Below are 70,997 nucleotides of genomic sequence, written 5' to 3' on the forward strand. Positions count from 1 at the left end.
TTAGAAGATCTGAAGCGGCATTTGCCATCACTGGAGTCCAGTGGCACCACTCAGGATTCTTCTCCCAAAACCTTTGGGTGGGGGGCACCTCTGCACCAGGGGACATGTCCAAGCAATCTGCATGGGAGGTTGTCCCCCTTTCAGAGTCTGCAATAGCATGTATAGTCTGTATATAGTATGTTTAAATATGTGTTATGTATGTGTACACTTTGAGAGCAAGCAACTAAATTTCATTTGTAATGTGTGCCATTGTGCCCACAGTAAAAAAATGACAAGGTTATCTATCCATCCATCCATCTATCCATCCATCCTTCCATCCATCCATCCACCCCCCCACTATCCCGAAGGTGGTTTTCCCAAAAGGCAACTGGACTTTCTTGGGTTTTGACCTTCGGGACCCCCATGGCCTGGATGAATCTCCACAGACGCCCCTCTGCTTTTTCTCTTGCCCCTTGAGCCCAAGACTGCCCCCCATTCCTGGGGGGGGACCCTTCTATCCTCCCACCTGCCCCCCCAGCCCAGGGCAAGGTGGGCAGCAGGGCCAGCCTGTCTGAAGCATCCCTGCAGTCCCAACTTGGGGGGGGGCACAGCATCGCCCAGGGGGTCGCCCCTTCCCCAAAGCCATGGGGATACCCTGNGCCGCCGGGGCTCGGCCATCACCATGCTGCCCGGGTGGTTCCCGCGCCTCGCCCGCCGCCCCTCGCCCGCCGCCGCCGCCGCCGCCGCCAAGGACGGAGAGCCGCCGAGGGAGCCGGAGGGGACGGGGACGCGCGCGCGCTCCGACGCCCCGCCCCCCCGCGCGTCACTGCGCGCGTCACCGCAGGCGGAGCGCGTCGCCCCGGCAACCGTCGCCCGCCAATCCGGCCGCTCGGCTCGGGGGGCGGGGCCGCTCCCGCCAAATAAAAGAAAAAGCCAGCGGGAGAGATTCCCATCGTGCCCTGCGCGAGGCAGCCCTCGCTCGGGGCTAGCTTTGTGAGGCGGGAGTGCTGCCATGCCTGGTCGTCGGAATCGGGCTTTTTTTTTTTTTTTGGCTTTGTTTCCCCCCCTCCCCTCTCAGCGAGGGGTCCCAATGGGTAGAAGGTCCTCTGAGAAAGCCTTCGATCCCAAGAATATGATCCAAACCCTCAGCGTCACGGACAGTCCATCTTCTCCCTCCGTGTTTGGTTCCCCCCCCCCGCTTCCCTCTGGGCTCGCGTTTCAGTTTGTTTGGGTTGACACGCGTCCTCTGGTCACGTTTTCACGTGCATGGACAGCCCGGTCTCAAACAGCGGACGCGATTCTGTGCGCCCCCTACTGGATGCCGCTCTTTTGGTTTGTGCGACTCTAGTCTAGCGACCAAAGCCCGGGAGAAGCCGATGTTGGCTTGGTATTAAACCAGGGTTTGTTTAGCTATGATCGTTCGAATCATCTGCAAGGGGCTGTGTTAAGACCACATATGACAGTCCCCCCCCTCCTTAATCTGCTAATTGGATTGTAAGTACAGGAAGTCCTAGACTCACAACCATTTGTTTAATGACCAGTTTTAATGAATTTCTGGTCCCAACGGTGGTGGTAAGTCGAGGTCTACCTGTAATCTCTGAATTGGATAACCCTGGGTCTCAGTGTTAACGTCCTGGAATACAAACTCGGGATCCCTTGGGATCTAAAGTGCCTGTCAACATAAACCAATGCAAGCAAAAAACACACACAAGTCTTGAAATCAGGTGTTGACCTGCCTGCTTTATTGCCTCCTGAGAGTGTTTTTCAAGGTGCATTTTGCAAGTCACAATGCTGACAAAGCTACTGTTGAATTAAATTTCCATCTTGAATAGATGCAACTATAACTTCAGTGGGATGACAAATTTGTAGTATGAAATTTTAGGATATGAGTAAGTTGTGAAGTTTCGGAGAAGGGTCACAGTTGTCTAGTTATGGTTGTTCAATCGCTGACTCTTTGCAAGTTCAATGTCCGACTCTTTGCAACCGCACGGACCACAACACCCCAGCTCTCCCCCCATCCTGTCTTCCAGAATTTGCTCAAATTCATGTTCATTGTGTTGATGACCCTGTCTAACCATCTCCTCCTTTAGAATCCTCTTCTCCTTTTGCCTTCCATCTTCTCACAACATCAGGGTCTTTTCCAAGGACTCTTCTCATCTGGTGGCCAAAGTATCTGAGCTTCAGCTTCAGTCTCTGTCCTTCCAAAGAACCCTCAGGGTTGATTTCCTTTAGGATTGATTTGACCTCGCAGTCCAAGAGACTTTCAAGTCTCCCAACACCGCAATTTCGGCAGCCTCAGTTCTTCATGTCTATGGAGATTCTCCTTCATCCAGGTCATGGTTGTCCCAAAGGTGTTTTTTCACAAGGCAACCCGACTTTCTTTTTTCTCTTTGAAGACGTTTCGCTTCTCATCCAAGAAGCTTCTTCAGCTCTGATGGATGAGAAGTTCTTGGATGAGAAGCAAAATGTCTTCAAAGAGAAAAAAGGAAGTCTGGGTGCCTTGTGAAAAAGCACCTTTGGGACATCAGTTCTTCAGCCTGTTTCGTTACAGACAATACCCCAATTCAACCCCCTATTCTAAAGCAAAAGAGCAGCTGGACTTCCGAAGGAATGTATCCTAGGTTTACATCATACCGTATAATTTACATGCCCCTCCATCCTGTCTTGATTTAATGGGAGAGACGCAGACATTGGCCAAAGGGAATGGTTGCCTAACAAAGCCAGCCCATCCCTAAGCTGCCGCTGTTCTTTTTGATCTTCAACTTGATCCTATAATTCACAAAAACAATTAATGGCTCTCAGCCTTTCTGACTCTTACTTGGGAGATTGCAAAACTCTTCCCAATTACATAGTAACACCAAGAGAGTGGTGATTTGGGACTTGGCTTGGGTGAACAAAAGACTACTAGAGGATTCTTCCGTTTAAGAAAAGTAAAATCTAATAGAACGTCAGGAGTATTAGGCATAGATTGCGCTCCACGTTTATATACTGGAAACTAAACACTAATGCCAAGTAGTATAAGTATTGCCTTGGGTTTAGCATTTTAATAAATAAGCAGCTCTTACTGTAATTGTGAACTGAACAATTCTGTTTTTAAATGCAGTTTTTATTAAAGTTTTTTTTTAAGAAAGATAACATACAAATATAAAGTACAGGAAGAGAAAAATCAAAGAAAGCTAAAAATTCAAGAAAGGAAAAAAAATTAGAAAAAAGATACAAAGAGATACCTTCTGATATTTACAACAATAAATATGGTTATTAATTTACCTCTTACTCTATGGTTACAACATAACTCTTTTCTTTCTATAATCTATCTAATCCAAACAAAAACAGTCATAAGTCCAGTTTTCCATTTTAAGCAAAAAAATTCCAGTCCACAATAAATGGAGATAGAACTGTTGTATACAAGCCAGAGAACTGTCCACTAATGGCCAAATAAATGTGATTAATAAATAAATATTGTATCTTTTTGGATCAAACAAGTCAATTTAGCCATCTCAGCAAGTTTTACCCTCTTCACCGTCCATTCTTCCATTGTATGGAGCACCAAATCTTTCCATCTTTGTGCAGACAATCGTCTTGTTCCCATTATTATGTACAAAAACAAAGTTCCATAACTTTTTTTCCAACTATTTGTCCATCAGTCCCAAAAGAAGACTGTCCATTAATACAATATTTCCCTTTTGTAATTTTAGTATCATTTTTTTCATAATTCATATGCTAGCCACTTTCCTGATTTATCTGCAAAATCATTTTTTAGCTTTATATAGCTGATATTTAAGCTGAACAATTCTAAAATACCAAGTTATTTACATATTTGTGATCCAGCCATTGACCTCTTTCCCCCCTCTCCCCCTCCCACCAACCATGTCAATTTCTTGTATTCTTTCATGCCATGCTTAGGTTTTCTATAATTAAAACTGACAGGAAGCCAAATCAATTCTTGGCAACAGCTGTTTTTGCCTTGTATGTATCTTAAAAGGGATAATTTAGGGTGAAGGGGTGGCAGGCAGTAACATTTATACTGGATTTTTGCATGGAAGAAGCTTTTCTTGCTCTCCCACGTGTTCATTTTCTCCGGGGAAGAGTCGATTCTGAAACGGCGAGATTCCTAGGACTTTTGAGGTGATTTTCAAAACCATCACACAGCTGGATGCTTAGAGCCGGGATGTCCAACCTTGGCAATTTTTAAGACTTGTGGACTTCAACTCCCAGAATTCATAGCTGGCTGGGGAATTCTGGGAGTTGAAGTCCACAGGTCTTAAAAGTTACCAGGGTTAGACACCATATTATTATTATTATTATTATTATTATTATTATTATTATTATTATTATTATTAGTTGGAAGGGACCTTGGAGGTCATCTAGTCCAACCCCCTGCTCAGGCAGGAAACCCTATACCATTTCAGACAAATGGCTGTCCAGTCTCTTCTTAAAAACTTCCAGTGTTGGAGCATTCACCACTTCTGGAGGCAGGTTGTTCCACTGGTTAATTGTCCTCACTGTCAGGAAGTTTCTCCTTAGTTCTAGGTTGCTTCTCTCTTTGATTAACCTCTAGTTTAGAAGGTTTTGCAAATTCATCTGCGACATGCAAGTTCAACATAACCTTCCTCACAGCTTGGGTGTTCCTCCCATCCTCATTAACTACTTTGCCAGAACGTATTGGCTTCTTTCAAGATTGGATCTGCAGCTTGTCTCCAGACACAAGAACAGAGGTGTGGTCCAAGCCAGTCTGTTGTGGGAAACAGCCAAACTGAATTTGCCTTCCGGTTCTGGTACTCTGTGACCAGGCCCTCCATGGCTTTTGGCTTGGCTATGGAGAGAATCCTGCAGGAAAAGAGGTCGTGGTATATTCCTGGGACTGTTTTAAAATTTGCGGCCCAGTGGGTGATCATCTTTATGTTAAATAAAGATGATCACCCACTGGGCCGCAAATTTTAAAACCACCGTCTGTTTTCCCGAAAAAGTGGAAGACAAAATACAGGTAGTCCTCAAATTACAACAGTTCATTTAGTGACAATTCAAACAGCACTGAAAAAAATGACTTAGGGCCATTTTTCACAGTTACGACCATTGCAGCTTCCCCAGGGTCATGTGACCAAAATTCAGACACTTGGCAACTGATTCTTATTTATGACCATCGCTGTGTCCCAGGGATCATGTGATCCCCTTTTGTGACCTTCTGACAAGCAAAGTCAATGGGGAAGCCAGATTCACTTAACAGCCGGGTTACTAACTTCTCAACTGCAGTGTTTCACTTAACAACTGAGGCAAGATAGATTGTAAAATGGGGCAAAACTCACTTAACAAATGCCTCACTGAAGAACAGAAATTTTGGGTTGAAATTGTGGTCGTTGTCCTTGTACCTACTGTGGAACAAAAGCAGGACAGCGCGGTTCCGACGTTCCCTTTAATTTTATACCTGGTTCCACAGACTTGGGTTTCCAGGTGGAGGGTTCCCACGTTGCGGTGGAAATAAAGTTTCTAATCCTGCTCCACCCACAGTTCTCCAGACCACATGGAGCTGGTTAGGTGATGCTTGCATTTCTCTCAACAATGATTTATTCGGTGATGCTTATACCAGTTGTTTTATTGCCTTCCCGATTTAGCTATTTTTGAAAGTTCCGGTGAATGAGCAACTGCAGAGTGGGATTAGTCAGCATGCTCCCCCAGAGATGCTTGATGCAACCAAGAAGCAGCTAAGAATAGTTCTTGCAGACAATGATATCCTACTGGTCTATTCATAAACCCATTCATTATTCCTTCTTCTCCTAGAAAAAAGGCCAGAGCATTTCATTCATTCAAGGCCCTGATCTGTAATTATTCTTTCGTGCTACCAAACTATCCTGAAAAATCCCAAACTTAAGTTTGTTCTGAAGCTACAATGCACACATACCTTTTTAAAGAAACATCTCATTTAAGTCAATGCCTTTGTTAATTTTAACTGTTGCTCAAAATCAGGGATCAAAACGTTGCACCTATCATCAAGTGGCTTAGACAAAATATTTGCTGTACTCTTTGGGAATACAGGGCAGTCCACCAAATAAACAGGCTTTCATTATGTCCACAGTACCTTTGAAAGGAAAAAATATAAAAGGCCACAGCTGCTTTTCCAATAGGGTTTTAATGAAACGTTTTCCCAATCAAAAATCTGCCATCTATTTAGGAAATGCAGCTATATTCATTACGAAATAAAAGGCGCCCTCTAGTGATACATGTTTCTTTTCCAGGATTTTTTAGGGTTTTGCAAAACTATGACCTCTCAAAAATGTCCTATTTTTAACCTCCATGAATATTAACATTCTTCAACAGTTTAGAGAGATCCCAACAAAGGGAAAGTCTTGGAGACTGCCTGAAAATTCTTATTTTCTGAGAAATTTCAGCCTAATTGTAGTCACATCCAACTCCAAGAAAACGAACACCAACACCCTGTGGTTTTTTTTTTCAGAAGAACCAAGTGCTTTGGTGTCTCACACACATATACACACAACTGCTTTGCAAAGAACAAATAAATCCTCCCGATAAAATTACACTGAATTTGCAAAGTAGGCACTGATCCTGGCTCTCTCCACATCCATCCTTTTGTCTTGTTTCAAACTTGGAAGCCCTCTTCGTTTCCAGCTGATGCCGTCACCCCACTTCAGCTTTTTTTAAAAAAATCAATTTCATCCCCTCGCTTTGCTGCTTTTTGCACCTGATCGCAACCTAAAAAACCTTTGTGTGAAACAGCTGACTTGATTTTTGCATGGGGCCACCCCGTGACCAGCAGCATCCCAAAATGTGGTCACCCCGTTGTGACAATGATTGATAAGACATGAAAAGGTTGCGGCTGGGGCGTTTTTTTTTCAAGCATAGCTTGTATCCTCTTTCTCCAAAATCAACAACAGATGATTCTGGACTAGCTAGGAAAGGAAAGCAACCAAGCAGCCATGTCAACACCAGCAACTCATCCAAGAACTTCACAGAAAACATAACAAGATGGGGAAACTGGAGGATCATTCAGGCTGGCTCCCATGGCTTAATCCACTGCAATTTGGCATCCAGAACCAAGCCTGCTTGTAATCATTTCTCTGGCTCCTAATCCCATCTCCCTCACGTATTGTTACTACTTTCCAGAAAACTTGGCACTTAGGAAATCAATGCACATTTCCCAATCTTCCTAGGAGAACCTGTCACAGATGATGCTGGCCAACAGATGCATAAAAAGGTGGCATTTGATAATGATCGCAACAGCTGGAAAAGGATAGTGCTGAGTGGTAGAAAACTGACCGGGTTAAGTATTTCTGTTGGCAAAGCAACATCATCAATGGCCTGCATTTTTACGGTTCACACCCATAACATATGATTTGCTTTTTGGGTCGTGCAAAGATTCCAGAAAGAGACAAAATTTATTTGAATCTCTGCACTGAATGGTATCAAGTGATGTCAAATATTGAACCGTTGAATCAGATGCTTTGAAATTTAAAGTCAGTTTTGGTATCCATCCATATATTGCACCTTCTTGCAGAGATTTTGGTGTACATCTTGGCTTCTGGGTGCTTAGGATATAATTTATGTTTGTTTGATCCTGTGATTTTTGCCCTCCCTCTTACAAAATGAAAGTAAGATCTGGTGTTATGAACCCCGCCAAAATCAAAAGATAAATCTATATATTGCCATAATTCTCATAGTCTCTCTAGCTGCTTGGCCTCACTGACTGACGAAGGAACTTCTTATAATTCAAGAAACTTCTTTCAAGCCTGAATTCCACAAATAAGCGAATTATTTTCCCTTGAGCCAATATCAATGAAAATGAATCCTTTACAAAAAAAAACCACCAAGTAAGAAAAGAACTGAAGTGCATTTAACTGTTGAATGACATATGTGTCATAATAAAATACTAGGGAGATTGATAACTGCCAAGAAGCAACTCTTGATGAGTTACTATTTCTCTACTACAATTAAATTTCTATTGTTCATATCACTCCAACTACTGCTAACAGGAATCCCGAATACCTTTGCTTTTGGCTAACCTAGGATTAACATGCACATCTGCAGACTCCAACATTAGGTTATAAGTTACTACCATTTATGTTCCTCAGTGTAGGACGCTGATAAATTCTGCTGAAGATACTCCTTAAGGTAAGATCAAGAGATTCCACTGAGAAAGACACAGTGCGAAAAAGAACCTTATACAATCTTCATCTGTTGTTGCTCTGCAACCAAACGTGTTTATTTCTTTGCTCAAGAAACCCAACATTTCATTCAGACATGCATAAGAGAAACATGGCAATAAGGCAATACCAAAATGCAGCAAAAACACCCAGACTGAAAACAGTGCAAAAGTCTGTGGCTTTTTCTAGCCACAGATGTTAGGGTGCCTCTCAGTCATGACATGAGAATATGAGTAAGACTCTTCAGATCAACCCCATCATGCCCCGGGCATTAACCAACCACAAGCTGTGCCTCACCTCATTTGGCCTGATGGTGTCATTCTTTGGCAGTTCTCATGACTGTCTGTCAAAATATGGGACACTTCTTTGCTTGTTTAGCAGAGAAAGCCAAGGGGAGCAATTACACATGTGCCAGTCATATGGGATCATGTCCAACCATGGCTCTTCAAAACCACCTTTCCCATTTTTTTTCTTGGTGTGTCCTTTTCATCCCACAACATTGCCTAATCCTTGAATGATCCGAATCTCACTGAGCATCACCATCCCATCAGGAGTTCCTCCCCCTGGGCATTGCTGCTTCTTGGAATTCTCTCCTCTCCAATTTTTTGGGATTTCCCCCCCCCCCCAAAAAGTTTAGCTTTGTTCATTTCTTGTTTCCACTTAGAAGGGAAAGGAAAAGGAAAAGTTCTAATCAAACTAGACTTTGGGTCTTTCAGAGGTGCTCGCAAACATTACACAATATCACAGCAACTCAACCACCGTGGCCATAGGCTTCATGCGTTCAACACTGGAATAAAATCTCTCAGTCCATGACAATGTAAGATGACATCACATGCACATATTAAAAGTTTTCGAAGCATTGTAGCATTGCACATGCATAGAACATCACACTGGCTTGTTGAATTTTTTAAAAAAGTTTTTCCCCCCCTTTCATCTGTCACATTTCAAATAACAAAGGAAGGCACCAGATATATTTCTATGTCTTATCTCACAGCTGCTCTGCAGGGACAGTCAAAGAAGGAGTTGATATTTTGAGTTGAAAAGCACAATTATAAGGATATCAAAATTTGTGCATGTTCTCAAATAATGCATTGGTTGTTTGCTCTTATTTTTTTCTGAGAACAGTAGGAGGTCTTTCAAATTTGGCAAATTTGGATGTAATTGCAGAATTAGAAGCTGTATGTTGCGTAGAACCACATCACTTGTTTCTCAAGCTTGCCAATCTCATCTGGGACAGAAAGCATCTGATATATGAAGGAAACAATCTTTAACAGCTTTGTTTTGAAACCAGCACCAAGTTTACCCCATTTGTATTCTGCTTCCAAGAAACAGCCTGTCCACAACTGCAAAGGAGTTCTTATCACTTGCACCATTTCTAAATCAAAACAGAAGTGTATATATCAGTGATGGCGAACCTTTTAGAGACCAAGTGTCCAAACTGCAACCCAAACCCCACTTATGCATCGTTGGGTGCCGGGTGGGTGTGGCCCATTGGCTGGGCGTGGCTGTGGTGGTAACAGCAGACTGGGTGGGACTAAAAAGTTCAATCAATCAATTCCAACGTTGCAAGATCTTTTTTTCCCCGCGAGAAGTTGAAATTGACTGATTGATTGAACCTTTTTTTTTGTACACGGCGGCGGAGGCCTAAAGTGAAAAGGTTTTATAAAACCCAGCTGAAGGCCTAGGACTGGGGCGACGGCACGCGTGCCCACAGAGAGGGCTCCGAGTGCCGCCTCTGGCACCTGTGCCATAGGTTTGCCACCACCAGAAGATATTCTTAGTTAGACAATGTCCTTTCCTTTTTCCTCAGATCATTCTGCAAAAAATACCACATGGAGGATAGAAGAGCAGAAAGAGACCCCCTCCTTTCTAGAAAATTTTTTGGATTGCCAAACAGGTAAAGATGGAAACTAGGCAGCTGATCAAAGCCAGGTGGTGATGAACAAAAACCTGTGTTATTTTTAGCCATACCTCACAAATTCCATCTGGATGTCAGCAATTAGTTGATGTGCTTATTATAATGGCAAAATGTTGTCAGGTTCTAGATGATTAGGAGGTGAAGTGCTGTAGCAAGGAAGGGAATCAAGTTCTCCATTTCCTGGTCAATAAGATCTCTGCCTTCATGTTTAAAGATGGACGGAAAAAGAAGAAGAGGATGACCATCCCAAACCGGATGGACTCAATGACAGAGATGATGGGTTCGCCATTGGAAGACCTGAATGACCAGGCTAGGGACTGATCTTCATGGAGAAAACATGGTTGCTAGGAGTTAAAAACAACTTGATGACATCTAATCAATCAATAATCAATTAATCAACTTGTTTAAATCCATGTAACCCTTTCAGGGAGGGAAAGGATATCCCACTGCAATATAGCAGCCATGTCTTTGGGTGCTAAAGTTTGTATCAATGGGAACGTTCCCCATCTTAATCCATCTCTCACCACCAGCTCTTCAATATCCGTAGATTTCATTTTCTACCCAAGCTGATTCTTTGCTTTGCCCCACTCGGTCATTGCACAGTTCATATATGTCATTTGTGACAAATCCGCTCTCAGTGCTTGCCAAGGTCACAAAGCCACTCTCTGAGCTGTTGACCGCCGTATTGTCATAGTCTCCACAGAGGTCATCTCCTCCAAGACGGGCACGGAAGGAGGAGTTCTGGGTTTGTGGTCTCGTTCCAGCCAGATCGGCCTCCCCCTGTTTTTGAATTACATTATATACCTCTAAACTGGGGCTGTTTTGCATTTTGGTAGACAACCAAGTATCTTTCTCCTTCGTGTTCACCTCTCTCTGTTCCCGTCTCCTTGGCAGGGAAAGAAAGAAAGAAAAACACATTAACTTCCTTCTAATTTTCCCACTAGTTTTTTTTTCTACTTTCTAGCCTGGGTTAGTCATGAAGGAACGTAATGGTTTTGCTGGATGCTTGGGTGATCCAGACAGATAAGAAGGGGCAGCCCTTACTTTTCATTAGATTTTTTTATTAAAACATTTTTTTAAGAAGGGAGAACTGAGCTAGGAGACCACCAGGATAAATTGGCAGGGGTAAAGGAAGGATCGGAAGAGGTGAAAAGGTTGGAGATCCACAGAAGTAGAATGCGCTTCAGCAATATGGTCAATCCAATGTATTACTGTGAGATCAAAATGCATCCAAAGTTTAATAGTGGAGATGCCAGGAGACAAGGGTTTTAGTTTAAGAACAACTCAGATGTCACACCGGAAGACAGCCTGTCACGAGGAAAGCTTAAGATCCTCTTTTTTGTCTTAAGATCATCCTGCTCACGAGTGTCTCCATGCTGTGAATGGGTGGGGAGGCTAAATTTGCAAATCAGTCTGATGCAATCCCTCCCCTTCTCAACTCATGGAGAAAAGAGTGATTCTGGGGTAGGGAAAGACATTACTTTCAACTGGGTGTAAATTAAGGACAAGCTCTCTTGGGTCCAAAGAATGTGTGTGTTAGCCTTTCTACAAGATAGACCAGATCAAGAAACCAACGGCGTGTAGATCAGGACTACTTTGATTATAACAGCTGTAGTGGCAGGACCCTGCAAGCTTGAATGTGCATCCCTCCTCTTCGCTTTAAGTTTGTGTGAATTAGGGGCGGGGCTTGTTTTCTGGTGTTCTTTTCTTGGCTCAAGCCCCGCTTATCTAATTGTTGCCATGGAAGCAACTCTTCTTCCTATCTTTCAAGGCCTTTCCCTATATCCACAAAAGCAGGGGCAACTTTGTGACTTGTGGATTTCAACTCCCAGAATTCCTCAGCCAACCACTTAATGACTTGTAGATTTCAACTCTCAGAATTCCTCAGTGAGAAATTCTGGGAGTTGAAGTCCACAAGTCATAAAGTTGCCCAGGTTGGAGACGCCTGCTCTAAAGCATAGAGATCTAAATTCAAGGAACGAAATTCCTTGAGCAAAATGTGCTGGCTCATGGAGAGGCCTTCTCTATGCTTAGTTTGTAGACTCCTATTATTTCCTAAAAGATCTCAAAAATCTGTTTTTCTCTCAGGACAGGATGCTTTTCTTAACCAACGCCCATTCCAACAAGGAAAACATCTCAGCTGTGCACAGACAACAGTATCATCTCTATAACATTTCTTCTCCTCTCTCTTTCTTATCCCTCCTTGCTGGAAACCTGCTCAATCCACCCCGGATGCCCTCAAAAATGTTCTCAACTTAAATAATAATGCCACTTGCCTCTTTGCGTAAATCCAAAAGATAAAAACAGCAATGGTGATCAACAGAAGCAAGGCAGGAATGCTTGAAATTAAGATGTATAGAAGGCTCCAAGCAGGCTCTAGAGAGAAAAGGAATGAAGAGTTTTAATGTGTTATTGAGAACAAAGATTTATCACAGTAGAATTGTGGCTCCCCACCCTTTCATTTACAAGGTGTGGGGAGATAATTTGATTAGGGTATAAAGCAAAAGGAACAATGTATATTAATTCTCTTTGGATGTGGCGAAGACATTCTTTCTCCGAGAAATTTAGGGTATTGTTAAAACAGCTTTGGAGAAAGGAAATTGCAATTGCATTTTTAAAGTATTTTTTTTTACTAGAAGGTTTCACAAAGGTAAACATGAAATAATGTAAAGTAAGATTAAATAAAAGGAAAAGTGTGAATTCAGAAATTAAGAAACACGATTAAGAAATAGGAATAAGAAAAGACACACACACAAAAAAGGACTTCCAACAAACCTATCCTTTCTCCTTCCTCATTAAACTTAGGAGAAATTGCCATTCTTTACCTTTGGCCTCTGTGAGGGTTTTGTTAGCAACATTCTCTTGCATGGGGGTTTCCGGGGAGGTGAGTGCCAAAGACCCTTTTATATACCCTAGGAAAGAAATCTGAGTGTTATACGACTTAAGGATATTGCCTGAATACTATAAATAGGCCCTAAGATTGATGGAAGAGGATTTGGGACTAGAATAGGATCCACCTTTGGCTGAAGGATCCACATTCTGGTCAGCCAGTTCGAAAAGGATCAGTTAGCATCAAACATTTCAAAAAGCAGTCGAGAGTCAGGGGTTCAAAAGAGCAAGCTTTACTTATTATTTAACGCAGCGTTTCTCAACCTTGCAGACTTTATGATGTGTGGACTTCAGCTCCCGGAATTCCCCCAGCCAGCATGCATACTGGCTGGGGGAATTCTGGGAGTTGAAGTCCACACTTCTTAAAGTTTACGAAGTGGGGGAAACACTGATTTAATGGATACCCGTGTCTTTCCTTGGGGAGTGGAAGAAACTCCAGAGACGGGAAAAATCTCTCTTTCTTTTCCCATAAACCACAACTACAACCCTGTGGGGAAGGTTGGCTGAAATGCAGAGATCTTCGGAAGTCACCAGACGGCTCCTAGGCTCTATGGTTAAACGTGGACTCAAATCTAGTCTCCCTAATATACCACATTGTCTCTCTCTCTCTACTATAATGATTTCTTTGGCTTTTTTTTTTTTGCCTTGTTTGGGACAACTGTTATTTGTGCTAGGTTTGGCTTTTTTCCCAGCAAAAGTCTCAACTTCCCCCTCCTTTCCCGAACACCAAATGTTACCTGTCTGAGAAGGAGCCAATTCAGAGACAACTGTTGGCTTTTCTGCAAGGGGAAGAAAAAACAAGAATAAAAAGCGTGTGCATGCTGAAAGCCAAACCCCAAATCCTACATTTGATTACAGGAATTCAACGCCAGCAGGCGAGAAGCAAACAGTCTGTATACTGACCGGAAAAAGAGAAAAACAACTAGGTTTTCAGAATTCAGATATCAACGTAAAGGTCTGATCTCAAACAGAATTTTTGCAACCAGAATTTTCGTGGCAAACCAAGACGATTGTTAAATGAGTTGCACCTGATTTTATGACCTTTTTTGGCGTGGTTGTTAAGGGCATCATTGCAGTTGTCTATGGAGATTCTCAGTCATCCAAGTCATAGTTATCCCAAAGGTGCTTTTTCAGGAGGCAACTGGACTTTCTTGGGTTTTTTTGTGAAGACATTTCGCTTCTCATCCAAGAAGCTTCTTCAGCTCTGACTGGATGGTGTGGAATGGAAGGATTTATATTCAATGCAAATGACTGGCTGTCTGCAAGGAGTATAAATCCTCCCGTTCCCCACCATCCAGTCAGAGCTGAAGAAGCTTCTTGGATGAGAAGCGAAACGTCTTCAAAGAAAAACAAGAAAGTCCAGTTGCCTCCTGAAAAAGCACCTTTGGGATATCACTGCAGTTGTTAAGTCAGGAACCCGGTTGTGAAGTGAATCGGGCTTCCCCATTGACTTTGCTTGTCAGAAGGTCGCAAAAGGGGATCACGTGACCCTGGGACATTGCAACCGTCATAAATATGAGCCAGTGGCCAAGCGTCTGAATGTGGATCACGTGACCACGGGGAGGCCGCAACGGCCGTATGTGTGAAAAACGGTCGTAAGTCACTTTTTTGAGTGCCGTTGTCACTTTGAATGGTCAGTAAACAAAGGATTGTAAATCAAAGATTGGTTGTGTTGTCACGAAAGCAAGGAAGACCGTCGTGAGCGTCCCTGAATATAAATGACATCCCCTGACCTTGTGAATATTTACAAATAAAGTTGTTTCTCATGTTGCATCTGTCATCGTTCCACTGGAACAGGTAACGTCCCCCGTCGCCAGCAGGTGCCGAGGGCTGGTGATACATCACCACGCACCCCTCGCTTCCGCAGGACGGTTCATCCACGTACCAGTTTCTGTAGGAAGGACAGGAAAGTCATGAGACGGAGCTGCAGCTGCTTGCTAAATTCTTAAGGGGAGCTTCCTCCTGGCTTACCGAAAGGTGGACCAGCTCCCATCAGTCCAGGTGTATAAATAGGGACACAGGGTGCTGTTCTCAGGATCGTCTTCTTCTCTCCTGAGCCCGATCCAAAAATCGCCATCGGATGCTGAGTAACTCTGGATCATTTTCTCAATCAACTCCTGCTCTGACTGGGATTCGATGCTCACCAAGTCTCCGCCGTCGCTTCGGCAGGTCTGAAGGGCTTCATGGAAGCCAACCCTGCGTGTGGCTTCATGAAAATAAACAATTTTGTAGCAAGGGCGTTGCGTTCCTCTCCGGCAGATGGTCTGACCTGTGGGGCAGAAGCAATCTCAGTAACAGGGAGGAGACCTGGGGTCTACAGCCTTGGCAACTTTGGGACTTGTGGACTTCAACTCCCAGAATTCCCCAGCCAGCATGGGTCTCCAAACTTGGCAACTGGAGATCCCAGCCAGCAGGGGTCTGCAGCCTTGGCAACTTTGGGACTTGTGGACTTCAACTCCCAGAATTGAAGTCCACGCCTTTTAACGTTGCCTGGAGCAGACAGAGAAAGAGGTCTTGACTTCTACAACTGCACGATGTAGAATTTTTATCAGCACCAGAAAAGGAACAACAACACTCTGAACTGCGTCTTTTTTTCTTGTTGCTGAATACGATGGAAAGAAACCGGTGGCCCGTGTTATTCTTTATTACTTTTGCAGTGGGATAAAAAATGTTTATTTCAAATCTGAACTGAGACCCAAGCCAAGATCCTCAGATTTACTTGCAGAAATCCTCAATCGGCTTGATTTATTCCCGTGATTTATACGGCCACCCATTTTACAGCAGTGACTGGGCAGCATGCAAAGTGAAGCCCAACAAATTAGAACAATCCCAATAATAAATAAATGCCTGATGTCGGGAAGATCCGATTGGAAACTTAAAATGAGAACATAAATCATCAGAGTTTGCTTTTCATGAGATGTCCTTAAGTGGCTGGATCTTCCCAGTGTCCTTTGCATAGTTGCCAAGACCCTGCCTGCTCCATTGCTCAATCTCCTTTGGACAGACATGGCTAAAACAGAAATAAAATGACTATTTGGGACTCTATTCGCCCATTGAGGGTGGGTGGATGTACTCTGAGCATTTTAGGCAGAAGAATGTAAACAAGAGTTAAGTTAACCCCTAAATCATTCTCAGCAACATCGGCTATAGAATAGAATAGAACTTTAAAGATAAAAGAGAAAGAAGACTCAGTGTACTTTAGAACATGGGATAATTTCTATCAATGGCTAGAAAAACGAGTTAGAGAGAAAGGAATGTGATATGTAATTTTGAATATATATTAGCAAGAAGAAGGCTATTGAGTGATTAATTAACATGTTTATAAATAACTATTATCTATTATTGTTTAACACATGAACCCAGACATTATGCTAAATATTAAGAATGTTATTTGGAAAAACCCCAACCCTAACCCTAACCCTAATCCTAACCCTAACCCTAACCCAAATCCCAACCCCAACCCCAACCCCATCTTATTCCTAACTCTATAAAAACTAATAAAATCTATACCAAAAAAAGAGAATAGAATAGAATAGATTAGGATAGGACAGGAGTAGAATAGTAGAATAGAATGGAATGGAATAGAGGTAGAGTAGAATAGAATAGAGGTAGATTAGAGTAGACGTAGAATAGAATAGTAGAACAGAAGTAGATTAAAGTAGAAGTAGATGTAGAACAGAATAGAACAGAATAGAATTCTTTATTGGCCAAGTATGATTGGACACATAAGGAATTTGTCTCTGGTGCATAAGCTCTCAGTGTACATACAAGCAATAAGTGATAAATCATGATCATAGTCATCATAAAAATACATTCATAAGAGAGAGCTCCTTTGGAGTTTGCAACCCCTTGCCAAATCATTTGAGTTTTATCAGCAAAATGTAAAGTTATTTTTAGGCAAGACAGAAAGTGAGGCAATGATTGCAGGATGGCCACTGCGATACACCCACTGTCCATTCTGTGGTCTCAGTAGGCCATGTTCTGGAGATCATTCTGGGAAAGTAGATTTATTTCACGAGCAAACTCTTTATGATGTCACACACCAAATACTCCCAGGCCCTTCAGATATATTGGACTACCTTTCCCCTAATTTCCAACCAGCATGGCCAGGGCTGGGGATTGTGGGAAGTGAGATACAAGCCATCCAGAGTCCACCATACTGGAGAAGGCTGAGCTTTGAGGAACAGAATAGCAAAAACATACTAAATATAATAAGTAATCGTAGCAGAACATTGACCAGTTAACCTTAAACTGACCTCCCACCTCCCCTTATTTTTTTGGTGGTTTCACAACAGATGCACAGCCAGTTTGTAAAGGAAATTCTGTCCTGATAAACACAACCGTGTGAAGGTTTTCCCAGACCACGTTTGTTGGTTTGTTTATTTATTTATTGCATTCAAACAGCTGCCTTGGAGGATGCCCCAGATGCAAATGATAGACAGAGCCCCACTAAGCTTGTTCTGTGGGTCAGCCTCCTTCTTGGATGCCCTCAGCCACACAGCTCAGCTGTGGTCCTTTTTTAGTCCTTCCAAAGCTCTGGCCGCAGCCCTCCACCCTCTTCACAAATACTCAGGGGCTCTACCTGCAGTCCAGAAGGTTTGCAACCTGCCACTGTGCCAATTTATTCCTGGATCATTGCAAGCCTTAAAGCCGGGAGGTGCCAACTTAAGAGAGGGTCTGTGGACAACTGGGCCTCTGCTGCCCCCTCCCTCCCTCCCCCCCAGCCCAGAAGAGATCACAGAGGATGAGGTCGAAGCAGCCCCAAAAGGGATCCCTGGTCCCAGACCGAGCCCGGGGCTGGAAGGAGTGCCCACTGCGGCTCTAGCTCCAATGCCCGGGCTGCACCCCGCTTCTCCCCAAGTCGTTTAGGGAGTTCCCGGGGGGCTTCTGCCTGGCGCGCAGCGACGCCCCCAATTTGGCCGCCCCCAAACCCCTGATGGGCCCGAGGGGAGACTGGAGGGCACCCCCGGGCTCAGGGACAGACGCCGGCAGCCGAGTGATACGCCCCCCCCGACCCCGGACTTGGAAACGCGCCGATCGCCCAACTACCGTGCCGACTCTGCCCACGCCTTTAAAGGACCTGCGGGGTGGCGTCCGGCCCGGACGCAGCTTTGGCAGGTAAAGTGGGGGAGTCCTTCCCCTCCCCCCTTCTGGCTGTTCCCCCTCCCCAGCCCACCTTCCCGTCCTTGCCCGGCCGCCTTTCCACGCGGGAGCGCCCGAAGACCCCACTCGCTGATCCACGAATCGGATGGGGACGTTTGTCCGGTGGGTGTGGGACGATGTGGGGGAGGCAACGGCTGGGAGAGCAGATGAACCCCTCCGCCACCCCTCTGCCCCCCCCCTTTCCCGGGGGTCAGCCTCCCGCTTAGCAGCCCCCCCCCCGCCCGCAGTCCGGCATTTCCACGCGCGGTCGTGTAAGTCGGGGCGCGATCCTAGAGTCGCGCGGATTCCCGGGACTTTTGCAAAGTTCCTCCGCGCAGCCGGTCCCGCCTGCCCCTCGCCCTCCCTGCCCCGTCCGGCCTCTGCCCGGCCGCCCGAGGGCGGACTCACCGCCGGCCAGCCGCGACCCCCGGGCGCCCCCCGAGTGGCAGAGCGCGCCCAGGCGCAGCAGCAGCAGCGGGAACCGCCAGAGGCCGCCGCCCGCTGCCCCGTCGCAGTCCGGGAGCCACATGGCCGCGGCCGCCGGAGCCAGTGCAGCCGCCGGGAGCCCAGCAGCGTCTGGCCCGGACTAGAGAGCGAGGCGAGGCGAGGCGGCTCCGCCTCCGGGCCGGGGGCCAGCCGGGAGGGGAGGGCGGGAGAGCGGGGGGAGGCCGCTGGAGGGGCTCCCGAGGGCCGAGGGCGGGCGGAGTGGCGCTCACGCGTTGCCCCCGCAGCGCCAACGAGCGCAACTAAGGATGCATTCAGACGACTCGCGGGGCGCCGTCCCTTGCAAGTGGCCAAGGAGGGTGCCAACCGTCTGATGCCAACCGGGTTACTGTAGTTTGGTCTGTGGTCAAAAAGGCTTCCCCAAAGCGGGAGGCGTGAAGGAAGCCAGCCAGACTCGGCCGGTTTCTGTGACCCTGGTTGGTTCCCTTCCTTGCTGAACTCGCCTTGGACCCGGGATCACCAACGAGTTCGGCGGCACTCTGTAAGTCCCGTTTGCAGAAATAAAACTCAGTCCAAGTTAACTCAGTTGGGCAGTTGTTTAGCTGAGAAAACCGGCTGGGGGAGCTGCAATGGGGGAAGCGGGGAGTCAAAAGCCACCCCCGATGCCTCTGGGCACCAACCACCTTTTGGTTGCCAAGTGAACGGAACACAGTTGGGAGCCAGGGCTGAACTAACCTGGGCCAAAGAGGGGCTGGTAGATGATTGGGCAAAGAATCCACTCCCAAAGAGTGTGTGAACTGGCTCTTTTCATCTACCACCCCAGCAGAGAGTTGTGCAGATGTGTGTTTGAGTGTGTGCATGTTTTATATACAACAAAGCCATGTACAATCTGTTTAGTGCTGTTGGCACAAGACACCCATTAATGCTAAGTAACTGGTGTAACTAAATCATGGTTCATTGTCTTGTCTGAATCCAGAAAACCTGGTTCAAGAAAAAACACCATCCCAGCAACCTTACTTAGCATACCTTGATGCAACCTTACAGCCGCTGTGTGCTACATGCGCACCTAATTGTGTTGCACGTCTGTATCTTTTTAAGAGCTCCTGGAACAAACGGAGACCTTGGGCCAGATCCTGCTCGGAAAAACGGAGGGAAATTGCACGGAGGAAAGCTCCCACTGCAGGACCGGCTTCTGCCCAGATGCTGACGGGGCATTTTGCCTGCTGGTTTCCTGAGCGCTGGGAAGCTGGACCGCCGGGCTGAGCTTCCGGGATTCCGGGCCAACTTTCCACTCATCCTGGTTTGGAAACAGCTTCCAGATGCCCAGTCGGGGTGAGGAAGGAAAGGAGTCCAGCTGCAAGCGTGCTATTGTGGCTTTGGAGCAGCCCAACGCATGGGGGGGTCCCCCTCCCAAGGCCCCCGTGTGTGCATATGTGTGTTTGTGCATATATATAAAACATAGGACACAGAATAATAAGGTTGAAAGGGACCTCAGTAACAACCCTTTTCAATTTGGTACCCTCTGGAGTGGATTACAATATCCCAGCCACTGGGTGATGGGAGTTGTAGTCCACGACCCCTAGAATTATTGCAGTGGCAATGCTAAAGGATGAAAATAAGCATTTTTTCCAACAAGCTTTTAAAGTGAAAGTGCCCAGCTCAATTCTGACCTGTTGCTCTAACATCTGAGAGTTTTTTTGGAGATGGTGAAATTCATAAACAGAAGCCCAGCCATGCCCAGTTCCTTCTCCAGAGGCCAGGACCAGGCTGATTCTTGCACTTAACACTTATTTTATGCTTTGTAAACCTTTATTCAACAAAATGCATGATCTGAATCTGCCTACCAGGCTTGGGCATCACACGTGCAGCAGCTTTGCACGTAAGTGTCTTTGTAATGTTGTGTGAACGCATCCATCGTGGCTTGCATTCCAGTGCATTGCATGGAGCCAGGCAATTAGGATAAGTAAGTAAGTAAGTAAGTAAGTAAGTAAGTAAGTAAGTAAGTGGTTTGACAAACAACGGCTTAGAACAATGCATGAACCCAGCCGAGTCAAAAGCACCCGGACTAAACTGTTATCCTGCACTGACAAAATTCTGGCTGTGGCGTTGTGATCTTGTGATGCTGCAGAGGAAGCTCATCTCTCTATTAACCGTGGAGGAATTTCTTGGAAGGCTGGACTTGAACGATGCCAGCTCCTATTCAAACTTTGCCTGCCGTTCCTTGGAAGCCGCATCAGCAATTTCCTAAGTGGGTTTCTGATTTATGAAGTGGGGGTTATCTGTGAGCGCATGTGCACACTCACCCATGCGGAGTCATTCCTTCCCCAACCACACACAAATCTGCCTCCAGTTCATGCTGACCAGCAGAAACAGGTCTTCAGGTTACGCCCACTGTCAGGAAAAGAGGAGGGAGGGGAGCCATAGAGGGGTGACTGTATTGGATCAAACCTGCTAATAAAAATGTTACAGCCCTCTTATTAGGAACAGTTGCTGGAACTGGGAATGTCTACTCTAATGAAGAGAAGGACGAGGGGGGACATGAGAGCAGTCTTCCAATATCTCAGGGGCTGCCACAAAGAAGAGTCAAGCTATTCTCCAAAGCTCCTGAAGGCAGGACAAAAAGCAACGGGTGGAAACTAACCAAAGAGAGAGGCAACCTAGAACTAAGGAGAAACTTCCTGACAGTTAGAACAATTAACCAGTGGAACAACCTGCCTCCAGAAGCGGTGAATGTGCCAACACTGGAAGTTTTTAAGAAGAGACTGGACAGCCGTTTGTCCGAAATGGTATAGGGTTTCCTGCCTGAGCAGGGGGTTGGACTAGATGACCTCCAAGGCCCTTCCAACTTTATTGTTATTATTAATGCTATTTCGCAAGAGATTTCAGTGGGTCTTCAGAATCAGAGAGAAAAACATATACAGCTGGTCCTCGGTTTATGACCACAATTGTAGCCCAAAATTTCTGTTGCTGAGCGAGGCCTTTGTTAACTGAATTTTCCCTCCCCCATTTTACGACCTTTCACGTAACAGTTTTTAACTGATTCACTGTGGTTGTGACTTGTTACGCTAGTAACAGGGCTGTTAAGTGCATCCAGCTTCCCCATTGACTTTGCTTGTCAGAAGGTCAGCATCTATTGGCCATCCCAGGATAATCCATCACCAGCTAGAAACTCCTGGCTTGCGGACCAGGCATTTGGTTAACCGAGAGCTCTGAACTTGGGTTGAACACCCCAGTCAAAACAAACCAAATGACAGGAGCAATTCCTTTTATTGACACACTGAGGGCTGAGTGGGGTTTTCGGCCCCTGTCGTGCTCCCTCCCCACAACTCTGAAGTGCCAAAAAACTCTTAAGGCCAACTTTGGAAAGTTGGAAGAGGAGGAGGAAAAAAACAAAACCCCTTTTCTGGCAACCGATGGCACCATTTCCTGCATGCCGAGGACAAGGGAAGGGATTCAGCCCCGGCACATTTATGTCAAAAGGCCAGAAGGGAACCGGGAGGCAAAAGCAGAAAACACAGGCAGAAACTCACTGGGCAATCTTGGGAATTTGTAAAGAGCCAGTTGTTTTAGCACGCTGTGCAAGCCGAGCTCCGCTTACTCAGAATAAATAGAGAGAAACAGGGCTTATTTGGCAAAACCTGACATGCTGTGTACTAAGATGAAAACCAGCTTTTCTCAGCCTGGGGCCTGCCAGGGATTGGGAGTTCTTGAATTCCTCCTGCTGGCTGGGAATCCTGGAAATTCAAGTCCCAAGAAGGGTCAAAAAGAGAAAATGAATACATAATATAAATGAACACAACTGCTAGAAACGGTGATAGAAACGTCACCATTAAGAGCAAAACCGTTCACATCTCAGCTTGCAGGTTGCTGGGTCAAAACTTGTTTAGCGCATTGAATATCCCTTCTTGCACAGGAGTAAGTCCCACGGGGCAGTGGGGGCCAGAAAGGTCATCCCAGTCCTGCAGAGAGCTAGCCTGTCAAACATGCAGAGAAGTCGAAGGGGAGGGGGTGGGGCCGGACTACATCAACAATGAGCCACAACTAATGTCAGACACCAAGGACAGGCTGGTTGAAAGCACAAACAGGCCTTTCAATTCTCCGTTGGCGACCCTGATCAAAATCCTCAAGGTAATGCCTTTACACTGCCTTCATCCTCAGACAGTTCTTCCTTCTCCTTTTTGGAACTAAAGAAAAGGAATTAAGAACACACGGAAGGCATTAGGACCGCTTCCCATCTCCTCCTCCCCAACACCAACATGAAAATCTCCAATCTCAAAGCATCTTGCAGCTTGGAAAACTGGGAGTCCCCGGTGCTCTCTGAGCTTGGTTGTTTTCTTGAAGACGTTTCCTGACCCAACTAGGTAACATCATCAGTGTTAGATGAGAGTAGAGTTTGCTCTTATTTTTATACACTAGTGCAATGATGGCAAACCTTTTAGAGACCGAGTGCCCCCAAACTGGCCCTGCCCCCGCTCCACCTCCCTGCCCCGCCCCCGCTCTGCCCCCCCATCCCCTGCCCCGCCTGCCCACAGGACCACTCCAGGGCCCACCGCAGATCGCCCAGGCAGCCCAGCAGCGCTATGGCGGCCACACCCTCTGCCTGTGCCCTGCAGCATCAGCTGTGCACAATGGGGTGTGAGGGCAGAGTCTTGTCTACGCTGCCTGGCTGCCATGTCCTTAGCTGCGCTGCTCCGTGTGGGCCATGCTTGGGGGCAACTCTCCTTCAGGGGGGCTGCTGGAGAGGAGGGGGTCATGGGGGGAGGCAAGGCTGGGGCAATTGCACATGTGCCCACAGACAGGGCTCCGAGTGCCACCTCTGGCATCGTGCCATAGGTTCGCCACCACTGCACTAGTGCAGTGATGGCGAACCTTTTAGAGACTGAGTGCCCAAAAACTGGCCCCGCCCCCGCTCCACCCCCTGCCCCGCCCCCCACCCCGCCTGCCTGCAGGGCCACTCACCACCTCCAGGGCCCACCGCAGATTGCCCAGGCAGCCCTGCAGCGCCATGGCGGCCACGCCCTCTGCCTGCGCCCTGCAGCATCAACTGTGCGCGATGGGGCGTGAGGGCAGAGTCTTGTCTATGCTGCCTGGCTGCCATGTCCTTGGCTGCGCTTCTCCGTGTGGGCCACGCTCGGGGGCCACTCTACTCCAGGAAGGCTGCTGGTGAGGAGGGGGTTGCGGGGGGAGGCAAGGCTGGGACAACGACACATGTGCCCACAGAGAGGTTCGACACCACTGCACTAGTGGCTTGCCCTGTCAGTATAGGTGGGAATGTTCTTGGTGGTTCCTTGATTTACTGTTTGATTGTTTGTCTGGGTTGGTAATTTCTTGACTGGGCTATTGTTTGCTGCTTGAGTGCTGGTCTAGTTAATCTTGGTATGCTCTGCTTATTAGGGGGTTGAATACTCCCAAGGCAAGCTACTGTATATAAACAGAAAGTAAATCCACTCCCTTCTAGCACTGTTGATGTTACCCAGTTGGGTCATGAAACATCTGCAAGAAAACAACCAAGCTCAGAGAGTACCGAGGACCCCACACTTTAACCCCAAGCTACAAATATTCTCTTCTATCAGTAGCTTTGAAAAGTTCAAAACCTGCTTTTTTTTTTAAAGGCCCTGATGGCCTAGAACGGGTAGGCAACCTTGCCTCTTTTTGACTCGTGGACTTCAACTCCCAGAATTCCTGAGCCAGCCATGCTGAGGGGAAAGGGAGAGGTTTCCAAGCTGAGCCATGCTGGCTCAGGAATTCTGGGAGTTGGTCCACGAGTCATAAAAGAGCCAAGGTTGCCTAGCCCTGGCCTAGAAGATGAACTGATTAGAGGGTTAGGGGTACAACCCCCCCTCCTTGTTTAGGGAACCATACCCATCCGAAATGCAGCCGGTTTTAAGACACAGAAGTACAGCTTTTTTTTATCCTGCTAGTTTGACACCAAGGACCAGGGAAAAGGGGTTTTTTATAGAGTGAGATTCTTTCATGTAGTAAGTAGAATTACTTTTTTACTCTGTAAAATACTCTGGCATTTTTTAACCCCCACCCCCCAGGTCTTTACAGGATTTCTTGGTTTAACAGGAATCGATTGGAAAACCCGGCAGGGTGGGTGGAACTCGCTGGCTCTTGAGATGTGATCTGTCAGCTGGCAAATCATGCCTAAGCAAGTGATTTCAACAAGACTCACTTACTTATTTGTGGGTCTAACTGACTGAATAGATCAGGGTTGTCACCAGGAAAATAATTGGAGTCCAGAGAAATGCCCAGGTTTGAATAAGGACCTTAACTACTGTAAAATGGGTCTTAAATGGCATTTTCCCATGTCATCCTTGAGAAAAATGCCAGCCATTAACAAATTAAAGGCAGAAACTGCTGAGAGGAGAAGTATAAGGGGCCAAATCAGCTTTTTCAGAGAGGTCATTTTAAAAGTGAAAAGGCAAAGTCTCCTTTGAACCTTTGGAGAATATATGGAGAGCCCAGGTTGATTTCTTGGCAAAAAACCTGGACAAATTGGCTCATCTTGAATTCCAGGAATTCTTTAACACGTGGTTCTTTCTCTCGTTTGCATGAAATAACTCCAAAACAGACAGGAGATTTACCTCTCATCTTCCTGGTCCCTAAAATAAGAAAGAGATCAACAGAAAAGGGAAAAAGTTATACCCTTCAAAATCATGAAAGCATTTATTTACAATAAGGATCACCAAAAACTAAGACAGGTAGGAGGAGAAACTTGTCTTGTTTATATTACCTTTGTGGCGCTCTGCTTTTTGGCTTATGTGGATAAGATAAGGACTCTTTCTAAGAAAGAAAAAAGGTAGCTGTTGAAAACTTCACCCATTTTAAACTGTTCTTTTGCAGAGTGGGAGGGAACAGTGCAAAATTTATGGGTGTTCTTTGGGGTCCTTGACGCAAACCACACTCCCTTCTAGCACTGATGATGTTACCTAGTTGGGTAATGAAACATCTTCCAGAAAACCACAGAGGTCAGAGAGCACCAAGTACCCCACAGTTCAGCCCTGAGCTACTAATATTCTGTCATAGGTGTTCCCGTGGATTTGAATTTTGCAATAGGATTAACAGTTTTGAATACATGATACCATTAACTGGTTAGAAAACAAGAACACGTGAAGGAAAGCATTCAGAAAAATGCTGGAGAATTGTTCTATGAACTAAAATAAATAAAGAAAAATCAGAAAGGCAGAGAGAAACCCGATGAAACAGATTCAAAACTGGAAGAATGAGAAATGGGACGAAATGGTCCTTGACAGGTTCAAGTCAATTGAGCTAAATATGTACTACTACTACTACTACTACTACTACTACTACTACTACTACTAGTAGTAGTAGTAGTAGTAGTAGTAGTAGCAGCAGTAGCAGTAGCAGTAGTAAAGTTGGAAGAGACCTTGGAGATCATCTAGTCCAACCCCCTGCTCAGGGAGGAAACCCTATACCATTTCGGACAAATGGCTGTCCAGTCTCTTCTTAAAAACTTCCAATGTTGGAGCATTCACCGCTTCTGGAGGCAGGTTGTTCCACTGGTTAATTATTCTAACTGTCAGGAAGTTTCTCCTTAGTTCTAGGTTGCTTCTCTCCTTGATCAGTTTCCACCTGTTGCTTCTTGTCCTGCCTTCAGGCGCCTTGGAGAATAGCTTGACTCCCTCTTCTTTGGGGCAGCCCCTGAGATACTGGAATGCTGCTATCATGTCCCCCCTCGTCCTTCTCTTCGTTAAACTAGACATACCCAATTCCAGCAACCGTTCTTTATGTGTTTTAGCCTCCAGTCCCCTGATCATCTTTGTGATCATCTTTGCTCCATGTAATCAAAGCAGCTTCTCCCCACCAATCATCCCCTTTAAATAACTCTATCCAGCCCTCTGTTTCCGCAAAGCTCTCTGAGGAGCAGAACCATCTAAACTCATGCGAGGCTTTGGCATCCTTTCCAGAAGTCTGAATTACAGCAGGGGTACTAAACCAGCCAAATTCAATAGCATTCCTGGCTCGTTCCTTGTTCTGTGTTGCATGCTGCGGCTGGCAGTAGGGAAACGAGAAAGGAAAGCTAAGCAAGGGAACAATGCTTGGTCTTCAAGAGAGGGAGATTCGGGAAATCTAAAAAGCCATCTTACCGATATCCTCTCTTCCCTTTGCTTTTTCAGTAATGCAATGATGTCTTCTCTTTTTTTGGCCTGGGAAGAAAGATGTTTGCAATGATGAGAAGGAGGGAAGTGGAATGGGTTAATTCCTGAGACTCAGTATTTCCCAACCTTGGCTGCCTGAAGAGGTGTGGTGGCTAGCTGGGGAATTCTGGGATTTGAAGTCCACACATCTTCAGGTGGCCAAGGCTGAGAGGCATAGTTGAGATCTTGTATCCCAGTATAACCAGTGCGTGGGGTTTACCCCATCAGACTCCAAAGAGGATCCATGTCCTTCGAAGGTGAATAATCTCCTGTAGATTGTGACTTTATCAGACGGTTATAAAGGCTCCAGGATAATGATCTGGATTCGTATTAAACTCAATTTAGGAGAGATGACATCTGCACAAGCTGATTAGGGTTTGGGTCCTAGGAAAGAGGGACAGGTTTAGGAATAAGGTGGGGTGACCAGCACAAACGCCCAGGGCTGCAAGCTAGTAATCTTTATTTTTAAACTGATGATGAAACCAATCATCTTGCACTCATTTCTTTGAGCAGAATTATTTAAGAGAATCACAGCAGAGTTTGGGGAGTAGACCCACTTCTCCTGATAATCCCATTTCTCTGTGCCAGGTCTAATGGACGCCCCTGGATCAAATCCATTAGGGGGTTATTAATCGCCACGAATATGAATGCTGGTTTGCTGGCAGCAACTGCAAAGCTCAGCACATTTCAGCTTCTCCCAGGGACTGACTGCCTCTGGCTCAGTTCCCATGCTTACTCTGCAAAGCTTTTCCTTTTTTAACAAGAGAATGGGGGGGGGGGGAGAATCCTTTAAGATTGTATTAATGTAGCTCTTAACTTTCGCAGACTGCTGTAACACAATGTGGATTAGCCGGCGAACCACACTATTTATTCCTATTGATCAGCTTAATGATTTATTTACGCAGCAGTGAGCCAACGGGCCAAAGAAGTTGGGTTCCATACTGGACTTCAGTAGTTAATTAACAAAGAGCAAATGCGTTTCTCCGTGAGGGTCCACAGACCGGGGTTGATTTCCCGTTATGTCTGCAGCATCCTTTATGAAGGATGCGGGTCCAGCAAGTCTAGAAATGACACAACGGCTGTTTCTGGGAAAGACACTAACCTTGATTCCTCACATTCCTTGGGGGCCTATTTGGAATCACCATTGAAGGAAAGAGAAACCAGAAACAGAGAGTCCTCGAGTTACGACGACAATTGGGACAGAATTTCTGTTGCTAAGCAAGGGGGTGGCAAAGTGTGTTTTGCCCCATTTTACAACCTCTCTTGCCATCGTTGTTAAGTGAGACATTTGTTAGGCGAGTCACACCTGATTTTATGGTGGGGTTTTTTTGCCACCGTTGTTAAGCTAATCACACAGTTGTTAAGTGGATCTGGCTCCCTGGTTGATTTTGCTTGTCAGAAGGTCGCAAAAGGGGATCACGTGATCCCGGGACACTGGATCTGTCATTAATACATGCCAGCAGGCAGGTGCTTTGCAATACAGGTAATTCTCGACTCACATTTAGTTCATTTAATGACCGTTTAAACTTACAACATCGTTATCAAGAGAAAAAGAGAGGAAGTATTAAATGTTGAAATAAGAGAAATTTTAGTTATTAAATTTAAGACATTTGGAAATTAACAGAAAATAAAAATGTTATACTGTATTATTAATTAGTTGATGTAAGATGGTGAGAAATAGAATGTTTTGAAATAGATAAGACGTGTATCCTGAACATTAGATTTTGCGATGAATTGTGATAAAGGGAATTGTGGTTATTTAAAATTTGGAAATTATAAATATTAAATGTTAAATTTAAATATTAATGGGAAACTAAAAATTGGGAAAAAACTAATTAGGACATTGATTGTCTATAAAGACTGAATGTTAAAATAACCAGGATATGTATAAGCTAAAAATTATTGATAAATGTAAGAAAGTTATTTTTATTTAATCGATACAATAAGAATTATATTAGTTTAAATATGAGACAGTAAATACTAAGGGGAAAAGAGAGGAAATATTTAATGTAGTAGTTTGAGACTTGAACTAAAGATACTTGTATGTTATTGAATTATCGATTAACTTAGCTGCCACGTTACTTTTTAAATATTTAAATGTAAAACTAGAAAATCAATAAAATTTTCTTTAAAAAAAAGTTACAACATTATTGACCATTTTTCACACTTACGACTGTTACAGCCTCCCCCTGGTCACCTGGTTAAAATTCAGATGCTTGGTAACTGACTCACAGTTATGACCGTTGCTGTGCCCCGGGATCACGTGATCCCCTTTTGCGACTTCCTGACGAGCAAAGTCCAGGGGGAGCCCAGATTCGCTTAACAACCGGGTTGCTAACTGGTCAACTTAAAAACTGTGGCGAGAAAGGTCGTAAAACGGGGCAAAACCCACTTAACAAATAGCAACAGACATTTTGGGCTCAGCTGTGGTCGTAAGCTGAGAACTACCAGCCTATGGTTCAGCCATGTCAAAACATTTTCTTCTTGTTCTCGCAGAGCGGTGCTGCCCCAGCCCCGTGGAAGCGGTGGGAATACTTCTGCCCTTTCTGTTTCTGGTCCTTCCTCTCGGATTTGCAAGGCAGTCTAATCATCTCAGCTCCTTTCCGAAGGGGGTCATCGGCCGGAGAGCTCTGTTCCACAAGGCTGGAGGGAGGGGGCTGATTTTCAGAGCACGGGAATCACCTTGGGCAGTCTTCTTCCCCCCCCCCCAGGGGAGAAACACTGACTTGCATACAACAGCTTTGAATTCTAACCCTCTTCCCCAGAAGCTGAAAGGGATACAGGTAGTCCTCAGCTTACGGCCACAAGGGAGCACAAAATTTCCTGTTGTTGAGTGGAACAGCTGTTAAGTGAGTTTTGCCCCGTTTTACGACCTTTCTTGCTGTCATTCTTAAGTGAATCTCTGCAGCTCTTGAGTTAGTAACCTGGTTGTTAAGTGAATCTGGCTTCCCCATTGATTTTGCTCATCAGAAGGTCGCAAAAGGGGATCACATGACCCCCTAAGACGTTGCAACCGTCATAAATATGAGTCAGTTGCCAAATGTCCGAATTTCGATCACGTTGAGCATGGGGAGGCTGCAACGGTTCTAAGTGTGATAAACGGTCAGAAGTCACTTTTTTCAATGCCGCTGTAACTTCAAATGGTCACTAACCAAGCAGTTTTACGTCGAGGACTATCTATAATACCAACAATAAAGTTTAGAATGGAGCTAGTTCTGAGAAGCAGCAGAATCCACTCACCTTTTCCAGACAATGTTCTTTCCAGACATCCTTCTCAGTTTCCGAGTGTTTGTCTTCCTCTCTTTCTAAACAATCATTTCCAAAGAAATAATTTTAAATTCAGTCTAAAATAAATCATCTTTCATCATTTTTCAAGTAGAATGTCTCCAATCCTGGATGTGAGATTTGTAAGCAGGAGAGTCTACGGCAGCCCAAAATGAGAAGGATTTTATAAAAAGGCATCAGTTTTTGTGAGTTGCTGCTTAGTCCGAAAAGAGTCTACCAAACTCTTGATTTTCTGCTCTTGGAATTTTCCGGAGTAACAATTATTTTTGCCAGGAAAAACTACAGTAACAAAGATGTTTAATAACAGTGGATGCACAAGTTAGCCCAAAGGAATAACAAGAAGGGCAGCTAAAAGGAAGAACAGGCTTTCTGCTAAAAGTCCTGCAGAAAGTTAAGTTTTCCATTTTTGGTCCCCTTGATCTCATCCTCAAATCCTCTTAAAAAAAAAAAGCAAGAGAAAAATGTTTTAAGTCAACAAAGTGACCTGCAACCATTAGTTTAAACAAGACAATTCCTGACTGGGTTTACACATCATATAAATCATGGCTTATGTAGGGCTGGTTGAATAAGGTGCCCATATTCTGCATTTACATATCAATCTTAAGTCAAAAACAACAAATTGTACTTTGGGTTAGAGCAGGGGTGAGCAACTGTGGCCCCTTTAGGACCCGTGGACTTCAACTCCCAGAATTCCTGAGCCTGCCATGCTGGCTCGGGAATTGTGGGAGTTGAAATCCACAGGTCCTAAAGGGGCCATAGTTGTTCACCCAAATTACAGAAATACAGGAAAGTCAGCTGCAGAAAGATACCAGAGAGATGTGTCTTCCTGCTCCATGTTCTTGCAATAAAAATGTTTGTTTTTTCAAATAATGCCAATTAAAAATGCTGTCCTTTCCATCTGCTGCCTGGGGCAAGATCACCTACCAGGTCAAGCATTGGACTGAATCAATTGATTGGCACTGGGTGTGATTTGCATCACTTGATTGGCATCAGGGCGTGCCTCTTACAAGGATTTCGAGGCATTAGTGGTTTGGCTTTAGATTCTATTACGATAAATATCCAAAATTTTGGTAAAACCGCATACTCACTGTCACTCACTGAGGATGCAATAGACAAGTAGCTGGTTCTCCCTTAAAAAAAAATTGAAATCACCGATTAAGATTCTCCATTGAACATTTGTGGGATCATTTTTCCCACCTTCCAGGATGGGCATTTCACAACATGGATAGACCGATGTGAAAACAGCTTTGCAGATAATCTCAGAAATGATTTCCCCAGGATCCGCATTAATTGATAAGCTCCATAGACATTTCAAACTGCAGCCTCTCTTCCTAACCCTCCCCCCTTGCAATGCAGACCAATTCCTAGGGGGAAATTCCGGGGAGGTTCGGGGGTGACCAAGGAAAAGGAACTCCTCCGAAGGAGAAGGGGCAATGCGGTGCAAAGAGAACAGAAGCCAAGCAGAAGAAGCACCGCAACACCAGGCGAAGGAAGATTGGACAGCCACCTGTCTGAAATGGCATAGAGTCTCTTGCCTGAGCAGGGGGTTGGACTAGAAGACCTCTAAGGTCCCTTCCAGCTCTGTTATTCTGTTACTTTGCTATCCTTCCTTCCTTCCTCCCTCCCTCCCTCCATCACTGGAGGACCTGGACAGCCACTTGTCTGGAATGGCATAGGGTCTCCTGCTTGAGCAGGGGGTTGGACTAGAAGACCTCCGAGGTCCCCTCCAACTCTGTTAAGCCGCTCTGATGCCCAGCGTTGCGGCTATCGCTCCCCTCCCCCAAGCGGGGCATCTCGGCCCCCGCCCCCCCTCCACGCCTCCGCCCCGGCCGACCTCAAGCCGAGCGGCGGAGGCCACGCAGCCTTCCCGGGCCGGCTCTCCCGCCGCCCGGCGGCTCCCTCCCTCCCTCCCTCCCTGCCCGCCGCGGGTACCGGTCGAGCTCCGCCGCGGGCAGGCGGCGCCGTCGCAGAGCGAGCCGCACCGCGCGCCCAGCCGGGACTCGAGCGGCGGCTGGAGGGTGACCGAGTTCCAGAAGGACTTGGCCAGCGCCACGTCCTGATCGCTGGAGCCCGCGAAGGCCAGCGGGGAGGCGGCGGCGGGGCCGGCGGGCGAGGGCNCGGCGGGCGAGGGCGCGGGCGCGGGCGGCGCGGTGGCCATGGCCGAGGGCGCGGGCGTGGGTGGCCGCTCGGTCTCCATGGCTCCGCGCGCCGCTCCGGCTGGCCGGCCCTGCCGTTGGCTCGTGGTGGGGGGGCAGCATTCGGTCGAGGCCCGCGGGCGCCGCTTCTGCCGCGCCTGCTTCCTCCGACGGGCGTCCCCTGGAGGTGGGGGTGGGCTGCTGGACCGGAGGCTCCGAGGCGGGGAGACAGAATAAAAGAATCGCAGTCAGAGGAGATTTTCAAGAAGAGACTGGACTTATAATCATTTGTCCAGAATGGTCTAAGATTTTCTGTCTGAGCAAGGGTTAGACTAGAAGACCTCCGAGGTCCCTTCTAACTCTGCTATTCTGTTATTCGGTTACAGCATTGGAAAGGGACCTCGGGGGTCTTCTAGTCCAACCCCCTGCTCAAGAAGGAGACTCACTACCATTTCAGACAAATGGCTGTCCAGTCTCTTCTTAAAAACCTCCAGGGTTGGAGCACCCACAACTTCTGGAGGCAAGGAGTTCCACCGGCTAATTGTTCTCGCTATCAGGAAATTTCTCCTTAGTTCCAGGTTGCTTCTCTCCTTGGATAGTTTTCATCCGTTGCTTCTTGTCCTGCCTTCAGTTGCTTTGGAAAATAGGTGGACCCCCCTCTACTCTGTGACAGCTCCTCAAATATTGGAAGATGCTATCATGTCTCCCCTAGTCCTTCTCATTAGACTGCCCAATCCCTCAACCTTCGTATGTTTTAGCCTCCAGTCCCCTCATCATCTTCGTTGCTCTTCTCTGCATTCTTTCTAGAGTCTCAATAGCTTTTTTATATTGTGGGCTTTTGTCCATGATCCCTTGCACCCCACGGCCAGGGTTGGCAGCCTTCTCCCACCCGTCAACTAAGCAGCCTAGGTGAGTCTTTCGCAGGCTTGGCAACTAAGCCTGGTGGACTTCAACTCCCAGAATTCCCCAGCCAGCATGGAAGCTGCCAAGGTGGAGAAACACTGCTGGCTGGGGAATTCTGGGAATTGAAGTCCACCCATCTTCAAATTGCTAGAGTTGAGAAACATCACTCTAGTTTATTGCCTCCATAGCAATAGAGAGTGAGTAGCCCAGGCTTTATTATTATTTTTTCCTAAGTACTTTGGAGGGAGTTTAAGGCTTAGCACCTTGCAGGGAATTCACCCCCTCTTCCCCCCCCCATCCCGCAGGAGCCACTGAAGTCTTTATGAAATGCTAGAGTCCTGCAGAAGCCATTTGGAAAATCAAGATCCAGATATCTGCTTAATGAAAGTTGGTGTACTTCTGCTTCTTATAACAGTGTCCATGCCAATGCTGAATGTTCATGTCCTCTTGTATTTCCAGGGTGTGTTTTTGGTCATGTCCTGGACTGAGAAGCACTTGGCGTAAAACTCCAGTAATCCAGCATAATGTGAAAAGGGCTATCTGTTCCTCAAGAGCAAAAGGCTGCTGTGTGCAGGTCTAGGCAGAATTCCAGACCCCCCATTCAAGCAGGAGCAATGACAAGAGAACGTCCCATTGGGGACTTGGGACTGTAAATAGTCCTTAACTGACAACTGTAATCAAGAATTACGGTCGTCAATTCTGCCAGTCATTATATAAGTCATCACACGATCCTGCCCGATTTTACAATTTTTTTTGCGGCGGTTGTTAAGCGAACACAGCAACGAGCCAAAAACCATCGGGGTTTTTTTGTTTTTTGGGGGGGGGGCAGAAACCATCGGGTTTTGAGAAAACATGTCATAAATTGCAATCACGTGACTTTGGGATGCTCCAAGTGGCCGTAAATTGCTGTTCACCCAAGATGCAATCGTGTGACTGTGGGTTGGGGTGTGTGTGTGGCCATCAGAACCTTGAATACAGGTTGCAGGTTTTTTTGGGGGGGGGTTCCCTCCTACCTTCAGATAGTTGCTAAGTGAGCAATCATAAATTGTGGACTCTGTACAACATTGTTTTACCTGTCCTCACAAGTTCTGGGAAACAGTATGACAATAGTTTCTTAGAAAGGAGGTCACCAAAGATTTTTTAATGTTGACATTTATTGGAGAGATATCTCAAAGGAACAATAGATGAGATGTTGAAGAGAAGACTTCTTAAGGTACATACCAAAACCTTTTTAACAACACCCTTTTTCAAAATATTATTTTTTTACTCTTTGTTCTTTCCATACACATAAGTCTTAATTCTTTCTGCTTTGCTGGCTAAAAGGGAAGGGAAGCAGAATTAGTCATTTCTTTCATTAGTCTCCTCCTGTCTTTTGGATTCATATCAAGCTCCTCTAGGAACTGACCGTCAGTCAAATATTATGAGCTGTCAGCACTCTTGTCAAGCCACAACACTGCCGGTAAATGACCCACATTGATCAACCAGAAATTTAATTACCATCCATCTGGACAGGGAACTGCAGTCTAAATGAATAAAAAGTTAATAAATCAGAACAGGGCTTCCTATTAAGTAAAGTGACTGTTAATGAGGACTGAGATACAACTTACTCTCAAGTATTCATTCCTCAAATCTTTCCTCCAGCTTTCCCTAACCTGGGGCCCTCCTGTAGCTATGTTGGTTAGGTAATGTTGAGAAGAGCAGCTTCAACAGCTCTGGAGAACATCAAGACGGGATCAGTAGATCTACATTTTACAATGTTTCTCAACTTTAGAGACTTTAAGATGCGTGGACTGATGTCCACCCATCTTAAAGTCACCATGGTTGAGGAACACCACTTCATAGTAGTGACCACCCTGAGCACAAATGGTATCTCCTACGGAGGGTATCTTCTGTTCTTCAACCTGTAGAAGTCGATTAGTCCATTCAGCAGATTGCAGAACTGAAGGGAGAGGCCGCCTTTTCACTTGGCTGTGTTGTTAGCGACTGTTGGTTTGGTCAATCAGCTAACTACACTGCCTGGTGACCAGGCTGATGTTCAGGCTTGGGTCCAATGGCCTAATTCCTCCTCCTCCTTTGTCTTTAGAGACCATCCAGGTTCCACCAGTGGTTTCCAAAGAGATTAAATCTGGATTCTCTTAAGATCCCCAGTTCGTTCTACCAGGATGAAATGCAAATTGTAATCCAATGAATAGAAGACCAGAGACCAAGCAAAGCTTCTCTAGATCATTGGTTTTAGAACTTCACCATCTGGTACCATTAGCAGCACCATCACCCAATTCACCATCAGGGCAGAAGACCCACCCCTGGGCTTTTTGTTGGCATGGGATGTTTTTCATTTCTGGTAGGACCGTGAAGGCTACAGCTGCTCTTCATACCAGCCTCGCTTTATAGGTCTTGAATGTCAACCAGAACATCCCGTTAATCCTGCCAGAAATCTGCCACAAGAGAACCCTGAAATTTGCTCATTATCCTCACTGTGTAGTCATCACAAAGCTATGCAGAAGTTGGGAGTGTCTTCACTATTTCTTTGCGCCAGCATTTCCTCATGACCGGTTGTCTTTCTTGCTGTCGAGTTGGTAACCTCTAACATGGAACAGAGGATCTGAATAATAAAATAATAATTTGAACAGGAGATCTGAATAATGGCAACTCCTTGGGTTTCCAGCTGGGAACTGGCTTCTGGGGAGCAACCTGGAGAATTCTGCACATTGTTTTGATGACAGTGAAGCTAGTGATTGCTAGGGAGATACACAATCAACTAATTACACTGCCTACAAACCAAACGTGATTATCTGCAGGATCCAACCTGAAAAATACACACAAGCACACACCGAGGAATCAGCAGTTGTTCCTTTGCAATTCATGATAGTAAAAATATCAAGTCCAAATTTCTTGGATCATGGTCTAAGAAACAGCAGCTTGTAACAAGAACCTGGCCTGCTGAGTTCCTTCGTTTTTTCTATTTTGAAGTTTCTAGACATTAAGATTGCCCAAAATAGACTTGGAAAGTCTGCAGGCCCTATCTTGTGAGTCTAAGTGGGAGATGGCTGAATACCCCAACTCTTTACTCAGTTCTGTAACAGTCATTATAAATATGTATGTTTAATATGAAATATCCACTAATCAAGCATGCTAGTTTTACTGTGCATGATACATAAAACCTCGGTTCTGCCGTACCTGGGACCCCTGGAATCAAAGACCAATCTAACCCCAATCTGGTGCCATGCTTGAATTAATTTGCTTATATTCTGCCCTCTGTAAATGAACAGTGCCAGGGACTAAGTATAGACTTAAGAAAGAGGGAAGCAACTTCACCTGTAAAAATTACAGTGTTTTTCTACAAAAAGTTAAACAATTTGTTGCACCCCAAATCTGCAGTAAGCAAGTCCTTCCTTCAAGCTAGCAGGGTTAGTTAATTTTCTGCAATTGCTCTATCACTCAGCCTTTTTAGTCCTGCTAAGAAGCTTCACCCTGAATTTAAACTCAGCTTATCTTCCAAGCAGGCCTGGGAAGGGCTTTTTGTTGGCATGGGATCTGTTTTTCATTTCTGTAGGACCTTGAAGGCCACAGCTGCTCTTCATACCACCTTGTGCCTTTCAACACTGGGAATGCAGGATTCCAAGACCTTCACCATCTTCCCTCTCCCAAGCTTGGTCTCCTGTGCCAGGCCACCTTCATTGAACCCTTTAGTCAAATGCTTCTGAAGCAACAGAAAACAGCACCAGCGTTTAGAATAGAGCTCAAAAAAATATTGTGTGTTCCTCATACACTTCTGGTTTACAGATTGAGGTGATTCCTTCAACACAAGCTTCTGGAACAAGACCATAAAAAAGGAAGTTTAGAATTTGTCCATGAGAAGCTTACCTTGATATAATTCTGGTGGTATTAGCCACCTGGGTAATTCAATGTGAAAGTCTGGCACGGTTTCAAACCCCGAGCTGCGAAGGAGTAAAAGAAAAATCAATGGCACTCTTCAATTTTCTTCTCAAAGGGATAATCTTTGCATCATCTTGGCTTCTGAAAGCAGCAGAGACATCCCAGGACTTCTAAGAGGGACTTCTAGGATGGATCTCTAAACCAGCATTCTTGACCAACTTCAGCTGTGAATTCTAAACCTGGTAAGAGAAAGAACTCAGGATTACAGGCAGATCCAACCAATCTCAACTGCTGCGTGTCTGGTCTTGAGGTTGGCCCCAAAGACCCAATCCTAGGATTTGTATGCAACTCTGTAACCATGGATGGTCAGGTGTGGCTTACAAATTAAGCCCAGCTCAGCCCTCTGAAAGGGGGCAGGTTGGCTTCTCCCTGTGGTGACCGAATGATGCAACGTTTCCATGGACCTCCCAAACACACCAGGAGCAGGAAGTGGAATTTCAGGACTTTTGAAATCAACCTGACGCTCTTAGAGGTAAGCCCTTGCCTTCCAACCATTCGTTTAATGATGGTTTGAAAAATAAAAACGGCCCTGAAAAAAGTGACTTCTTGCCAGTCCTCTTACTTCCAACGGTTGCAGCATCCCCACGGTCATGTGATCACAATACAAGCACTCGGCAGCCGGCATGTATTTGTCACGGTGGCAGCATCCCAGGGTCCTGCGATCGCCGTTCACGACCTTCCCAGTTGGCTTCTGACAAGCCAAGTCTGTGGGGGAAGCTGGAGTCACTTAACAACCAAGTAATTCACTTAACCACGGTGATTTGCTGAACAACTTTGGCAAAAAAAGGCTGCAAAATTATCTGTGACTCGCTTAACAACGGCCTTGCTTAGCCATGGAAATTCTGGTCCCCTGTTGTGATTGTAAGTCGAGGACAGGTGTTAGCAAAGTGAAGCTATGAGGCCAGTGGAGAAAAGGCTGAACGTCCCTCTTGGGTGCCCTCCACTTAGACTATTGTCTAGACCATCATGAAATGAAGGATGATGGTTTGGCAGTGCTGAAAGCCAAGGATTTAGCGTTGGGAATTCAGACTGATGGATGGAATTGCATTTACAGCCTACCTTTTCTTCAAAGAGCGGAAGGCCCTGATTCTGAGCCTCCCTTAATTCGCTTTAAGAGTCTGGTTCATGTATATTTCACACTGCATGAGGCAAAGAGCCAGGGAGAGATTTAGTGAAGGGAGATGAGGTAGAACAGTGTTTCTCAACCTCCGTCATTTTAAGAGGTGTGGACTTCAACTCCCATAATTCCCCAGCCAGTTACTGCTGGCTGGGGAATTCTGGGAATTGAAAAGCCCATCCATCCTAAAGCACACGGGTTGGGGAATTCTGGGAGTTGAAGTCCACACATCTTAAAGTGACAGAGGTCGAGCAACACTGAGGTAGAATACATTAGGTTGACCAATTCAGTGCAGTTTTACAGAATATCCAAGTGTCAGGACTTCACAACTAGGTGCATCTTCAGCTTGTTACACAAGTGAGATGGCCGGCTCTATTAATCTAAACAAACAAACAAACAAACAAACAAGATAGATATCCACCTGGATGTATAATCCATCCGATCAGTGTGTAAATATATTCGGAATAGTAGCATTACTAAAACTGAAATGTTGCATACATTCCTTGGTAGGTCAAATGAAATGTTTCTAAGGTAGGAAAACTCTGAAGAGCAGATCAGGAGCATATCCAGTATTTGCTAAGAATAAACGTCTTAAAATTTGACACACAACCAACTAGCGTTTAAATACGGAAACCATTTCTAAACGTAGTTTCCATTAGGGTTGACCATTGAAAAGAAAGCAGGTTTTGAACACTTGGAATCCAGGCAATTGTTTTAAGAACCAATAGTTTATCACTTGGGAAAGGAGATTAGTAAAGTTGTAAAACATTAGTCAACGGATGGATAGGGTCTAGCATTAATGCTCCAATGCCAGCACCAAAAGTTGTCCCTGAACAAAGCTATTTATCAAATTTAGGAACTGTCCATCTCCCTCGCAGAGAGACGTCGGGCAGTGTACAAATAAAAAAAAAATAGAAGTTGCCTATTTATTAACTGCACAGAAGATGATAAGAGCCATTTACTTACATATTATACTTCCTGGATCCCATCAGGACCAGGTTGAAGATTTCAGCCAAACCATGCCAGGCTCCTCCCAGGGACCTCTTATCCTGTTGCCTATTTTACCTGCCAAAAAGGACCATCTTCTCTTCTGCTCTTTTCCCATCTTCCTTCCCAACCCCAAGAAAGTTTTCTTCTGGCCCACCCCACTCGTTTTCCATCTCTGGAAACCTCCATGCCATGCTGCTGAAGATGAACATTTTAGGAAGGAGAGTCCCGGGTAGGACCTTAGACTTTCTCTTGGTGCAGGAAAGTCCAAAGAAAGTCCCATCCACCATCTTCCTGCGTTCAGGAGGGCAATGTTTGCTCCAAGCCAAGCCTGCTGTTGCTAGAGAACAGATGCAGGGCTTGGTTTACAGTCCTGTCTGGACTTGCCTGCAGAAGAGGGAGACCCAGAATTTAATCTATTAAGGAATGCTTGGACTGAAATTGGTACTCCATCCAAAATCTGGAAAAGGCAAAGAGCTTCCTTTCCTTTCCTTTCCTTTCCTTTCCTTTCCTTTCCTTTCCTTTCCTTCCCTTCCCTTTCCTTTCCTTTCCTTCCCTTCCCTTCCCTTCCCTTCCCTTCCATTTCCTTCCTTTCCTTCCTTCCTTCCTTCCTTCCTTCCTTCCTTCCTTCCTTCCTTCCTTCTTCCTTTCCTTTCCTTTCCTCTCCTTTCCTTCCTTCCTTCCTTCCTTCCTTCCTTCCTTCCTTCCTTCCTTCCTTCCTTCCTTCCTTCCTTCCTTCCTTCCTTATTCCCTTCCTTCCTTTATCCCTGATTTATTTCCTTCCTTCCTTCCTCTTCTTCTTCTTTAAATGACCTCATAATTTTCAAAGAATATGACCTGCCCCTCAGGGTGAAGAAAGGGCTGAGGTTTTCTTGGAGAGAAGAAAGAAGGTCCATTTCAAGAGGTCAAGGAGAAGCCACTCTGGTGCCAACTCTTGACGATTTCATGGACAATCAAGGCCTGAAGAAGTCACATCGCTGGACTGGGCAGCCTCATGGTGGATAGTCCTCAATTTATGATCCCAACTGGGGCCACAATTTCCACTGCTACGTGTGGCAGTTGTTAAAGCGAGTCACCTTTTTTGTTGTGGTTGTTAAGCAAATCACTGCCATTAAATGTATCACATGGTTGTTAAGCAAATCCGGCTTTCCCCTCCAGCTTCGCTTCTCAGAAGCTGGCTGGGACGGTGGCAAATGGACATCCTGTAATCTGGGATGGTTGGCAATCGTTGTAAGTGAGAGGACTGGATGTACGTGATTTTTTCCAGTGCTGTTGTAATTTCAGTCACTACTGAATGGCTGTAAGTCAAGGACTACCTGTAAATCTATTAATAATTAAACAAGGGACACCGTTTCTTTTTTTTTTAAATTTTTTATTATTTTTCATTTAAAAAACACAAACATAAATCTTTTATCACAATATCAACCAAAGAGAATAAAGCTTAACAAAACATTCACAGACGTGTCCGGTGTACCCCTCCCGCACCACCCTCTTCCACTTACCACTCCTTCCTCCTCTCATTCTACCACCACTCCTCCTTCCTCCCTCTTTCCTACTTCCCTTCCACACTCAACCATCCCATCCTATGCAGTTGGGGTATCACCGGACACCTCCTTAAAAAAATCCTACATATAAATCTATAATACAAACCTACCCTTTTCCCCCCTTCCCCCCCAGGACTTCCCAAAGCTAATCTAGGAAATAAACACAAAATAATCAAAATCTATTCACAATTACTCCATATTACTACACACTAGTATAAACTTGCTATGACTCTAAAATAACATTAAGATACATACAATTTTTTTTTAAAAAACATCTTTTGTAAGGGACACCGTTTCTTGTTCTCTAGCTCAGGGGTCTGCAACCTTGACAACTTTAAGACTTGTGGACTTCAGCTCCCAGAATTCCTCAGTCAGCAAAGCTGGCTGACGAATTCTAGGAGTTGAAGTCCACAAGTCTTATAGTTGCCAAGGTTGGGGACCCCTGCCCTAGACCATTTGAGACAGACATTTGTCCAATCTTTTCTTTAAACCTCCAGTGATGGAAATCCTGCTGATTTTAGACCCAGCCTGAGGACTGCAGGGAAAAGAAATTTAATTTGCGGGCTGCCTTGATTTAGATGCTCACTCACCTCTATGGCACACACCTGTTACAGCTGCAAAAGCTCCACCTCTCCCTATATAAGCCTGAAAGGTGAGCAAGAAAGCTATTTGGCTAGCAGAAGGAGTGTTGCCGAGTTTGAGAGGGAAAAACACCTGTGAGTGGTAGCTGAATAATCTCAAGCAAGCTAGTTTATCTGTTTTTCGGCCAGGACCCCTGGATTCTCAGCCAGTCTGTGCATATTTGACCAGCTCAGCTGTGATCTTTTTCTGAAGGTAATTCTAGATTATTTCAGGGGTGTGCCTGAGTAATATTGTTTTGTCCCCGTGACTAGGTTCTTAGGTATCAGCTTTAATGTGGATTAGTGTAAGGATGTTTTACTTCCTTCTCACTAATCCATATTAATTTAACTTCCTGAGTTAGAGCCAGTTGTTGTCAATTAACCATCAACAATGGTTAAAACTGTTCCAGATCTGCAGAAGGTAGCCTTGCAATACTGAGTATTTGAGAGTGGTTTTGTATATTATGTAGTGGCAACTGAAGATGGATGGCTGGGGATTTCTGGGAGCTGAAGTCCACCCATCTTTAAGTTGCCAAGGCTGAGAAAGCCTGGTCCAAGCCAAACATGGAGGTGGTACTAAAGTTCTCATTCTCCTTGGTCAATGGTTAAGTATCTTGCATGCAATGCCTACATTCCCTGGTCAATATACTCCATGATTGTATTGGCTGGGGAGGATGGGAGTTGTTATTCTAGCTAGCTAAGTTTTAATAATAGTATCTGGAGAGCAACTGGTTGGGAATAATGTTGGCTTCCTTTGAACATCAGAAGTAGGGAACAGTAAAACTGTCCACATCCAAAGCTTGTGGCAGATACATGGCTGGGAGAGTCTGAACATGGCAGCACAAAGTAATGCCAATGATAGGAAGGACTGGATATCTCATTTAAAAAAATAACTCCAATTCTTGGTTTGTGTACTTTTAACCAAAGAAGCATCACATTTCACACTGAGTGTGAGCAAATTGCGCTTGGCTCAGATTGTTTAAGATCTTCTCCTTAATGGTAGCAGCCATCATTTATGGCTTGATCTGTGAGTCTAATCAATTGTGGCTTATTCTCCCAACTGAATAAGCAAACTATAGTTTGAGGGGTCCTTGGTGCTCTCTGAGCTTGGTTGTTTTCTTGCAGAAGTTTCATTACCCAAACTAGGTAACATTATCAGTACTACTAGCACTGATGATGTTACCTAGTTGGGTAATGTGACATCCGCAAGAAAACAACCAAGCTCAGAGAGCACCAAGGACTCCTCATTTCAACTCTGACCTACAAATATTCTCCTTTATTAGAAAACTATAGCTTGACGTGTGATATGAATGCACAAAAGGTGACATCCGAAGCCTTTGGCACACCAAGCTGAGGTAGTTGTGAGACATGACAACTCCTGCTGGTTACAGGAACAGGGATGACTGCGGGTCCTTTGCTCCAATTCCCCCCCCCCTAGTTGTGTTCCTGCAGTGGGGGTCCTCTTGCAGAAGGGACGGCATGAAGGATGAAATAGCAGCCACAGTCTTCTTCATCACCCGCCTGGTCAAAAGACACAACAAGCTGAACAAGCAACAAATGGAGATGTTTGCATCCACGTTGACCACCCTTCTCTTCGAGAGGTATAGAAACCACTGGTATCTCGACAATCCCACAAAAGGACAAGGCTTCCGGTAAGAGGCCCCTAGGGGAGCCCCTCTTGGTCTAGTTCTGCAAAATGGGGGCCTGCCCCTCCCTAAAGCAGCCCCATCTCATGTCTCCCCATCCACCCCAGCAAAATTTTCAGCCAATCACAATCTGTATTTTTCCTCCCCAAAATACGGAGGCCAATGAAGAGAGCTGCTTGAAATCATCTCCAGAGGCTACCGTAAGAAGTAGCATGACCCCACTTTCCCCGGTTAGAAGATGGTTTGGGGTCTTCCTAATCCCCTAATCTGCCCCACCCCATTTTTCAGCTTCCCTGGCTAAATTTGTATCACATGGACCAAAAGGTCTTATGGCCAGGACCTCTTCATAAGCACCTTGGATTTCTTGGGTCAACCCAACCTGGACAGCTGCTTCCCGGACTTGATGAGAAGATGGCTTTGCAACCGAAGCCAGAGATTATGGGGCTATATGCGCATACACACACACACACACACACACACACACACACACACACACACACACACAGGGTTGGGATTTTGAGCACTGGCAAACCGAGCAGCTGAGTTTCTATCTGGTTTTGCTGCCTTGGTATAATCCTGACTGGGTTTAACATAAGGAATGTAACTGAGTTCCTGGAATAACTCTCTCTGGGCTTCCTATGTCGACTCATAAACTAACATAGGCTGCATTCACACAACCCGTAAGCCCTGAAAAGTATGCATAGGGGTTCAGATGAGCAAAACTTAGCCTTTGGTGGGGATGGAGCTGCCTGCTTGCTGCTGCTGCTGTCTGTCTGAAGGTGGAACTGGGTCAGTCTGGATCTTTGCTCAGGGCTCTGTTGTCCCAGATGCCTTTCACGGGTTCTTGGGCACCTTTGCCTGGCCTCCCCCTCTCAACTGGGGTTAACGCAGAGGAACATATCTTGACGGCCTTCCTGTTCCCACTGGTGGGGGAGCATTTTAATCCGCCCAGCTCTTTTCAGGTGCATCAGGCTAAACCACTTGCAGGCGAAAGATCCGCTCTTGGACCAAGCATGCAGTGCGAGCAACGTGGACTTTCACAGCCTGGGTTTGCCCAAAGAGATGACCATCTGGGTTGACCCCTTTGATGTCTGCTGCAGGTGAGGCTACCATGCTGGAAGGGACCTCTTTCTGTGCCCCCTGTGATTGGGTTGGCATCCAGGCCAAGCCATAGTTGGGTTAGCCCAGGTTTGCTGAACAAACTACAGTGATATGACGAATTAAGCCAAACATTAGCCTGATAAATGAGCACAGCCCAAGAGTAGATGCAGTGTCCTCCTTCAGCTGACTCTGCCCAGATCCAAACATTCTGCTCGTTTGGGTTTAGCGTGTTGAGACAACTAAGCAATTGCAATTCGTTAAACCTGGTGCTGTAGGAATGTTTTTATGTTATAGTATGTATAAAATATGTGTTGTCATTCTATTGTGTGTTTCCCAGAGTCATATATGTCAGATGGGTGGTAGAGAGACGGAAGAGAGGGAAGGAAGGAAGGAAAATGAGTTGGCAAGAGAGGGTGGTAGAGAGAAGGAAGAGAGGAAGGGAGGAAAGGAAGAGGGAGGAACAGATAGTAAATTAAAAATATAATAAATGGTTTGGGGCAAGGAAGGAAGAGGTTTGGGAAACCTTGCTCTAAGAACCGAGTTGTTCCTTGCTTGAGGCTCTGTTTGCTGTCCTGCTTAACCAAATCCTCCCTTTAGATACGGCGAGAAAAATCCAGCGTTCTCCGTGGCTCACTTCACAGGCCAAGAGAATGACCACGATGTGTCTCAGGGCATCCGGCAGGCGGTGGAGAAGGCCTCCTCCTCCTCCTCTTCCTCTTCCTCTTCCGATTATCACTCCTGCACTTCTTCTGACGAGGACAGCACCACCAGGGAACCCAAAAGCATCCCAACGGTTAGCAATCCCAACAGCATCTATCAGGTGAGAGGAAGGGCTGCGGGTGGCTTTGATGCCAGGACTTTTCAAACGTGGCCCCTTTAAGGTGGGTGGACTTCAACTCCCAGAATTTCCCAGCCAATGAGGAATATTGGGAGTTGAAGTCCATTTTAATCTTGCCAAGGTTGAGATACACCCACCTCCCTCCCTCCTTCCCTCCCTCCCTCCCTCCCTCCTTCCTTCCTTCCTTCCTTCCTTCCTTCCTTCCTTCCTTCCTTCCTTCCTTCCACCCACCCACCCACCCACCCACCCACCCACCAGAAAACCACAAGATCTCGCTTCACAGGGGTCCATCCCAAGAAATTGAGAACGAGCCCCTTAATTTATCCAAGCAGGGCTGGATCCACCTGGGCTGGGAAGCAGCACTGGCCTTTTGTTCCCCAAAGTATGTCCCCTGTGATGCGCCTGGGGAGTCAGGAACGATTGGGAGGGCCTTGAGTGCTTCACCATAAAAGAAAGAGAAGTGGGGAGGGAGGAGGAAAATGAATGGAGGTTCTTAGAAACTGTCCAAAGTTCTGTCTAGAGCAGCTCAGTCGGAACGAGGGGAGACGAAAGAGCCGAGCGGAGCACCAGGGAGCTGGCAGAAGACTTCTACAGATAGTCCTCGCCTTACAACTATTTATTTAGTGACCATCTGAAGTTACAGCGGCACTCCCAAAAGTGACCGATGACCGTTTTTCACGCTCATGTCCATTGCAGCATCCCCATGGTCATGTGATCAAAATCCAGACGCTGGGCAATTGCTTCATATTTATGACGGTCGCAGCATCCCGGGGTCACGTGGTCCCCTTTTTGCGACTTTCTGAAAAGGAAAGTCCATGGGGAAGCCACACTCACTCAACAGTCCTGTTACCAATTTACCATCTGCAGGGGTTCACTTAACAACTGCGACAAGAAAGGTTGCAAAATGGGGCAAAGCTCACTTAACAACAGTCTCGCTTAACAACAGAAATGCTGGGCTCCATTGTGGTTGTAAGTCGGGGACTTTCCAGTACTGTCCCCTCCTGAACCTTCACCCCCCCCCCACCCATGATCTCCATCTGCTTTCAGTGCAGTGAGCCGTTCCCCCTGTGGACCCAATATTCTCGCAGAAGATGCTTTGTTCCGGATGGCCTCCAGCCGAATCCTGCCGCTGCTTACTATCTCCACTACAAGGGGTACAAAGCCTGCCGCCCCTCGCTGCCCTTCAGTTGTCCCCGAGTGGACAGGTACCACTGGGTCAGCTCCAGTCAATAAAGCTCTGATTTGCACCCAGGCTGGAGCCTGAACAAGCTGGCAGCCGAAACGTCGGAGGGCAGCTGGTGGCTTTCCCAGGAGAAAAACCAAAAAGTTTTGGAACACTTTAGGACAATCCTTGTCCCCAACTCACTCTCTCGTTCTCTCTCTCGTGTGTGCGGAGTTTTAAAAAATTATTTGCTTTGTAAGCTTTTTTTTTAATGCATGCTTGCAAGGGGCGGTCTCTTTTTAGACATTTTTAATACTGTTTTTAAAATGGCGACGAATGAAAAATGAACTGCGAGACTGCGCTTGTGGAAAAATGTAAAAAGGAAATTCTCTTATTAATAAAATGGAATGTTTTCTTGGTTGCTTTTTAAAGAACCAGTTACTCTGTGAAGAAGGAGGAGGGAGAGGGATGTACATATTGGTTTGTGTGTGTGTGTGTGTGTGTGTGTGTGTGTGTGTGTGTGTGTGTGTCTCCAGGCGAAGTGGGCCAGCTCAATAAATAAACCTTGTTTCTTAAAATCTCATGACCAGGCACTGCTGTAGGGAAATTCCCTTAATTTTTTCACAGAAAGTTGGTTCATTTCACGTTTGCATTGTGAAAAACTAGATGTTCTATCTGGGCAACCTTCTAAGTTAGTTATCTCCTTGTGTGAAGGTCTCTTTCTTTGTGTTTCCAAGGTAAATTTTCAGATAGAAAACTCACCTAAGTAGACCTTGACAATCTACTGATCTTATGAAAGCTAAACAGGATGGGACTTGGATGGGAAATTCTAGGGGAAAGACTAACACTCTGGATTAGATTAGGAACTTGAGGGGAGGGAAAAATCTCTTCCGTACCATTTTCAAAGAAAAGTTTCTTGGTATGTCCATGAATTCATCAGGCATGTTCATGGGTGAATGAAAACAAGATGATAGCCATAGTCCTGTGATGGAAGCCTCCCTTGTTTTACACCCAGCACGTTAAAAAAAGGCTGGGTCCATGTGGTCATCCCTGAATCAAATTTGAGTTTTTCTCCATTGCAGACTGAACATTTTTTCTTCTGGAAGGGTGTTGACCCCGTGGAATGCCCCCTTCCCATTCAGTCTTAATACGTATTATGCTATCCTGGATAGGGGACAATTTGTCCAGTGCAAAGTGGAAGGTCCTTTAAAACCACTCTCACCAACGCTGGCAGAGCAAGCCACTAGTACATAAAATGAGAGCAAATCTCACTTCCTTCTAGCACAGATGATGTTACCCAGTTGGGTCATGAAATGTCTGTGAGAAAGCAAGCAAAGTCAGAGAGCACCAAGGACGCCACAGTTGTCATCTTCCTCCTCCACTGTGCAAATCCCATTCCCTTCCAGCACTGATGAAGTTATCTAGTTGGGTCATTAAATGTTTGCAAGAAAACAAACACAGAGCACCAAGGATCCCACACTCCTCCCCCTCCTCCCTGAAGATGTTACCTAGTTGAGTCATTCAGTGTTTGCAAGAAAACACACTCAGAGAGGACCATGGACCCTGCAGTTCAACCCTAAGCTCCAAAGACCCTCTTCTATCAGTCCTTTAAAAGTTGCCTAGTCCCACACAGACATTCAGTCATGATACAGTCCCAGTTTTATTTGGAAACGAAACAATTAAAAGCCACTGCTCTCCCTAGCAGCCTGTGAGGGCATGAAAGCAGCTTAGAGCTCTCTAAGCATCAAGAGAAAGTGATCTCCCTCGGTTCCCCAAGGCTGTGGTTTGAGCCAGCTGCCAAAATAAGCTTTGTTAACCTGGCAAGGGAAGAGATGAAGGAGGCAACCCACATAATGGATCCATTTCCAACTATTTTCTGACTCCTGGCTGTACTTTATACCATGCTGGATCCATCAAGGGATGGCAAGTCATCAAGTTTGTAATGATTGCTTTGCAGCTATGAGCATGCAAAGGTTTTAAAGGCATCCTATCCTTGAGCTAAAGTTAAAGACACAAGGTTCAGAGGTACCTTATTAATTCATGAATGAGCAACACGTGTTTGATATTTGCAGCATTTAGTGACAAAGTCTGCCAAAACCTCTGCTGGATGCCTGGGAAAGCCATCGCCAAGATATTTTGAGTGGATTTTGGTAAACTAGCCTGACTGGGCTTTGCAAAACTAGGCTATTATTTAAGGGACAGAACCATCCATTGCTATAGACTCCAAAGGGCTGCATTGCTACAATGATACAAACACTTTTTGGGTGGATTATGTTCTCCAGTTATTGCTGAATTGGTTTATGGAGTGATTTTTCATGGCCTTGTCCTCTACTGAGGGCAATGAATGTTATAAAGTTTTTATTGCATTTTAGTTTCCTATTACAAACTAACATCCCTCCCTTTTTCCTTCCTTCCTTCCTTCCTTCCTTCCTTCCTTCCTTCCTTCCTTCCTTCCTTCCTTCCTTCCTTCCTTCCTTCCTTCCTTCCTTCCTTCCTTCCTTCCTTCCTTCCTCCCTCCCTCCCTCTAGTAAATTGCAAAGTGGTTGGTTTAGTTCGAGCTTAGAGCTTTGGGTGAACCTAATTGCTCTAGTCTCTGGCCAATTGTCTCTTGCAAATCCAGACAACTGTGATTGAATCATTTGGTGATACATCCACTAGTTTATCTGGAATATATACCTTTTCTTTTCAAGCTGAATGGTGATGTGGTCACCTGAAGCAACCCGGACCCTTTGAAGATACAATATCATTTTATTAGCATGCACACAATTCCCAGCAAAGCTCTGGCCCTTTGCTGAACAGCCATGAACCAAAACAGAACCAAGATTGCATATCTTTGACCTTGCAAAATAAGGCAAAGAAAACGGCAGACACGTGGAAACTACAGAACAATGCTGAAATGTTTTCGATAAATGCATCTACGTGACATTACTTATCCCTTTCTGTGAGATCAGCATGCTAGCCATACTATCTCTGAGATATGGTCTTCTTAAGGAGTGCCCTTCTGATTATCTGCCTGCTTCTAAATGAGTTTATTGTTACATCACTTGAAAGGAATATATAGACCGAATCATTTGTCACACTGCGTAACAGAATAACAGAATTGGAAGGGACCTTGGAGGTCTTCTAGTCCAACCCTCTACTCAAGCAGGAGACCCTGTACCATTCTGGACAAACAGATGTCTAATCTCTTCTTAAAAACCTCCAGTGATGGAGCACCCACAACTTCTGGAGGCAGGTTGTTCCACTGGTTAATTGTTCCAACTGTCAGGAAATTTCTCCTTAATTCCAGGTTGGTTCTCTCCTTGATTAGTTTGATTAAATTAAATTAGATAATACAAGAGCAAAGGTAACACATAACCACATCCCAGCAGGAATCTCCAATGGCTTTTACAAAAAGAACACACACACACCCTGCAAAGCTGCAAGTTTTAATCTTTCAGAGAGACCTGAGACCCTGGTTATAATGCTGCCTTTCAAAGTTCACACAGCCCTAACATGTGGTCATCATGTTTGTGAACATGATGTACAGTTCAGCATGGATCAATAATTCAGATATACTCTAGGTAACTCCAATCTTCCTTCTGCCTTTAGGTTCCTCCTGACCATTTATTTTCCAAGGTTATGCTCAGCTAGTGCAGAAAAATGGCCAAAGATGGTCATCTTGGCTCACTTCCACAGTCCTTTCATTGTTCTACCTTGGTGATCTCTACCAGAGCTTCCAAAATTCACTCAGGCCATTGGTCCTTCCGAAGCTTCCTCGGAAGCCTGTCTATTTTCTGGCTCAGCCATTGGTCTTCCAGGGACAGAACCTCCATTTGGTCAACTGGTAGCTGCTCTTTCTCCATTGCTCTGCTGATATCCTAAAGCAGGAGAGACAAAGTGTAAGAAGTTCTGGAGGATCTACATGGGCTTAGAAAGCCTGAGTGGGAGAGCATGATGGAGAAAGGTAGATAGAACAGTTCTGGTTGATCAGAGGAATACTTGTTCTTAGCTTGAGTTGTTCACTTTCTACCAAATTAGTTCTAAGACTTGTACACACAAAGACGCTCATACATGAACATGCATTCACACAGAGGGTAATTGTGGGACCAAACCTCTCCAACGTGGACATCTTTACAGGAAGCAGAGAGTACCTGAAGCATTTACCTTTTGGGAATCTCTGCAGCCCTTTGCCTTGGCATACAGAGGCTCGGAGAGAAGCTCAGCAGATGCCTCCTCGCTCTTCTGCAAAGCCTGCTTGATCACAGTGGCGGCAGACTTATTTTCTTCTGAAAATGTGGACGCCTGGAGCCTCAGTGAGAACATTTCCCCCAGGCAGGCTTTAAGGGCCTGAGAGGCAAAGAAAATTGGGACCTTTCAGAAAATTCCAGAGCGTCTTATCTGGAGGCAGTCGATGTAAAGCTTCTTTTCTAATTAATCATCTTATTCACCTTATCATAGATCCTGTTTTCAAAGTTCTTACTTAAATTTATTTTCCCCAATGTTTAAAAACATTTTTACCTGTTAAGATTTTCTTAGAGTTAAGTACACTTAAGTATTTAAGTGTATTTTTAAGTATTTTTCCTCATACAAGCCATCCCAACAATTTTACATTTCTCATATCTTAAAAAGAGAAAGAGAGAGAGAGAGAGAAGAAAGAAAAGAAGGAAATAATATACTACTTGAAAAACATGTCCCTCTTAAGCTAAGATACATTTATGTCCAAAAACTTTTCTGTTCTTTTTAACCATATTCAAACAAATATTTAATCTTTAAGTATTAAGCACTCTGCTTATGGGAGGGAAGTCATAAATAGTGTGGCATGTTCAGCTGAAATTCTGGGAGCTGAAGTCCACCTGTCTTAAACTTGCCAAGGTTGAGAAATGCTACAGTAGAGACCAAAGAGATCCACGGCAAAGCAGTCTTTGCAAACAAGGAAAAGACACAGAGAGAACTCCTGAGTTTAAATTGGCCGTTATTCTTTACCTGGTAAAACAGCCTTCGAAAAGCTGGCTTGGAATCTTGGCTGAAGTCTTCGGCGGTTATGTGGGCCAGGCAGTGGACAAGAAGTAGGACAAAGCTCCCGGCACAGGCCAGAGACTCTCTTAAGACAAACAGTCGATTGCCAGGGATCTGAAGAAAAAGCGGAGCAAAACCCCTTTAAAGGCGATTGCAGAAAAAGGAAGACGGAGACCAGTAAGAGTCTGAGGCTTTGACATCCACGACCTTCAAGTTTCTAATACTTAGGAAGTTCTCCATCACACCTTCCTTTTTAAGCACTCTCCTTGGTTCACTCTTTCCAATATTGTGTTTTCGGCCGTGCTATGATGACCTAATTTTCTTCTCCAGGTTTTTGGGCCTGGATGGAGGATGGGAATGAGATTGCAACAGGTAATAACTCATCACAAAGAGCCTGGGCATTGCCTCTGAAGACCAAACCACAAACGCAATTGGATCCAGGGGCTGACACACCCTTGGACAGATGCACAGATTTTTCCTGAACTTTTCTTCCACTCTTTGAGTGGGTTAACCCATTGTAATTAAACCACTGTGTACTTACTCCTGATGTATGGAATAAACTACAAATGGTTGGGGAAACCCAGCTAAAGATCCTTCATCCTAGTTTTTCAGCCACAACAGGGTTTGTGCCGAAAGCAAACTATTCCCAAAGCCAATAATACAGTGCAATGTGTGAACTAGACCGGTACCTGTTACATTTCCCCCCCACTCAGGATAGCTTACCTGGTAATAAAAGGTGTTTCTGAAAGCATTCCCAGGGGCATTGCTAGAAGGAATTCTGGAGGCAAGGCACAATTCTACCTCTGGAGCCTAAAAGTAAGTGGAAATGGTGGCTATGATGCCTTTTCCAATCCAGAATAATAACATGGAAATTCCAAACACAGTTCATAACATCCAAGTTCATTTGGACTTTTCACTGAAGAAATGAAATTCCATTAGAAGATAATATATGTAGCTCAGGGTTGAACTGTGGAGTCCTTGATGCTCTCTGGGCTTGGTTGTTTGCTTACAAACGTCGCATTACCGAACTAGGTAACACTATCAGTGTGAGGTGCATGGGGGTTTCTCCCTGTTTATATACAGTAGTTTGCCCTCCTAGTGTTTGTAGGGGTGTGTGGTTTTCTCCTTGGAGCTTCTTGATTAGGGTATTGTTTTCTGTTTGGCTATTTGTCTGGAGTTAACCCTGCTTATCTGGGCATTGGCTCATGGAGGGGATGTGTTCTGTTCTTTTTGTTTCCTTCTTATCTTTTTTATTGTCTCTTTTGAATAAAATTTGAACTATCTATTTTCCATTTTATTTGTTCAGCATTCAGGAGAAACATCTGGATTGGTAGAATGTACAGTTCCTTTCACATATAAGGACTGAAACCCAAGGGAAAATGAAGAGGGTTCCTGGTGCATAAAGAGAGGAAAATTGGATGGACAATAATGGTGAATTTGTTTTCTTTTCAAAATAGTAATTACCCTTATTTTTGTTTCCATTTTTGTTAGCTTTGGAAGGGAGGTGAGAACAACAAGAAGGAACATAGAATGGTTATGCTGGACAAACCAGGCTGATCTATTGATCAGAGCCGATGTATGTTTTTATGAGGAACTGATTTCTCTTTTTTTTTTTTTAGCCCCTATGCAGAATGGAAACTGTTTCCTAAAGATGCTTCCACTTTTTGAACACTTACACCAATATAAGGTTGGAGAAATTGCAGAGTGACAATGCCATACTGGTAGGTTACAAATTCCCTCGCAGAAAGACTTGAAACAAGCACAGGGACAAGTTCTCTGGACTTAGGGATCATTTGAACATCCAATATATCCTGGAAAGAATTGTCAGTATCTGCCAGAAAATGAAAGCAGGTGAGAATTCATTTCTGTTCCATTTTTAAAAAAAATATAAACACTTTATATGTTTAGATAAAAATTCTGGAGCACTTATATAATATATTAGCACTTAGCAAATTCAGCTCTCTCCTGAAATCCTACACTTTAAGAGGTTTGGCAAGATTTCTGTCTATAGGTGAGGAACAATAAAGGAAATTTCTTAGAAGAACCTCAACGTACCTTTTTTGGTTTTTTTGGAACCTGATGCCAATCTTGCTAAACTGAAGCAGGCTGTTCGCATCATTAAAGATACACTCGGGAACTGCTAGGGGGGAGCCGGCTTAACTCTCTTCCTCCCAACCAACCAATCCAAATTTCACTGTATCTTGGTCCTCTGGAACGCAGCCCCTCCCTCTCGGGAATCCAGACTACATTCCATCACATCAACTTATTTTTGTGGTGGAATTTTGGGGGATTCTGGGAACTATCAAAAAGGGTTCGGGACCTCAGAGGTCTCAGGGCATTCTCAATCTTGGCCTAAAAGTAAGATTGCTAATTAGTTTGATTAGTAAACTGGAGACATCTTCTGACTGCACCCATCAATATATTTTCTTTAAAAACATGGCCAGCACAACATGGTCAGTGGCATCTCCTGATCCCTGACCTTCCTCAGGAGATGAAGAACCTTTTTTGTTCTCTTCCAGGGTCTGGAGCACCGATTTCAGCAAGGGGATCAATTTTTTATTGATGACCTCCCAACTTCCACAGGGAGTAGCAGCCATGCTGTAGAATCTTGCAGCAGGGTAGTTCATGAAGCATTGAGAAGATCCAGAGAGACAGTCCTGAGATAGAGAAAAGAGGTTATGATTCTGCAAAATATGGCCCTTTTTATGCTATCCTTATGGAGTGTTAGAAAAATTACGAGCGGGAATAAGCTCGCAAGGAGAAATAGAGTCTGGTGAAAGAGGTCCTTGGTGTTCTCTGTGCTTGGTTTATGTCTATGAAGGTTCTCAGCCATCCAGGTCACGGTTGTCCCAAAGGTGCTTTTTCAAAAGGCAACTGGACTTTCTTTGTGTTTTCCTTGAAGATGTTTCACTTCTCATTCAAGAAGCTTCTTCACTTTTGGGATGAGAAGAGAAACCTCTTCAAGCAAAATAAAGAAAGCCCACTTGCCTTTTGAAAAAGCGTCTTTGGGACATCCGCACTTGGTTGTTTTTCTGTAGACATTTCATTACCCAACCAGATAATATCATTGATAATGTAACCTAGTTGGATAATGAAACATCTGCAAGAAAACAACCAAGCTCAGAGAGCACCAAGGAGCCCACAGTTCAATCTTGAGCTGCAAATATTCTCTTTTTATGAATGAGCTTTGGTTTGGAGAGACACCGATTTCCACAAGGGATGGCTCATCCTGGATGAACATCTTACTATCCCTGGCGAGAGGCTGACTCCAAGTTGTCGTCTCCAACCTGACCGAGGAACATCATACCTTTGTTTGGAAGGCCACAATGTCTGACAAGAGTCGCCGATATTCCAGTCTGCAATATTCAGTCTCCACTCTGGTCTGCTGTCTTGCAACGTGGTCCTGGAATTCTGCCAAGAGATGCAGTTTGGTCTGGAAAGAAATTTAGTGTATTTCTCTCTCATTTATGATAGGCATGTCTACATTTTTCATCCATGCACTTAAACTAGACAAAGGATCTGTCTGGATGATGCATTTCCTGGTTGTTTATAGTAAGTAAGTGACTACAGGTTGTCCTCAACTTACGACCACAATGGAGCCCAAAATATATGTTGCTAAGCAAGATATTGGTTGAGTTTTGCCCCTTTACGACCTTTCTTGCCACAGTTGTTAAGTGAATCACTGCATTGTTAAATTAGTAACCCAATTGTGAAGAGAATCTGGCTTCCCCCCATTGACTTTGCTCGTCAGAAGTAGTGATTACACTACAACCGTCATAATTGTGAGTCAGTTGCCAACTGTCTGAATTTTGATCATGTGACCCAGGGGAGGCTGCAACGGTTAAGGTCGTAGGTCTTTGCGCTGTTGCAGCATCCCCACAGTCGTGTGATCAAAAATCCAAAATTGTAGAGAAGCCCTTTATAAAAAGACATGCTTTCTTTTGAAATAGGCATTAAACCGAGATCCCAGTAGATCAAGGGTGCGGATCACCTTTCTGAATTTCTCTTTGATGACTTCCTGGGTGCGGAGGTTCCTGCTCCAATGTCGCTCGGCTTCCTTCAGTTGCATCTGGATCCGCTGATCTTCCAGCTGTGCTGTCCGAATGAATTGCACCAGTTTTTCCAAAGTTTTCCTGAGCAAAAGCTGGACTTTGGCCTCCTGCTCTTTCTCGTCCTTGTCCACTAGAGCCACCAAACCCAGATTGGGAAGGGTGTGAGTATGAATCCACCTTCCGGACATACGCCCCCCCCCCATGGAAATGTCTATTCCTTTAAAACCATGGATATCTGTCCATCTCGGGGGTCAAAGCTAGACATTAATTCCATGAATCCCAGAATATGCAAAATAAGCAGCCCCCACCAACCCACCTAGCTTTAACTAGCATGGAAATCAAACCACCATTTGATCATGTCTTCTCTCCTCGCGCCCTCGGTTTCAGGCTTATTCTGATCTAATCATGCAACTCCCTTAGGGCGAGATGGATAGCAAACAAATTTAATAAATAAATAAACTCAGTTTACAATCAAATTACCTCCAATTTTACTTCAGGTTTACACAATGGATGCAGACAAATCCTTCCTTCCTTCCTTCCTTCCTTCCTTCCTTCCTTCCTTCCTTCCTTCCTTCCTTCCTTCCTTCCTTCCCTTCTTTCTTTCTTTCTTTCTTTCTTTCTTTCTTTCTTTCTTTCTTTCTTTCTTTCTTTCTTTCTTTCTTTCTCTCTCTCTCTCTCTCTCTCTCTTTCTTTCTCCACAGCAGGTAGCCTTTATAAAGATGCTTTGAACGGTTCAAGGACCTGCAAATATTTTATCTCACTTATCCAGAATTCCTTCCTTACCTCTTGACCATAAAGATCGTTCAGGGTTCCCCAATGCTGTCAGGTCTCGGCCGACCTGCCTTTGACTTTCTTGGGCTGAAGATGATTCCAGGAAGTGGCAAATTTTGTCAGCAGCTTTTAATCTGTCCCTGAACTTGAACTTGCAGGAGAGGAAAACAAAGAGAAAATGGCGGCTGAGACATGCAAGGGTAGACGGTGCAGAAGAGTTATCTTTCCAAGGCCAGGCCTCTCCTGAAAGACTAAAATTGCTTGGGCAGCAACATCTGCAGGTGGAATCAAGAAAAGTCTTCATCTAAAAACAAGACTTTTGTCACTCTGTGCATTTTATCACAAGGGTCTTTTTTAACCTGGATTTTATCCTTTTAGATTTTTTGTGTGTCTTCTGGCTGGACAAAACCATTTTCCTATAGATAAATAGTCCTTGACGTAGAACCACAGTTGCAAACAGAACTTCTCTTGCTAAGCAAAGTGGTTGTAATGCCCAATTTTACCATCTTTTTTTTGCCACGTTTATTAAGTGAATCATGTGGTCATTAAGCAAATCTGGCTTCCTCCACTGACTTGGCTAGCGCAACTGTCCTAAAGACAAGCTGGTTGCCAAATGTCCAAATTTGGACCGTGTGATTGCAGGGATGCTGTGACTGTTGTAGGTCAGTGGTCATAAATTACTTTCCTCAATGCTGTTGCATTTTTGAATGGCCCCCAAATGATGGTTGTAAGAGCTATCTATACAGAAAATACCCTAATGAATAATTGCACTGACCTGTTCCATTTATCCTCTCTAGCCAGTCTGGGAAGGGTTGTAACCCTGGGCATCTGGAGGGGTATCTGCTGGGCAATAGCTGGTCCAGCCGGTATCTTAAGTTTTCCTAGCAATCAACACCACAAGAACATCCCAGCCTCACCTTTCTCATTTTTCCTTCCTTGGCAGCATCAAGGATATCATGCAACAGGTGATCCACCTCTTTAAATATCTCCTGCTCTTTCTCTCGTTGGGAGCACCAGTAAACCCTCCTGGCCATCAGCTCCTTGGCCAAGGCAGCCAGCTGTAAGTACAACATGTGTGATAAAGAGGTCGGAAGAATCCGGACGAGAAAGCTCTTCGAAGGTGGTAGAAGAGCATTACCAAATCGGGGTCTATATTTTCTCGCGGCAAGCATCCTTGTGGCTGGACAACAGGAAAGACAGCCTTGGTCCAAGGGTTGGTCTGCGCGCCAATGACCGGTCCCGTCTCCCCTGTGATGGGATCGATGGCTCTGGAGCCTATTGTGATGGGCATCAGGCCTAGAAGGCATGCAAAGAAAGTAAATCTTGAGGTGTGTGTTTTTATAGATGCAAGATTTAGACGTTTCCCTAGCAGTTATAAAAAACAAAACAAAAATCCTAATTGAAGCTGAAAGTTTTACCTTTCCCATCAGCATCTTCTGTCACCCCAGCAAGCGGTACTGGCTGCCCTGTTTTCCAATCACATTCCACGCCAAGGATGGGAACCATCAATTCGGAACTTCCGGGGTCTGGAATTTTCATCCCAAACACAGCAGGGATCCAAAGTTCTGTGCTGAGATACTTGATCATTCCTGATTTGTTTATAATAAGGACAAAACATATCACTAAAATCAGAACTAGACGGCCAATGAATGACCAAGGTTTTAAGAACCTAGCTGAGATATATATTTATGGCTAGTTTCTTTCTTTCTTTCTTTCTTTCTTTCTTTCTTTCTTTCTTTCTTTCTTTCTTTCTTTCTTTCTTTCTTTCTTTCCCTTCCTTCCTTCCTTTCTTTCTTTTTCTTTCTTTCTTTCCCTTCCTTTCTTTCCCTTCCTTCCTTCCTTCCTTCCTTTCTTCCTTCCTTCCTTCCTTCCTTCCTTTCCCCTCCCCTCCCCTCCCCTCTCCTCCCCTTATGAATAAAAGGCAAAGCACAGATTGTATTTAACAGCTATATTTGAAGCTGATGAATAGATCAGGGCACCCTTGGAAGACCTGAAAGAGCAAGTTAGGTATAGATCATCATGGAAAATCATCTATCTAGATGGTTGCTAGGAGTCAACGATGACTTCATGACACACAATCAATTTTAGATGGCTCCAAAAAGACAGAATAACAACTATTCAATTATGAAAGAAGAAACAATAGCAAAGACTTGGGCACTCAACTGGGGAGAGAGTGCAGAGTCCTTCCTGCTACCCAACCGCACTGACCATCAAGTCCATCCCAAGCTCTGTAGCTCCTCCCATCAACAACTTAATCCATGCCAACACCTACCCAGCTTTCCACCAGTTCTCTTGACACTGGAAGCACCACCTTGTTGCTTCTCCAGGTTCTGTAGGTGGTACATCAAATAACCAAGCTTGTGGGCCAGTGCTGTTTCCATGGCTTCCTCTGGCCCATTGAGAATTTTTGTCAGCCTGACCATTGGGCATAGATCCTTGCTAATGGAGTCTTTATATTCCTGCAAGACTTTCACCACAAGGATCTGGGTGATGAGGACGTTGGCTTCCAAGAGCACCTGGTAACTGCCTGCATGAGGTACTATTTTGTCCTGCTGAAGGGAGAGGCCCTGCAGGCGAGCCATCTTGCCACTCAAGGGCTCCACAAAAGGATCTCCAGGAAGCAGAAGGTCTCCAGAAGGACCTTGTAATCCTCCTAGTGGAACAACGATTCCTGTGTTTGGAGAACAGCAAGAGAACATTAGTCCATCCCAGCTCATCCTGAATGGGACCTCAACTGATGATAGATGATTTTAAAGCTCTATTTCTTCCCCTATATAGAAGCCACAACAGGGAGTCAGCTAATGTGGACTGTTCTTTTTTCTGAAATAGACCTCAGTTCGTTTTCTTTGAAATTCATCTGGAGGTGGAGCAAAGCAAGACCCAATAGATTTTGGGGTGCCCCATTTAATCAGTATCATAGAGCTGACTGAATTTTCAGAAAATCATAAATGGGTTGGCTTTCATTATTAAAAATCAATGGTATAATGCTGGACAGAATGGGAAATGTTTTCTAAGCTCCTGAGCTTAGAAGACCAAAGCAGACCTATTTTTAATGCCCTGTTTATTACATTTATTGATTGGCTAAACTACTTTTTGAGAGAGTCAAAGCAGCTGGGGCAGCTGACTTAATGAATAGAGTCTTTTCATTACTTTTCATTGCTTTCTTCCAAGTAATCTCTCTATTGTCAATATATATTCATTCTGCCTCTGTATTTGACAAAGCAGGAAACTGTATTGATTTTTCCTTTAGTTTCTGAAATAATATTTTGAACAATCCATGGCTTTTCTCTATGGCCTTGCGTGTAGGCTGTAGTCCAGGTAAAGGTCTACTTCTTAACCACCTGGGCTTCTCATCAAAACTGGGGGACTAGAACAACCACCATTCCCTAGAAAAGGGCCATTTGCTTCCCCTTGTCCTTGCTTGTCAACTATTGCCAAATCACAAAGCTCAAAGGAGTAATTACGGAAGAACTCAAAATGTTGAAAAAACTGGAATCCTCAGTGCAAAACATCTGGAGATGAGAACTACTGTAGCTCATGAAAAACAATTCAGAATTCTTGGAAGATTGATCTTTGGGCAGCAGGTTGGACCAGAAGATTTTCATGGTTCCTTCCAACTCTTCCATTCTATGGTTCTAAGACTAGCAACGAAACCTCCAGGATTGTGGTACCGTCCAGGTGGAAGATAGAACTTCCAATCCCATGCTAGTGAACCTTTGGAGGCATCAAGGAACAGACTAAGAGTGCCTTCCTTGTGTGTCATGTGCAGGAAAGGGATGTCCTACTTTACGGTCATCTAACTACATGGATGCCCAGTTCTGATTGTAGGTATCGTCCCCTGGACAGATAGTCCAGTCCACCCAGTTTAAAGATAAGGAACCCTTAGCAGGAACACAAACTCTTGAAATTGTCATCTCGCTCCCAGGTAAGTGACCAACCATAGACACACAGGTGAGTTATTCTTCGTCTTTCCCACAATAAAAATGGAAGGGGTAGTTTTAACTTTATTGGAGATGGATATCTTATTTAGCATATATCAATTTGATGGTAATTCTAAAAGTGAAGCTGCTCCCTTTTTCAGTGATCACACCTTTCCACCAAGACATGAACCCTCCTCCCACCTCTCTCTTGAACAAAACTAGGCCAACAATCAAGTCTTTTCTCTACCTGTGTTATTATCCAAACCGACTCCAAAGATAGGAACAATTTTTCCATTCTCTTGTACTTTCATGGGCCCTCCGATTTCAAGCGGGGTCACCATCCCTGTGAGGGGATTCAGGTATGTCCCACCCAAGGTCAACCATTGGCCAGTTTGGGGATGAGCAGTGATGGCAAGGATTGGTACTTCCATTCCAGTGACTGGATCTTGCATCAGGCCTCCAAACTTAAATACCTTCTCAGGTTGCAGAACAGGTAAGTTAATTCTTCCCGGGAGGCCAGTTTCGGGACAAACAGGATATGGGACAAAGGAGAAGATTGGGAGGTCTGAGTGATGTTGAATCTCTCCTAAGCAGAAACCCCAAAAGGGAAACAGAACATATAAGAGCAGCATACAAGGATCAAGCATTGAACGGCATTATGTTGGTGTTAAAACAACCCACAGTTGTTGTCCCCAGCTTGTTCCCTCCAAATGCAGGATGGCCAACTGGCTTGGAAGTCCAGCATGCACCTACAGAGACCAAGACCAGGAAAAGTCTAGCCCCACTGCAAGAATGATCAAAGTGATGGACAGTCAAAAGCAATTAGATCTGACCAAGAGTGATGAAGAATTAAAATTAAATAGAAGATATGAAATAAACAGAATTAGCACAACAATAACATTCCTTAAAATGCCTTGGTAAGGTGTATTCTTACCAGATACTAAATCAACCATGGGGATCAGCTTGGATTTGAGGGGATCAAAGCCAACATTCCCTGCTATTGGGAGCAGTTTTCCTGTCCCAGGATGCAGGAAGTGATCTGGAAATGCAGACTTCATGGACTGATTGGCTAAAAGCATGGTGATGTCTTCATTGGGCATTATCAGTCCCGTGGCAAGATCCTGATGCAGAACCTCACATGTCTTGAAGGACCCACCTGGTTCTGGGAACAGCGATGGAGACAATGAAAAGACACAAGCCTTAAACATTTCAAGGCAGCCTTAATTGGATTCCAAACCCAGTCTTCAATTTGGACAGATATCCATCAAGAATGCAGATAAAGAATTGAACAGAGTCGTCTGAATAGTGAGATGGGTAGCATATAAATTTAATAAATAAACTTTTGCTATATTTATTTGTTTGTATCCCACCTTTATTATTCGAAATGGATAATACATTTTGCATTATGACCCTTATCAGCTAAAGTCCTGATGATAGCAACATCCGTAAAGCCAGTCCCTCTTTTTTTAAAAAGCAAACTTTTAAGGGGTTCTCTTTTACCAACAAGGTTCTCCTTGGTGAGCACCAGGGTCTTCTCTTGGTTCAGAAGGCCAGCTCCTGTTCCTTCTCCAAGAAGTCCCCACTGCATAAGCCGATGGCTCTCCTTGACCACCATGCTGGTGAGCTTCTCGCTTGCAGCATCTATGAGGCTTAATAACCTGAAAGCATCAGGACAGCAAACACATCCCCAAACAAGTTATGTTTCAGAGAGAGTCCCCCCAAGTCTTGCTATTGACTAGCTAGAAATGGCAAGTTATTTGGTCAAGCAGACCAGGAGGAATTGGGTTGGTGCAGGCAAGTTTTTAAGGATTGCTCTTACCTCCAATGCTCTGGTTTAGAATTTGAACCAAAGTCTTCTCCAGAGAGCACATCTTCCAACATCCCCACCTGCCTCACAACTTCCTGGAGACCAGAATTGAAGGCCACCCAGTGTTCCTCCTCGTGTTTCAGATACTGAGTCAAGAGGTTGATCTGTCTGTCCAAACTCTCCTCGTATTCTGCTGCCCGATGCTTTCTGCACCTAATTTCCTCCTCTGCCTAAATTGCAACATAAAATAGGGACATGTCATCTGGGTCCGTCATGGCCAACATTCAATCCTTTTGAAGCACTCTGTTTTGGTATGCTCAAATGGCAAATATGACTTAAATCTAGAGGAAGGAAGGAAGGGAGGGAGGGAGGGAGGAAGTGAGGGAGGGAGGGAGGGAGGGAGGGAAGGAAGGAAGGAAGGAAGGAAGGAAGGAAGGAAGGAAAGAGAGCTTTGAGGTCCCTGCAGGATGTGGGATCTATTCCTGTTTCCTTCATCATGTGGACATGTGGACTTCAACTCCCAGAATTCCCCAGCCAGAGAATTCCCCAGTCCATGTCTTAACATTGCCAAGGTTGAGAAATCCTGCTTTAGGGAGATACTGGGGACAATTAACTAGGTTACCCCCCTCCCCCCCAAAAAACCCTCATAAAAGTCCCTTTGGTTCTTCTACCTCTTCTTTCACCTTCATGTAATCTCCCATTAGAGCATCACTGCAAGATTTTCCTCCATCAGAAATGCACATTTTTGTTACCCAAAGATCTCGGAGGGAGGCGAATTCCTCCAGGAGTTTGAAGTATATGGATTTCAGCTAGGAAAGAAACGAAGCATAGAGAAGAGAAGAGGAACAAAGTCAGCTTCTGTTTCTTGCCCCAGTTGTTAAATAAATCACTGCAGTTGGATTTTCAAACCAAAAATTTTGAAACCAAGGGAGCGAAATGTTGGCCAGCGAGCTTAAGGGGCCACAGCACATTTCTTCCCTACTCAGAATAACAGAGTTGGAAGGGTTACCTTAGAAGTCTTCTAGTGCAACCCCCTGCTCAACTAGGAGGAACTCTGCCACTTCAGACAAATGGGTGTCCAATCTGTTCTTAAAAGCCTCCAGTGACGGAGCACCCACAACTTGTGAAGACAAAGCCATTTCCACTGGTTAATTGTTCTCACTGTTAGGAAATTTCTCCTTATTGCTAGTTCTTAGTTCTTAGTTCCACTCCACACCCTCGCAGTCACTTTGTCATGGAGACGTGGAAGTGAACCATTTCTATGTTCTTAATAATCTGTTCGGAGACATTTATAGCCCAGCCTTTGTAATGTATGTATGTATGTATGTATGTATGTATGTGTATATATATATATATATATATATATATATATATATATATATATATTAGTAATTATGCTAAAAACATGATCCCTGGGTGCATCCATGCTAAAACAAATAAATAAATAAAACGAACACCAGGGTAAAATCATTAAACTATATGAGTTTAATGCGCTATACAAATGCCGAGCTTTCGTCAGCGTTCTGCTGACATCATCAGGGCTTGATCAGCCAGTCTGTGGGGGTGTCTTTATAGGTTGAACACAGTCTGCACACGGCTTTTGGACCTAGTTACCGGTCCTAGTTGCAGGAACTATGTTGGGGAGACCTCAAAGAGGGTGAGAACTAGGGTCCATGAACATAAGCTAGCAATAAAACGGGGCGAAAGTTATTCTCAAATATGGACGCACATGGCGGAGTCGGGCCATCGGTTCGACTTCGATAATGTGCGCATTCTAGCTAATGACAGCACGAAAGGGGGACGCCTGCTTAAAGAGGCCTGGCTCTCAGACAGGGATTCAATAAATCGACATGTGGATCTCTGTCCAGCGCACCTAGCGTTGAGAGCCTGGAACACAGGCAAAACCCCCCCACCCGGCCAGAGATGTGACAACGGAGCATCGAGAAAAACAACAGGAAACACTGCGGGAGGAACATCGTTACCATCCCAACTGCCCCAGGAGTACTTGGAAGAGGGAGCGCATACAGACGATACGGCGATGGAGGAGGGAGACCCCCGAATGCTTTCGATGGGGGCCAGAGATATTGGAGTGAGGAATAAGCATGACGACCTGGCTAGGATCGGGCCACATGGGGATTATGGGACGAAGGTAGGCAGAGAGGAGGGATACCCCAGGAGGAAGATGATCACCCGCCCACATACGGGAGAGAAAGGAAGAACCCTCCAGGATGCTCCACGACCTATTCACCCCATCACGTGGCACCGCCGGGTTGGAGTCAACGAAAAACACGGGACAACCCTTTGGGGGTTGGCAACCAGGTTGGGGGTGACGGACAACAGAAAGGGAAGGCACGACCCAGACAAGACAGCGTCGGTAGAGAGGATGAGTGCACAACAAAGGGGAGAGGAGACGAGGGGAGGAGGAGAAAGGAGAAAGAAGAGGAGGGGAGGGATACGGCTGGTGGCATGGGAGGAAGAAAGGGGAGTGGAAAGATCGATAAGGAGGGAGAGGCCCCCGAACGGGCGGTCACTCGCTCACGCACTAAAGCGCTAGCGAGGGTATGCCCGGGTTATGGAGAAGACGGACATAAAGGCCAAGGAGAGGGGAAGAGAGTTGGCAAGGGGAATGAAAGCAAAAGGAAGGAGGACCCGAGAGATAAGTACAGCTGGGAAGGAGGAGGAGGAAAAAGAGGAAGGGGGAACGCGAAGATTGACAGGGAGGAGGGAGACCCTGGAGGGAGAGCCGCCCACCCACATATGAAGGAGGGGAGGGACAGCCCATTAGATCACCCCGCGTCGGTAATGACAACCCGATCACCCCACTCTGTAGCCCTGATGAACCCGCACCAGAAAAGGGGAGATAGACAGGGGAGCAAGGGGAAGGAGAAAGGGACTAGCAGGGAGAACGGAGGGGAGGTAGAAGAAAGTGTAGGAGATACGGGTAACAGAAAAAGGGGGAGAAGCCTGGAGATTGACAGGGAGGAAGAGAACTTTAGACGAATAACCACTCCCTTGGACACGAGGGGGGAGGAGTACAAGCCATCAAATCATCCCATATTAGCGAGGGTGACCCGGCCCCCCCACCCCACACCCCCTGCAAAACCGGACCAGAAAGGAGGGGACAGGCATGAGAGTAAGGAGAGGGAGATTAGCAACAAGAATGAAGGGAAAAAGAAGGTGGAAGTTAGAGATACGGCCAGCAAAGAAAGGGGTGGAAGTATGAGAGCCGGCAGGGCAGCAGAAGGTCCTAGACGAATAGTCACTCGCTCATGGGCGAGGGAGGAAGGAAACAGGTCACCAAACCACCCCGCGCCAGGGAGGATAACCCGATTACCCTGTTTAGCAACCCCGATACATCGGGACCATGGGGGGGGGGTGGATACGAGGACAAAGAGAAAGAAACTAGAGAAGGGAATGGAAAGAGGAAAGAAGACGGGGGGAGTGTAGGGGGTGGGAGAAGCAGGGGAAGTGCGAAAGTAGGTGAGGAGACGGGGAAAGTAGTAAAAGTGACCATGCATAAGAAGGGGGTGGAAGATGAACCACCGGGCCGATCTACGGTAACGGGAACATCCCGGCCACTTCACCCCAATCGCCCCAACCGCGCGGATACGAAAGAGAAAGAAAGAAAAACACCGAACCGCCCCTCAGCACTGGTGGCGACCCGACCACCCCACCCCGCGACTCCAGCATGCCCGAGCCAGTTGGAAATGGGGCACCCCTTCCCGGGAACCAACGGCGGTATCAGGAACAGCAGACAGGGAAATGGGAAAATACGAACTAGATACGATGGCACCGGCAAGAGAGACGAACAGGAGGGGGGGGATAGAAAGAGACTTAGTCAGGTGAATGAAGAGAAAGAGGAGACAAAGAAGAAAGGCAAACCTAGTCGGATTAGATGGGACGAACGGGAGAACGATAAAGGTGGGGTGGGGAGAGACGTAGGGAACTCGGGATACACGACCACAGGAAGAGGAGGGGGAGCGACTTGTAGGAACAACAGTGAGACAACCAAAGTTAGTGGGGGCCCGAGTGAGAGAGTGGGTACCCCGAACNAAGAGAAAGAGGGGGGAATGCCCCAGTTATTCCCAAGCCGCGAGCAAATGAACCAGATGAAGGCAACCACGTGAATGAGCCTTGCAGGATAGGAACAACCAACGGAAGAAAAGTCATCACCGGAGCACAGCTGTTGCAACTAGGACCGGTAACTAGGTCCAAAAGCCGTGTGCAGACTGTGTTCAACCTATAAAGACACCCCCACAGACTGGCTGATCAAGACCTGATGATGTCAGCAGAACGCTGACGAAAGCTCGGCATTTGTATAGCACATTAAACTCATATAGTTTAATGATTTTACCCTGGTGTTCGTTTTATTTATTTATTTGTTTTAGCATATATATATATATATTCCAAAGTTTACAGAAGATGACCAGGGCTTCTCCACTGGAGAGAAGTATGTTAACTCTTCCTTTCTCTGCATCACACACATACAGACACACAACAAATAATTTGCTGCTTGCCCATTAGTCTTTAAGGAGAAGGAAAAAAACACCTTAACTTCTGCATGGAATAAATCCACAATTCCTTGACTTGTACATGGAGATAACTCACCTCTTCTTTAAACTGGCTGAGTTTGGTTGTCACGGCCAGAGACTGTGTAAGCAGAATTTCAAAAAACACATTGGTGTTGAATGAGTCAAGGTCTATGAGGTCTTCGGAGTCCCATACTTTGCACTGGTCTACGAAGAGAATGACACTTAATGCATACTTCTTAGGGCAAATAGTAATAGCCGTATAAAGTATACCACAAAATGTATGCTACTTAGTACAAATAGTATTAGAATATTGTCTCCCGTAATAAGAACAGAAAGCTACAGACATAGAGGAGAAGAGAGCCAGAAAGTCAACTTGTGGTTAGCCGATAATCTAACTTAACACTGTTAATTAATAGCAAGTTTATTTGCTTGTCCAGTTAAAAGCCTAAGCATGAAGAGTAAATTACTACTCCCATAGCCCAGGGCTGAAATATAAAAGTTGAGAGAAAAGTGTTTCTCAACCTTTGCAACTCTAAGCTGTGTGGACTTCAACTCCCAAAATTCCCCAGCCAGCTATGCAGATTTCTGGGAGTTGAAGTCCACATATCTTCAATTTGCTAAGGCTGAGAATTGTTGGTTTAGAGCAGGGATCTCCAAACTTGATGACTTTAAGACTTGTGGACTTTAACTCCCAGAATTCCCCAGCCAGCGCACTGGATCACCCCAACTTTCTCATTCAGTAGATATCCCCCAGTCTGTGCTAATTTCAAAGTGAGCTATTTGCAAGGAGATAATTACAGTGCAATTTCTTCAGCAGCATTCAATGGAAGCATTCATCTCGAGCTAATTCTTTGTGGACTTGCGTTTTATTTTTATTGCATAAAATAATGTCTACCTTCTCTTCTTTCCACGTGGTTGGGATTTTTCTCCAAACACCCCCTTGCTTGCATGCCAGATGGGTATTTCTGGATGAGAACCATTTTGGATTCCCTGGAGGAATATTGATCCAGATTATATTTCAACTGCAGCTTTCGGAACTGAGGGGTGGAATTTGCTTTCCTGGCCCATCCAAAAGCTTGGCAAAGAATCTGCAACATTTGGGGAGGAAAAAGGCTTACAGAAGCAAGAAAAAAGTCTAAGAAAACTTATGCACACAATTTTATTTATTTTGATTGCTGTTAACAACAACATTGTTGTTGTTAACATTGTTGTCTGAACTTACAATCAGCATGAGATGGAGGAGAATGAGGAAGACGAGGGTGATTATTATTCCAATGATTGCTGGCCAATCAGGCTTCAGAACTAGATCTGGGATCTTTGCGATGCCTACTTGAACAATATAACCAGGAGATGTTGGGTAGAATGGTCCTTCTTCGTAACATTGTCCACCAAATGGCAGGATTCGGATATACTTTTCAAAAGGAGCACATGGGAAGGGGAAATTAAGTCAGAATCTGGAGGTGTGATGTTGTCATATATTCTAGAATAGTGCTCCTCAACCTTGGCAACATTAAAATGGGTGGACTTCAACTCCCAGCATTCCCTAACCAGCCATGCTCTACCCTCTAAAAAGGGCAGAAAGTTCTATCTCCCTATCTCTGTCCTATCTGTCTGTCTGTCTGTCTGTCTGTCTGTCTGTCTGTCTGTCTGTCTGTCTGTCTATCTATCCTCTATCAATCTATCAATCTATCTGTCTTTTCTGTATGTCTGCCTGCGATCCAAAACCCACCATTTTCTTGTGCTGATTGCTACTTAGCCTCAAGACGTAAGTGCCAGGATCGTAGAACTGGTATAGGAAGAAGAAAAAGCTGGTCCAGCTGGAAGCCAATCTCATTTCCTCTGCGAGTTTGCGGAAAGCGCCCCAGTCAAAATCTTGGTTTGTATTGTATAAATTATTGCTAGGAAGAAAGACAAGACAAAAGGGAGCAGATGTGTACAAGATCTCCATCCCCAAAAGATGTTCCTCCAATATTTAATCTGCAACTTCACCCAAGAATAAGGATCAGTCAATGGAACAACACAGAGAGTGGCTTTAGATCCAGGAGGCTGAAGAGTTGAGCAGAGTTTCTAAGATATTAGCAAGACAGATGACATATAAATCAAGGAGAGAAACAACCTGGAATTAAGGACAAACTTCCTAACTGTGAGAACAATTAACCAATGGAATACTTGCCTCCAGTAGTTGTGGGTGCTCCATCACTGGAGGTTTCTAAGAAGAGATTGGACAGTCATTTGTCTGAAATGGTAGTAAGTCTCCTGCTTGAGCAGGGGACTGGACTAGAAGACCTCTAAGGTCCCTTCCAATTCTATTCTGATTCTGAAATCTAATCAATCAATAAAGTCTTCTGTTCTGGAGAAGTTGAAAAGACCAGAAATGGGTAGCTGATAGCTTGACACTGATTTGGCCATGACTTATTTTAACAACTCTTAGCAGTTCTTATCAAAACTAGCAAGCGTGGTTAAGAAATCTCTTTCACCGTTTCTTTTAAATAGCACGGGAAAATGACTCGGTACTCACACACGCTTCTCATTGTAATGAAAAGCAGCATGACCTACATTTGGAGGTAGGAAGTCACACCTCGTGGGAGTTCACAATTGTACTTACACATCATAAACAGGATAATGGTCTTTAGAAACAACGAACATCAGAAACTCATGCCTTTTGAGGCATACCGTTGGGTTAAGGATGCCGGTTAATGTGGTCCTCGGTGTAGCGTTGGCAGGTTCTGGCTGCGAAAATCGAAATCCACCTTTGGCAGAAGTCCCTGAATGAACAACAACAACAAAAACCTCCTTAGTGAAATAGAGCTGCGTTTTAGTTCACAGAGGGATGCAATTTGAGGAATCACGTTTTATTATTGTACACTCGTGTTCGGGGTTGTGGTTTCCCTTGCAGACAACTCGCAAAAAGGAGCAACAAGGGCCGTGTTCCACTGCACAGGGAGAGGCAATGTGAGGTCTCCAGGGGCCTCCTAACCACTTTTCATGGACCTCCCTCTCCAGACACGATTGCTGACAATGGGTGAGAGGGTTTGCTGCCAGTCCAAGCTAGGAGACCCACAAACCCCATTGTGATGATAGAAGTAATACAGTGAATTTAGGGCCATGGAGTGACAGGCTGGGACATGGAAGCCCACCGTCCCCACTGGCAATTCTTTCCAATAAGAGCATCTTCCTTTGGGACGAGCACCTGAAAATTCCAGGTAAAAGCTGCCTTTGGTTGAAGGAGCTGCAGACAGGTGCAACATTGGCACTCCTGCATAAATAGTCCTTGACTTACGACCACAATTGAGCTCAAAATTTCCGTTGCCAAGCAAGACACTGGCTAAATGAGTTTGCCTCCATTTTACAACCTTTCCTGACACAGTTGTTAAGCAAATCACGGCAGGTAGTAACACGGTTGCGAAGTGAATTTGGTTTCTTCACTGACTTTGCTTGTCAGAAGGTCGCAAAAGGGGATCACGTGACCCCAGGACACTGCGACCATCATAAATAAGAATCAGTTGCCAAGTGTCTAAATTTTGATTACACGACCATGGGGGATGCTGCAACGGTCGTAAGTGTGAAAAACGGTTATAAGTCACTTTTTCCACTGGTGTTGTAACTTTGAACGGTCACTAAGTGAACTGTTGTAAGCTGAGGACTGAGTCTATTTGCTTATAGACCTGAGCATTGCACAATCCCCTTAAGGACACCCCAAACCTCCCTGAAACTTCCCCCAAAACACAGGGAGGGGGAACCTGGCTAAGGATGTGACAGGATCCTGTTCACTGTGCATAACCCCCCACTTTGACCCTTCTCCAAAATGCCAAGACTGACCGCTCACCACCAAAGGGTGGCCACCTCTGAGGTAAACCCACACAAGGATGCAAACGTGATGCCTACATACATGAAGTATCCCAGGACTTTGCAGCCGACAACACATTTCGGGAAGCTGGTGGGATCTGGCTTTGTGTTGCAAAGAGATGTTGCAGCGCTTCCGGTTCAGGATGGTTCACACCTATAAACCCTCTTCCTGTAATGACGGAGAAGGAATTAGTCATTCCCACAATCTCTTAGCCTGAACTCGTGTTTCATGCTTTATTCCAGCCTCCTCTTTGCTCTCTGGTGTTCCAAGGCTTTGGGCAAACTTTAGAAAATAAATCAGGAGAATTTCCCTCAAACAATAATGACATTTTCTTCATTAAAGTCAGATTGACAACCATTCAGGACATTCTCTCCTGTTTCCTGTTAGGGCAGGACAGTCTTTGTCAAAGGGGTTTGAAAGCTGGTCTGCATTGAAGCTTTGGAGGTCAAGAGCTGGCAGTGAAACCAGAGGGAAAATCTGAAAGAGATAAATATGGACCGTCTTTCTTCCTTGGTCCTTACCATTTGTCTTTACCACATAGACCGGCTGGGGGTCCTGGGTCTCTGAGGCACAGAGATTTTGAGCATGGAAGCTGAGTCCTTGCAGAGAAACTGCTAGCTCTTCCCAGAAGATATCAACCTAGGAAGAATTTATGATTTATGATTATTGTATTTTATGATTATGACTAGCTGTACCCGGCCATGCGTTGCTGTGGCTCAGTCTGGTTAAATGGAAAAGAAAGAAAAGAGAAAGTGCACATTTGTGTCACAGGTGTGACATCTATATAATAGTAGGTATATAAAAACACGCGTGTATTCGAATGCAACGTTGTGTCAAAATTTCAAAGCAATCGGTGAAGAACTTTCGGAGATTTAAGATTCTGAACAAATGAACATTTACATTTTTATTTATATAGATTATTATGATTTATCACTTGTTGTTTGTATGTACATGGAGAGCTTATGAATCAGAGACAAATTCCTTGTGTGTTCAATCACACTTGGCCAATAAAGAATTCTATTCTATTCTGTTCTGTTCTGTTCCGTTCTGTTCCATTCTGTTCTTGACAAGGTGTCTTTAATCTCAACTCCAGGTGGCAATTCTCTCAG

At 45.0% G+C, this 70,997-nt stretch overlaps 2 protein-coding genes and 1 long non-coding RNA gene across 3 annotated transcripts; 1 reads left to right on the top strand and 2 right to left on the bottom strand.

Moving 5' to 3' along the window:
* Positions 1 to 10,584: 10,584 nt before the first annotated feature.
* On the bottom strand, positions 10,585 to 18,610 carry LAYN (layilin). Its single transcript, XM_029283459.1, has 7 exons — positions 18,490 to 18,610; positions 14,911 to 15,226; positions 14,673 to 14,830; positions 13,677 to 13,718; positions 12,876 to 12,962; positions 12,327 to 12,426; positions 10,585 to 10,936 (listed from the first exon to the last, which is right to left on the bottom strand). Exons 1-7 carry the CDS (start codon positions 18,608 to 18,610, stop codon positions 10,585 to 10,587), a joined length of 1,176 nt encoding a protein of 391 aa, XP_029139292.1.
* A 5,911-nt stretch (positions 18,611 to 24,521) lies between these two features.
* LOC107284521 lies at positions 24,522 to 30,108 on the bottom strand. Its single transcript, XR_001548817.1, has 4 exons — positions 29,928 to 30,108; positions 26,637 to 26,696; positions 25,262 to 25,311; positions 24,522 to 25,130 (listed from the first exon to the last, which is right to left on the bottom strand). It is a non-coding gene; the product is annotated as an uncharacterized LOC107284521 (long non-coding RNA).
* A 12,560-nt stretch (positions 30,109 to 42,668) lies between these two features.
* BTG4 (BTG anti-proliferation factor 4) lies at positions 42,669 to 46,064 on the top strand. Its single transcript, XM_015812580.1, has 4 exons — positions 42,669 to 42,866; positions 43,823 to 43,960; positions 44,559 to 44,781; positions 45,847 to 46,064. Exons 1-4 carry the CDS (start codon positions 42,694 to 42,696, stop codon positions 46,030 to 46,032), a joined length of 720 nt encoding a protein of 239 aa, XP_015668066.1. The 5' UTR covers positions 42,669 to 42,693; the 3' UTR covers positions 46,033 to 46,064.
* The last annotated feature ends 24,933 nt before the right edge of the window (positions 46,065 to 70,997 follow it).

Source organism: Protobothrops mucrosquamatus, unplaced genomic scaffold, assembly GCF_001527695.2.
Source record: "Protobothrops mucrosquamatus isolate PMUCROS unplaced genomic scaffold, P.Mucros_1.0 scaffold97, whole genome shotgun sequence".
Taxonomy (NCBI): Eukaryota; Metazoa; Chordata; class Lepidosauria; order Squamata; family Viperidae; genus Protobothrops; species Protobothrops mucrosquamatus.

What these genes read in the sequence shown, in the direction of transcription:
- LAYN (XM_029283459.1), bottom strand. Translation starts at nt 18,610, where the DNA reads ATGTGGCTCCCGGACTGCGACGGGGCAGCGGGCGGCGGCCTCTGGCGG. An exon ending in GGGGTCGCGGCTGGCCGGCG is followed by an intron (nt 15,227 to 18,489) that starts GTGAGTCCGCCC and finishes CCTGTTACTGAG; the next exon opens with ATTGCTTCTGCCCCACAGGT. An exon ending in AACCCTCACAGAGGCCAAAG is followed by an intron (nt 12,427 to 12,875) that starts GTAAAGAATGGC and finishes TTTTCTCTCTAG; the next exon opens with AGCCTGCTTGGAGCCTTCTA.
- BTG4 (XM_015812580.1), top strand. Translation starts at nt 42,694, where the DNA reads ATGAAGGATGAAATAGCAGCCACAGTCTTCTTCATCACCCGCCTGGTC. An exon ending in ACAAAAGGACAAGGCTTCCG is followed by an intron (nt 42,867 to 43,822) that starts GTAAGAGGCCCC and finishes AGCTCTTTTCAG; the next exon opens with GTGCATCAGGCTAAACCACT. An exon ending in CCCTTTGATGTCTGCTGCAG is followed by an intron (nt 43,961 to 44,558) that starts GTGAGGCTACCA and finishes TCCTCCCTTTAG; the next exon opens with ATACGGCGAGAAAAATCCAG.